Consider the following 71,217-nt stretch of genomic DNA (forward strand, 5'->3'; position numbering starts at 1 on the left):
TCATTGTCCACGTTCTGGCGCTTTTCATGTGCTATCGGGGCCATTCCGATGTACCCGTTGACATCCGTTTCCTGCAGTTCTGCCTTGCGTTCAGCGCCTCTTCGTAGCCTGACCTCAATATATTTTGGGGCGATAGTTATCGTTTAGAACTCTGCAGGTTTGGGAAGTGCAGGGCCCCTGAGCTCCATTTCCCAAGTCGCTTTTTTGTGAGTGGGACGCAACACGGCTGGATGGCTTCACGCCCTATTGTCGATCCGCGGTGGCAGGCTGAACCGCTGGTGAATTCTTCTTCGTGATGGGAAATGAGAGTGACATGTGCCCGACCAAACACCTCCAGCGAGTCTCTCATTGGTTCCCCCTCTTGCAGTTCATCCTGCGGACAAATTGCAGACGGTACGAAAGAGGCATGGAAAGGCGCCGAGTCTCCAAGTGGGGAGATTGTTAGTAAGGGGGCCTGAATGGAGAACACGAGCACCAGGAGAGGAAAACTGAGGTGAGTTTCAGAAAGCTTTCCCGATCCCACGGTGTAGCATCCGCTGGGTTTCCAATGAGTGCTTTCGCTGTCGGAAGATTGCGTTGAACCTGGAGAGTTGGGACCCATGGAATGGGGAGCACGCAGGATTCCTTTCAAGGGTCTGCATTGGCTTTCCCAACCTCACCAATCGTCTCAGCCCCAAGAGTGTCCAGCCTTATGTCTTCTGCCGCTGGGGCTGTAGATGTGGTCAATCCTGGTTGCATGCCAGTCCCTGAACGCATTTTGGAAGAATTTCTCTCTGTTTTGCCCTGCTTGTTTCTTCTTTGTGTTGGAAATGTATCCTCAGAATGGGTCTGAGCTGATTTTCCCTGCTGGTTTTAGGCCGCTTTACACACCCTTGATGCACTTACACAGAGATATCAAGACTTAGCTTTTAAGATGCTTACTAGTCGGATAGATACTTGTGCGATGAACAGGGTCTGGTGAGTCCAGTTGATTGAGCAAGGAGTAGGTCGTGTCCATTCCATATTCGGTTTTCGGAAGGGTATCTGTGCTCATTTCAAACTCGAGTTTTATGCGTCACCGCACCTCACCTTTCCCCTGAAGCAGGCATAAGTGTGTTTTCTAAAAGCGTGACTCTGTTCTGTTTGGGGATTCCGTTCATGGGGAGCGATTTTTACATTCCCTCGATAAGTGATATCATAAGTTTCTTTTTTTGTGGGACTTATTTCACGGAGGATGATCGTACCTAAATCCACTCAGGATGCTGCTACCAGCCTCATGACGTGGATTTCATGGCTGAGTGACACTCCATTGGACCTACGTAGCACCACTTGTCCACTTGTCCACTTGTCTTTGTCCACTTGTCCACTCGTCTTTGTCCACTTGGCTCTTTCCTGGGATATGAAACGTGTACCGGAGTGGAGGTTCTTGTCAAGACAGCAGCCCTCAACTTTGGGGTCCCTGTGTCTGGTTGATTTTTTCATTTTCCCAAGGTCAACGCCCATGTGTGGAAGTGCCCTATGCTCTGTGGTTCTGTGTTTTACATGGTTTGGGAAAGAGGATACACTTGTGAAGATTGGCTGTTGGCCATTGACATCCCGCCCATCAGCTTAACAAGGCTCCCTTGACTCCGTGGGCTGTCCTGCCTTTCTGGTTTTTAGACTTTTTTCGCCTGGCCCTTTTGCCCCCGGGGGGGGGGGGGCGAGAGATTTCTTTGTAGTGCTGATTTGCTCTCCCAGGTTGCTTGGTTGGCCAAAAAGGGCGTATGCGTTTTTTCCTGAATATATTCAGGAAAAAACGCATACGCCCTTTTTGGCCAACCGCATCATTGTCCACGTTCTGGCGCTTTTCATGTGCTATCGGGGCCATTCCGATGTACCCGTTGACATCCGTTTCCTGCAGTTCTGCCTTGCGTTCAGCGCCTCTTCGTAGCCTGACCTCAATATATTTTGGGGCGATAGTTATCGTTTAGAACTCTGCAGGTTTGGGAAGTGCAGGGCCCCTGAGCTCCATTTCCCAAGTCGCTTTTTTGTGAGTGGGACGCAACACGGCTGGATGGCTTCACGCCCTATTGTCGATCCGCGGTGGCAGGCTGAACCGCTGGTGAATTCTTCTTCGTGATGGGAAATGAGAGTGACATGTGCCCGACCAAACACCTCCAGCGAGTCTCTCATTGGTTCCCCCTCTTGCAGTTCATCCTGCGGACAAATTGCAGACGGTACGAAAGAGGCATGGAAAGGCGCCGAGTCTCCAAGTGGGGAGATTGTTAGTAAGGGGGCCTGAATGGAGAACACGAGCACCAGGAGAGGAAAACTGAGGTGAGTTTCAGAAAGCTTTCCCGATCCCACGGTGTAGCATCCGCTGGGTTTCCAATGAGTGCTTTCGCTGTCGGAAGATTGCGTTGAACCTGGAGAGTTGGGACCCATGGAATGGGGAGCACGCAGGATTCCTTTCAAGGGTCTGCATTGGCTTTCCCAACCTCACCAATCGTCTCAGCCCCAAGAGTGTCCAGCCTTATGTCTTCTGCCGCTGGGGCTGTAGATGTGGTCAATCCTGGTTGCATGCCAGTCCCTGAACGCATTTTGGAAGAATTTCTCTCTGTTTTGCCCTGCTTGTTTCTTCTTTGTGTTGGAAATGTATCCTCAGAATGGGTCTGAGCTGATTTTCCCTGCTGGTTTTAGGCCGCTTTACACACCCTTGATGCACTTACACAGAGATATCAAGACTTAGCTTTTAAGATGCTTACTAGTCGGATAGATACTTGTGCGATGAACAGGGTCTGGTGAGTCCAGTTGATTGAGCAAGGAGTAGGTCGTGTCCATTCCATATTCGGTTTTCGGAAGGGTATCTGTGCTCATTTCAAACTCGAGTTTTATGCGTCACCGCACCTCACCTTTCCCCTGAAGCAGGCATAAGTGTGTTTTCTAAAAGCGTGACTCTGTTCTGTTTGGGGATTCCGTTCATGGGGAGCGATTTTTACATTCCCTCGATAAGTGATATCATAAGTTTCTTTTTTTGTGGGACTTATTTCACGGAGGATGATCGTACCTAAATCCACTCAGGATGCTGCTACCAGCCTCATGACGTGGATTTCATGGCTGAGTGACACTCCATTGGACCTACGTAGCACCACTTGTCCACTTGTCCACTTGTCTTTGTCCACTTGTCCACTCGTCTTTGTCCACTTGGCTCTTTCCTGGGATATGAAACGTGTACCGGAGTGGAGGTTCTTGTCAAGACAGCAGCCCTCAACTTTGGGGTCCCTGTGTCTGGTTGATTTTTTCATTTTCCCAAGGTCAACGCCCATGTGTGGAAGTGCCCTATGCTCTGTGGTTCTGTGTTTTACATGGTTTGGGAAAGAGGATACACTTGTGAAGATTGGCTGTTGGCCATTGACATCCCGCCCATCAGCTTAACAAGGCTCCCTTGACTCCGTGGGCTGTCCTGCCTTTCTGGTTTTTAGACTTTTTTCGCCTGGCCCTTTTGCCCCGGGGGGGGGCGAGAGATTTCTTTGTAGTGCTGATTTGCTCTCCCAGGTTGCTTGGTTGGCCAAAAAGGGCGTATGCGTTTTTTCCTGAATATATTCAGGAAAAAACGCATACGCCCTTTTTGGCCAACCGCATCATTGTCCACGTTCTGGCGCTTTTCATGTGCTATCGGGGCCATTCCGATGTACCCGTTGACATCCGTTTCCTGCAGTTCTGCCTTGCGTTCAGCGCCTCTTCGTAGCCTGACCTCAATATATTTTGGGGCGATAGTTATCGTTTAGAACTCTGCAGGTTTGGGAAGTGCAGGGCCCCTGAGCTCCATTTCCCAAGTCGCTTTTTTGTGAGTGGGACGCAACACGGCTGGATGGCTTCACGCCCTATTGTCGATCCGCGGTGGCAGGCTGAACCGCTGGTGAATTCTTCTTCGTGATGGGAAATGAGAGTGACATGTGCCCGACCAAACACCTCCAGCGAGTCTCTCATTGGTTCCCCCTCTTGCAGTTCATCCTGCGGACAAATTGCAGACGGTACGAAAGAGGCATGGAAAGGCGCCGAGTCTCCAAGTGGGGAGATTGTTAGTAAGGGGGCCTGAATGGAGAACACGAGCACCAGGAGAGGAAAACTGAGGTGAGTTTCAGAAAGCTTTCCCGATCCCACGGTGTAGCATCCGCTGGGTTTCCAATGAGTGCTTTCGCTGTCGGAAGATTGCGTTGAACCTGGAGAGTTGGGACCCATGGAATGGGGAGCACGACGGATTCCTTTCAAGGGTCTGCATTTGCTTTCCCAACCTCACCAATCGTCTCAGCCCCAAGAGTGTCCAGCCTTCTGTCTTCTGCCGCTGGGGCTGTAGATGTGGTCAATCCTGGTTGCATGTCAGTCCCTGAACGCATTTTGGAAGAATTTCTCTCTGTTTTGCCCTGCTTGTTTCTTCTTTGTGTTGGAAATGTATCCTCAGAATGGGTCTGAGCTGATTTTCCCTGCTGGTTTTAGGCCGCTTTACACACACTTGATGCACTTACACAGAGATATCAAGACTTAGCTTTTAAGATGCTTACTAGTCGGATAGATACTTGTGCGATGAACAGGGTCTGGTGAGTCCAGTTGATTGAGCAAGGAGTAGGTCGTGTCCATTCCATATTCGGTTTTCGGAAGGGTATCTGTGCTCATTTCAAACTCGAGTTTTATGCGTCACCGCACCTCACCTTTCCCCTGAAGCAGGCATAAGTGTGTTTTCTAAAAGCGTGACTCTGTTCTGTTTGGGGATTCCGTTCATGGGGAGCGATTTTTACATTCCCTCGATAAGTGATATCATAAGTTTCTTTTTTTGTGGGACTTATTTCACTGAGGATGATCGTACCTAAATCCACTCAGGATGCTGCTACCAGCCTCATGACGTGGATTTCATGGCTGAGTGACACTCCATTGGACCTACGTAGCACCACTTGTCCACTTGTCCACTTGTCTTTGTCCACTTGTCCACTCGTCTTTGTCCACTTGGCTCTTTCCTGGGATATGAAATGTGTACCGGAGTGGAGGTTCTTGTCAAGACAGCAGCCCTCAACTTTGGGGTCCCTGTGTCTGGTTGATTTTTTCATTTTCCCAAGGTCAACGCCCATGTGTGGAAGTGCCCTATGCTCTGTGGTTCTGTGTTTTACATGGTTTGGGAAAGAGGATACACTTGTGAAGATTGGCTGTTGGCCATTGACATCCCGCCCATCAGCTTAACAAGGCTCCCTTGACTCCGTGGGCTGTCCTGCCTTTCTGGTTTTTAGACTTTTTTCGCCTGGCCCTTTTGCCCCCGGGGGGGGGGGGCGAGAGATTTCTTTGTAGTGCTGATTTGCTCTCCCAGGTTGCTTGGTTGGCCAAAAAGGGCGTATGCGTTTTTTCCTGAATATATTCAGGAAAAAACGCATACGCCCTTTTTGGCCAACCGCATCATTGTCCACGTTCTGGCGCTTTTCATGTGCTATCGGGGCCATTCCGATGTACCCGTTGACATCCGTTTCCTGCAGTTCTGCCTTGCGTTCAGCGCCTCTTCGTAGCCTGCGCTCAATATATTTTGGGGCGATAGTTATCGTTTAGAACTCTGCAGGTTTGGGAAGTGCAGGGCCCCTGAGCTCCATTTCCCAAGTCGCTTTTTTGTGAGTGGGACGCAACACGGCTGGATGGCTTCACGCCCTATTGTCGATCCGCGGTGGCAGGCTGAACCGCTGGTGAATTCTTCTTCGTGATGGGAAATGAGAGTGACATGTGCCCGACCAAACACCTCCAGCGAGTCTCTCATTGGTTCCCCCTCTTGCAGTTCATCCTGCGGACAAATTGCAGACGGTACGAAAGAGGCATGGAAAGGCGCCGAGTCTCCAAGTGGGGAGATTGTTAGTAAGGGGGCCTGAATGGAGAACACGAGCACCAGGAGAGGAAAACTGAGGTGAGTTTCAGAAAGCTTTCCCGATCCCACGGTGTAGCATCCGCTGGGTTTCCAATGAGTGCTTTCGCTGTCGGAAGATTGCGTTGAACCTGGAGAGTTGGGACCCATGGAATGGGGAGCACGCAGGATTCCTTTCAAGGGTCTGCATTTGCTTTCCCAACCTCACCAATCGTCTCAGCCCCAAGAGTGTCCAGCCTTATGTCTTCTGCCGCTGGGGCTGTAGATGTGGTCAATCCTGGTTGCATGCCAGTCCCTGAACGCATTTTGGAAGAATTTCTCTCTGTTTTGCCCTGCTTGTTTCTTCTTTGTGTTGGAAATGTATCCTCAGAATGGGTCTGAGCTGATTTTCCCTGCTGGTTTTAGGCCGCTTTACACACCCTTGATGCACTTACACAGAGATATCAAGACTTAGCTTTTAAGATGCTTACTAGTCGGATAGATACTTGTGCGATGAACAGGGTCTGGTGAGTCCAGTTGATTGAGCAAGGAGTAGGTCGTGTCCATTCCATATTCGGTTTTCGGAAGGGTATCTGTGCTCATTTCAAACTCGAGTTTTATGCGTCACCGCACCTCACCTTTCCCCTGAAGCAGGCATAAGTGTGTTTTCTAAAAGCGTGACTCTGTTCTGTTTGGGGATTCCGTTCATGGGGAGCGATTTTTACATTCCCTCGATAAGTGATATCATAAGTTTCTTTTTTTGTGGGACTTATTTCACTGAGGATGATCGTACCTAAATCCACTCAGGATGCTGCTACCAGCCTCATGACGTGGATTTCATGGCTGAGTGACACTCCATTGGACCTACGTAGCACCACTTGTCCACTTGTCCACTTGTCTTTGTCCACTTGTCCACTCGTCTTTGTCCACTTGGCTCTTTCCTGGGATATGAAACGTGTACCGGAGTGGAGGTTCTTGTCAAGACAGCAGCCCTCAACTTTGGGGTCCCTGTGTCTGGTTGATTTTTTCATTTTCCCAAGGTCAACGCCCATGTGTGGAAGTGCCCTATGCTCTGTGGTTCTGTGTTTTACATGGTTTGGGAAAGAGGATACACTTGTGAAGATTGGCTGTTGGCCATTGACATCCCGCCCATCAGCTTAACAAGGCTCCCTTGACTCCGTGGGCTGTCCTGCCTTTCTGGTTTTTAGACTTTTTTCGCCTGGCCCTTTTGCCCCGGGGGGGGGCGAGAGATTTCTTTGTAGTGCTGATTTGCTCTCCCAGGTTGCTTGGTTGGCCAAAAAGGGCGTATGCGTTTTTTCCTGAATATATTCAGGAAAAAACGCATACGCCCTTTTTGGCCAACCGCATCATTGTCCACGTTCTGGCGCTTTTCATGTGCTATCGGGGCCATTCCGATGTACCCGTTGACATCCGTTTCCTGCAGTTCTGCCTTGCGTTCAGCGCCTCTTCGTAGCCTGACCTCAATATATTTTGGGGCGATAGTTATCGTTTAGAACTCTGCAGGTTTGGGAAGTGCAGGGCCCCTGAGCTCCATTTCCCAAGTCGCTTTTTTGTGAGTGGGACGCAACACGGCTGGATGGCTTCACGCCCTATTGTCGATCCGCGGTGGCAGGCTGAACCGCTGGTGAATTCTTCTTCGTGATGGGAAATGAGAGTGACATGTGCCCGACCAAACACCTCCAGCGAGTCTCTCATTGGTTCCCCCTCTTGCAGTTCATCCTGCGGACAAATTGCAGACGGTACGAAAGAGGCATGGAAAGGCGCCGAGTCTCCAAGTGGGGAGATTGTTAGTAAGGGGGCCTGAATGGAGAACACGAGCACCAGGAGAGGAAAACTGAGGTGAGTTTCAGAAAGCTTTCCCGATCCCACGGTGTAGCATCCGCTGGGTTTCCAATGAGTGCTTTCGCTGTCGGAAGATTGCGTTGAACCTGGAGAGTTGGGACCCATGGAATGGGGAGCACGACGGATTCCTTTCAAGGGTCTGCATTTGCTTTCCCAACCTCACCAATCGTCTCAGCCCCAAGAGTGTCCAGCCTTCTGTCTTCTGCCGCTGGGGCTGTAGATGTGGTCAATCCTGGTTGCATGTCAGTCCCTGAACGCATTTTGGAAGAATTTCTCTCTGTTTTGCCCTGCTTGTTTCTTCTTTGTGTTGGAAATGTATCCTCAGAATGGGTCTGAGCTGATTTTCCCTGCTGGTTTTAGGCCGCTTTACACACACTTGATGCACTTACACAGAGATATCAAGACTTAGCTTTTAAGATGCTTACTAGTCGGATAGATACTTGTGCGATGAACAGGGTCTGGTGAGTCCAGTTGATTGAGCAAGGAGTAGGTCGTGTCCATTCCATATTCGGTTTTCGGAAGGGTATCTGTGCTCATTTCAAACTCGAGTTTTATGCGTCACCGCACCTCACCTTTCCCCTGAAGCAGGCATAAGTGTGTTTTCTAAAAGCGTGACTCTGTTCTGTTTGGGGATTCCGTTCATGGGGAGCGATTTTTACATTCCCTCGATAAGTGATATCATAAGTTTCTTTTTTTGTGGGACTTATTTCACTGAGGATGATCGTACCTAAATCCACTCAGGATGCTGCTACCAGCCTCATGACGTGGATTTCATGGCTGAGTGACACTCCATTGGACCTACGTAGCACCACTTGTCCACTTGTCCACTTGTCTTTGTCCACTTGTCCACTCGTCTTTGTCCACTTGGCTCTTTCCTGGGATATGAAATGTGTACCGGAGTGGAGGTTCTTGTCAAGACAGCAGCCCTCAACTTTGGGGTCCCTGTGTCTGGTTGATTTTTTCATTTTCCCAAGGTCAACGCCCATGTGTGGAAGTGCCCTATGCTCTGTGGTTCTGTGTTTTACATGGTTTGGGAAAGAGGATACACTTGTGAAGATTGGCTGTTGGCCATTGACATCCCGCCCATCAGCTTAACAAGGCTCCCTTGACTCCGTGGGCTGTCCTGCCTTTCTGGTTTTTAGACTTTTTTCGCCTGGCCCTTTTGCCCCCGGGGGGGGGGGGGCGAGAGATTTCTTTGTAGTGCTGATTTGCTCTCCCAGGTTGCTTGGTTGGCCAAAAAGGGCGTATGCGTTTTTTCCTGAATATATTCAGGAAAAAACGCATACGCCCTTTTTGGCCAACCGCATCATTGTCCACGTTCTGGCGCTTTTCATGTGCTATCGGGGCCATTCCGATGTACCCGTTGACATCCGTTTCCTGCAGTTCTGCCTTGCGTTCAGCGCCTCTTCGTAGCCTGCGCTCAATATATTTTGGGGCGATAGTTATCGTTTAGAACTCTGCAGGTTTGGGAAGTGCAGGGCCCCTGAGCTCCATTTCCCAAGTCGCTTTTTTGTGAGTGGGACGCAACACGGCTGGATGGCTTCACGCCCTATTGTCGATCCGCGGTGGCAGGCTGAACCGCTGGTGAATTCTTCTTCGTGATGGGAAATGAGAGTGACATGTGCCCGACCAAACACCTCCAGCGAGTCTCTCATTGGTTCCCCCTCTTGCAGTTCATCCTGCGGACAAATTGCAGACGGTACGAAAGAGGCATGGAAAGGCGCCGAGTCTCCAAGTGGGGAGATTGTTAGTAAGGGGGCCTGAATGGAGAACACGAGCACCAGGAGAGGAAAACTGAGGTGAGTTTCAGAAAGCTTTCCCGATCCCACGGTGTAGCATCCGCTGGGTTTCCAATGAGTGCTTTCGCTGTCGGAAGATTGCGTTGAACCTGGAGAGTTGGGAGCCATGGAATGGGGAGCACGCAGGATTCCTTTCAAGGGTCTGCATTTGCTTTCCCAACCTCACCAATCGTCTCAGCCCCAAGAGTGTCCAGCCTTATGTCTTCTGCCGCTGGGGCTGTAGATGTGGTCAATCCTGGTTGCATGCCAGTCCCTGAACGCATTTTGGAAGAATTTCTCTCTGTTTTGCCCTGCTTGTTTCTTCTTTGTGTTGGAAATGTATCCTCAGAATGGGTCTGAGCTGATTTTCCCTGCTGGTTTTAGGCCGCTTTACACACCCTTGATGCACTTACACAGAGATATCAAGACTTAGCTTTTAAGATGCTTACTAGTCGGATAGATACTTGTGCGATGAACAGGGTCTGGTGAGTCCAGTTGATTGAGCAAGGAGTAGGTCGTGTCCATTCCATATTCGGTTTTCGGAAGGGTATCTGTGCTCATTTCAAACTCGAGTTTTATGCGTCACCGCACCTCACCTTTCCCCTGAAGCAGGCATAAGTGTGTTTTCTAAAAGCGTGACTCTGTTCTGTTTGGGGATTCCGTTCATGGGGAGCGATTTTTACATTCCCTCGATAAGTGATATCATAAGTTTCTTTTTTTGTGGGACTTATTTCACTGAGGATGATCGTACCTAAATCCACTCAGGATGCTGCTACCAGCCTCATGACGTGGATTTCATGGCTGAGTGACACTCCATTGGACCTACGTAGCACCACTTGTCCACTTGTCCACTTGTCTTTGTCCACTTGTCCACTCGTCTTTGTCCACTTGGCTCTTTCCTGGGATATGAAACGTGTACCGGAGTGGAGGTTCTTGTCAAGACAGCAGCCCTCAACTTTGGGGTCCCTGTGTCTGGTTGATTTTTTCATTTTCCCAAGGTCAACGCCCATGTGTGGAAGTGCCCTATGCTCTGTGGTTCTGTGTTTTACATGGTTTGGGAAAGAGGATACACTTGTGAAGATTGGCTGTTGGCCATTGACATCCCGCCCATCAGCTTAACAAGGCTCCCTTGACTCCGTGGGCTGTCCTGCCTTTCTGGTTTTTAGACTTTTTTCGCCTGGCCCTTTTGCCCTGGGGGGGGGGGGGCGAGAGATTTCTTTGTAGTGCTGATTTGCTCTCCCAGGTTGCTTGGTTGGCCAAAAAGGGCGTATGCGTTTTTTCCTGAATATATTCAGGAAAAAACGCATACGCCCTTTTTGGCCAACCGCATCATTGTCCACGTTCTGGCGCTTTTCATGTGCTATCGGGGCCATTCCGATGTACCCGTTGACATCCGTTTCCTGCAGTTCTGCCTTGCGTTCAGCGCCTCTTCGTAGCCTGCGCTCAATATATTTTGGGGCGATAGTTATCGTTTAGAACTCTGCAGGTTTGGGAAGTGCAGGGCCCCTGAGCTCCATTTCCCAAGTCGCTTTTTTGTGAGTGGGACGCAACACGGCTGGATGGCTTCACGCCCTATTGTCGATCCGCGGTTGCAGGCTGAACCGCTGGTGAATTCTTCTTCGTGATGGGAAATGAGAGTGACATGTGCCCGACCAAACACCTCCAGCGAGTCTCTCATTGGTTCCCCCTCTTGCAGTTCATCCTGCGGACAAATTGCAGACGGTACGAAAGAGGCATGGAAAGGCGCCGAGTCTCCAAGTGGGGAGATTGTTAGTAAGGGGGCCTGAATGGAGAACACGAGCACCAGGAGAGGAAAACTGAGGTGAGTTTCAGAAAGCTTTCCCGATCCCACGGTGTAGCATCCGCTGGGTTTCCAATGAGTGCTTTCGCTGTCGGAAGATTGCGTTGAACCTGGAGAGTTGGGACCCATGGAATGGGGAGCACGCAGGATTCCTTTCAAGGGTCTGCATTTGCTTTCCCAACCTCACCAATCGTCTCAGCCCCAAGAGTGTCCAGCCTTCTGTCTTCTGCCGCTGGGGCTGTAGATGTGGTCAATCCTGGTTGCATGCCAGTCCCTGAACGCATTTTGGAAGAATTTCTCTCTGTTTTGCCCTGCTTGTTTCTTCTTTGTGTTGGAAATGTATCCTCAGAATGGGTCTGAGCTGATTTTCCCTGCTGGTTTTAGGCCGCTTTACACACACTTGATGCACTTACACAGAGATATCAAGACTTAGCTTTTAAGATGCTTACTAGTCGGATAGATACTTGTGCGATGAACAGGGTCTGGTGAGTCCAGTTGATTGAGCAAGGAGTAGGTCGTGTCCATTCCATATTCGGTTTTCGGAAGGGTATCTGTGCTCATTTCAAACTCGAGTTTTATGCGTCACCGCACCTCACCTTTCCCCTGAAGCAGGCATAAGTGTGTTTTCTAAAAGCGTGACTCTGTTCTGTTTGGGGATTCCGTTCATGGGGAGCGATTTTTACATTCTCTCGATAAGTGATATCATAAGTTTCTTTTTTTGTGGGACTTATTTCACTGAGGATGATCGTACCTAAATCCACTCAGGATGCTGCTACCAGCCTCATGACGTGGATTTCATGGCTGAGTGACACTCCATTGGACCTACGTAGCACCACTTGTCCACTTGTCCACTTGTCTTTGTCCACTTGTCCACTCGTCTTTGTCCACTTGGCTCTTTCCTGGGATATGAAATGTGTACCGGAGTGGAGGTTCTTGTCAAGACAGCAGCCCTCAACTTTGGGGTCCCTGTGTCTGGTTGATTTTTTCATTTTCCCAAGGTCAACGCCCATGTGTGGAAGTGCCCTATGCTCTGTGGTTCTGTGTTTTACATGGTTTGGGAAAGAGGATACACTTGTGAAGATTGGCTGTTGGCCATTGACATCCCGCCCATCAGCTTAACAAGGCTCCCTTGACTCCGTGGGCTGTCCTGCCTTTCTGGTTTTTAGACTTTTTTCGCCTGGCCCTTTTGCCCCCGGGGGGGGGGGGGCGAGAGATTTCTTTGTAGTGCTGATTTGCTCTCCCAGGTTGCTTGGTTGGCCAAAAAGGGCGTATGCGTTTTTTCCTGAATATATTCAGGAAAAAACGCATACGCCCTTTTTGGCCAACCGCATCATTGTCCACGTTCTGGCGCTTTTCATGTGCTATCGGGGCCATTCCGATGTACCCGTTGACATCCGTTTCCTGCAGTTCTGCCTTGCGTTCAGCGCCTCTTCGTAGCCTGACCTCAATATATTTTGGGGCGATAGTTATCGTTTAGAACTCTGCAGGTTTGGGAAGTGCAGGGCCCCTGAGCTCCATTTCCCAAGTCGCTTTTTTGTGAGTGGGACGCAACACGGCTGGATGGCTTCACGCCCTATTGTCGATCCGCGGTGGCAGGCTGAACCGCTGGTGAATTCTTCTTCGTGATGGGAAATGAGAGTGACATGTGCCCGACCAAACACCTCCAGCGAGTCTCTCATTGGTTCCCCCTCTTGCAGTTCATCCTGCGGACAAATTGCAGACGGTACGAAAGAGGCATGGAAAGGCGCCGAGTCTCCAAGTGGGGAGATTGTTAGTAAGGGGGCCTGAATGGAGAACACGAGCACCAGGAGAGGAAAACTGAGGTGAGTTTCAGAAAGCTTTCCCGATCCCACGGTGTAGCATCCGCTGGGTTTCCAATGAGTGCTTTCGCTGTCGGAAGATTGCGTTGAACCTGGAGAGTTGGGACCCATGGAATGGGGAGCACGCAGGATTCCTTTCAAGGGTCTGCATTTGCTTTCCCAACCTCACCAATCGTCTCAGCCCCAAGAGTGTCCAGCCTTATGTCTTCTGCCGCTGGGGCTGTAGATGTGGTCAATCCTGGTTGCATGCCAGTCCCTGAACGCATTTTGGAAGAATTTCTCTCTGTTTTGCCCTGCTTGTTTCTTCTTTGTGTTGGAAATGTATCCTCAGAATGGGTCTGAGCTGATTTTCCCTGCTGGTTTTAGGCCGCTTTACACACCCTTGATGCACTTACACAGAGATATCAAGACTTAGCTTTTAAGATGCTTACTAGTCGGATAGATACTTGTGCGATGAACAGGGTCTGGTGAGTCCAGTTGATTGAGCAAGGAGTAGGTCGTGTCCATTCCATATTCGGTTTTCGGAAGGGTATCTGTGCTCATTTCAAACTCGAGTTTTATGCGTCACCGCACCTCACCTTTCCCCTGAAGCAGGCATAAGTGTGTTTTCTAAAAGCGTGACTCTGTTCTGTTTGGGGATTCCGTTCATGGGGAGCGATTTTTACATTCCCTCGATAAGTGATATCATAAGTTTCTTTTTTTGTGGGACTTATTTCACTGAGGATGATCGTACCTAAATCCACTCAGGATGCTGCTACCAGCCTCATGACGTGGATTTCATGGCTGAGTGACACTCCATTGGACCTACGTAGCACCACTTGTCCACTTGTCCACTTGTCTTTGTCCACTTGTCCACTCGTCTTTGTCCACTTGGCTCTTTCCTGGGATATGAAACGTGTACCGGAGTGGAGGTTCTTGTCAAGACAGCAGCCCTCAACTTTGGGGTCCCTGTGTCTGGTTGATTTTTTCATTTTCCCAAGGTCAACGCCCATGTGTGGAAGTGCCCTATGCTCTGTGGTTCTGTGTTTTCCATGGTTTGGGAAAGAGGATACACTTGTGAAGATTGGCTGTTGGCCATTGACATCCCGCCCATCAGCTTAACAAGGCTCCCTTGACTCCGTGGGCTGTCCTGCCTTTCTGGTTTTTAGACTTTTTTCGCCTGGCCCTTTTGCCCCGGGGGGGGGGGGCGAGAGATTTCTTTGTAGTGCTGATTTGCTCTCCCAGGTTGCTTGGTTGGCCAAAAAGGGCGTATGCGTTTTTTCCTGAATATATTCAGGAAAAAACGCATACGCCCTTTTTGGCCAACCGCATCATTGTCCACGTTCTGGCGCTTTTCATGTGCTATCGGGGCCATTCCGATGTACCCGTTGACATCCGTTTCCTGCAGTTCTGCCTTGCGTTCAGCGCCTCTTCGTAGCCTGACCTCAATATATTTTGGGGCGATAGTTATCGTTTAGAACTCTGCAGGTTTGGGAAGTGCAGGGCCCCTGAGCTCCATTTCCCAAGTCGCTTTTTTGTGAGTGGGACGCAACACGGCTGGATGGCTTCACGCCCTATTGTCGATCCGTGGTGGCAGGCTGAACCGCTGGTGAATTCTTCTTCGTGATGGGAAATGAGAGTGACATGTGCCCGACCAAACACCTCCAGCGAGTCTCTCATTGGTTCCCCCTCTTGCAGTTCATCCTGCGGACAAATTGCAGACGGTACGAAAGAGGCATGGAAAGGCGCCGAGTCTCCAAGTGGGGAGATTGTTAGTAAGGGGGCCTGAATGGAGAACACGAGCACCAGGAGAGGAAAACTGAGGTGAGTTTCAGAAAGCTTTCCCGATCCCACGGTGTAGCATCCGCTGGGTTTCCAATGAGTGCTTTCGCTGTCGGAAGATTGCGTTGAACCTGGAGAGTTGGGACCCATGGAATGGGGAGCACGACGGATTCCTTTCAAGGGTCTGCATTTGCTTTCCCAACCTCACCAATCGTCTCAGCCCCAAGAGTGTCCAGCCTTATGTCTTCTGCCGCTGGGGCTGTAGATGTGGTCAATCCTGGTTGCATGCCAGTCCCTGAACGCATTTTGGAAGAATTTCTCTCTGTTTTGCCCTGCTTGTTTCTTCTTTGTGTTGGAAATGTATCCTCAGAATGGGTCTGAGCTGATTTTCCCTGCTGGTTTTAGGCCGCTTTACACACCCTTGATGCACTTACACAGAGATATCAAGACTTAGCTTTTAAGATGCTTACTAGTCGGATAGATACTTGTGCGATGAACAGGGTCTGGTGAGTCCAGTTGATTGAGCAAGGAGTAGGTCGTGTCCATTCCATATTCGGTTTTCGGAAGGGTATCTGTGCTCATTTCAAACTCGAGTTTTATGCGTCACCGCACCTCACCTTTCCCCTGAAGCAGGCATAAGTGTGTTTTCTAAAAGCGTGACTCTGTTCTGTTTGGGGATTCCGTTCATGGGGAGCGATTTTTACATTCCCTCGATAAGTGATATCATAAGTTTCTTTTTTTGTGGGACTTATTTCACTGAGGATGATCGTACCTAAATCCACTCAGGATGCTGCTACCAGCCTCATGACGTGGATTTCATGGCTGAGTGACACTCCATTGGACCTACGTAGCACCACTTGTCCACTTGTCCACTTGTCTTTGTCCACTTGTCCACTCGTCTTTGTCCACTTGGCTCTTTCCTGGGATATGAAACGTGTACCGGAGTGGAGGTTCTTGTCAAGACAGCAGCCCTCAACTTTGGGGTCCCTGTGTCTGGTTGATTTTTTCATTTTCCCAAGGTCAACGCCCATGTGTGGAAGTGCCCTATGCTCTGTGGTTCTGTGTTTTACATGGTTTGGGAAAGAGGATACACTTGTGAAGATTGGCTGTTGGCCATTGACATCCCGCCCATCAGCTTAACAAGGCTCCCTTGACTCCGTGGGCTGTCCTGCCTTTCTGGTTTTTAGCCTTTTTTCGCCTGGCCCTTTTGCCCCGGGTGGGGGGGGGGCGAGAGATTTCTTTGTAGTGCTGATTTGCTCTCCCAGGTTGCTTGGTTGGCCAAAAAGGGCGTATGCGTTTTTTCCTGAATATATTCAGGAAAAAACGCATACGCCCTTTTTGGCCAACCGCATCATTGTCCACGTTCTGGCGCTTTTCATGTGCTATCGGGGCCATTCCGATGTACCCGTTGACATCCGTTTCCTGCAGTTCTGCCTTGCGTTCAGCGCCTCTTCGTAGCCTGCGCTCAATATATTTTCGGGCGATAGTTATCGTTTAGAACTCTGCAGGTTTGGGAAGTGCAGGGCCCCTGAGCTCCATTTCCCAAGTCGCTTTTTTGTGAGTGGGACGCAACACGGCTGGATGGCTTCACGCCCTATTGTCGATCCGCGGTTGCAGGCTGAACCGCTGGTGAATTCTTCTTCGTGATGGGAAATGAGAGTGACATGTGCCCGACCAAACACCTCCAGCGAGTCTCTCATTGGTTCCCCCTCTTGCAGTTCATCCTGCGGACAAATTGCAGACGGTACGAAAGAGGCATGGAAAGGCGCCGAGTCTCCAAGTGGGGAGATTGTTAGTAAGGGGGCCTGAATGGAGAACACGAGCACCAGGAGAGGAAAACTGAGGTGAGTTTCAGAAAGCTTTCCCGATCCCACGGTGTAGCATCCGCTGGGTTTCCAATGAGTGCTTTCGCTGTCGGAAGATTGCGTTGAACCTGGAGAGTTGGGACCCATGGAATGGGGAGCACGACGGATTCCTTTCAAGGGTCTGCATTTGCTTTCCCAACCTCACCAATATGAATATATTCAGGAAAAAACGCATACGCCCTTTTTGGCCAACCGCATCATTGTCCACGTTCTGGCGCTTTTCATGTGCTATCGGGGCCATTCCGATGTACCCGTTGACATCCGTTTCCTGCAGTTCTGCCTTGCGTTCAGCGCCTCTTCGTAGCCTGCGCTCAATATATTTTGGGGCGATAGTTATCGTTTAGAACTCTGCAGGTTTGGGAAGTGCAGGGCCCCTGAGCTCCATTTCCCAAGTCGCTTTTTTGTGAGTGGGACGCAACACGGCTGGATGGCTTCACGCCCTATTGTCGATCCGCGGTGGCAGGCTGAACCGCTGGTGAATTCTTCTTCGTGATGGGAAATGAGAGTGACATGTGCCCGACCAAACACCTCCAGCGAGTCTCTCATTGGTTCCCCCTCTTGCAGTTCATCCTGCGGACAAATTGCAGACGGTACGAAAGAGGCATGGAAAGGCGCCGAGTCTCCAAGTGGGGAGATTGTTAGTAAGGGGGCCTGAATGGAGAACACGAGCACCAGGAGAGGAAAACTGAGGTGAGTTTCAGAAAGCTTTCCCGATCCCACGGTGTAGCATCCGCTGGGTTTCCAATGAGTGCTTTCGCTGTCGGAAGATTGCGTTGAACCTGGAGAGTTGGGAGCCATGGAATGGGGAGCACGCAGGATTCCTTTCAAGGGTCTGCATTTGCTTTCCCAACCTCACCAATCGTCTCAGCCCCAAGAGTGTCCAGCCTTATGTCTTCTGCCGCTGGGGCTGTAGATGTGGTCAATCCTGGTTGCATGCCAGTCCCTGAACGCATTTTGGAAGAATTTCTCTCTGTTTTGCCCTGCTTGTTTCTTCTTTGTGTTGGAAATGTATCCTCAGAATGGGTCTGAGCTGATTTTCCCTGCTGGTTTTAGGCCGCTTTACACACCCTTGATGCACTTACACAGAGATATCAAGACTTAGCTTTTAAGATGCTTACTAGTCGGATAGATACTTGTGCGATGAACAGGGTCTGGTGAGTCCAGTTGATTGAGCAAGGAGTAGGTCGTGTCCATTCCATATTCGGTTTTCGGAAGGGTATCTGTGCTCATTTCAAACTCGAGTTTTATGCGTCACCGCACCTCACCTTTCCCCTGAAGCAGGCATAAGTGTGTTTTCTAAAAGCGTGACTCTGTTCTGTTTGGGGATTCCGTTCATGGGGAGCGATTTTTACATTCCCTCGATAAGTGATATCATAAGTTTCTTTTTTTGTGGGACTTATTTCACTGAGGATGATCGTACCTAAATCCACTCAGGATGCTGCTACCAGCCTCATGACGTGGATTTCATGGCTGAGTGACACTCCATTGGACCTACGTAGCACCACTTGTCCACTTGTCCACTTGTCTTTGTCCACTTGTCCACTCGTCTTTGTCCACTTGGCTCTTTCCTGGGATATGAAACGTGTACCGGAGTGGAGGTTCTTGTCAAGACAGCAGCCCTCAACTTTGGGGTCCCTGTGTCTGGTTGATTTTTTCATTTTCCCAAGGTCAACGCCCATGTGTGGAAGTGCCCTATGCTCTGTGGTTCTGTGTTTTACATGGTTTGGGAAAGAGGATACACTTGTGAAGATTGGCTGTTGGCCATTGACATCCCGCCCATCAGCTTAACAAGGCTCCCTTGACTCCGTGGGCTGTCCTGCCTTTCTGGTTTTTAGACTTTTTTCGCCTGGCCCTTTTGCCCCGGGGTGGGGGGGGGGCGAGAGATTTCTTTGTAGTGCTGATTTGCTCTCCCAGGTTGCTTGGTTGGCCAAAAAGGGCGTATGCGTTTTTTCCTGAATATATTCAGGAAAAAACGCATACGCCCTTTTTGGCCAACCGCATCATTGTCCACGTTCTGGCGCTTTTCATGTGCTATCGGGGCCATTCCGATGTACCCGTTGACATCCGTTTCCTGCAGTTCTGCCTTGCGTTCAGCGCCTCTTCGTAGCCTGCGCTCAATATATTTTGGGGCGATAGTTATCGTTTAGAACTCTGCAGGTTTGGGAAGTGCAGGGCCCCTGAGCTCCATTTCCCAAGTCGCTTTTTTGTGAGTGGGACGCAACACGGCTGGATGGCTTCACGCCCTATTGTCGATCCGCGGTTGCAGGCTGAACCGCTGGTGAATTCTTCTTCGTGATGGGAAATGAGAGTGACATGTGCCCGACCAAACACCTCCAGCGAGTCTCTCATTGGTTCCCCCTCTTGCAGTTCATCCTGCGGACAAATTGCAGACGGTACGAAAGAGGCATGGAAAGGCGCCGAGTCTCCAAGTGGGGAGATTGTTAGTAAGGGGGCCTGAATGGAGAACACGAGCACCAGGAGAGGAAAACTGAGGTGAGTTTCAGAAAGCTTTCCCGATCCCACGGTGTAGCATCCGCTGGGTTTCCAATGAGTGCTTTCGCTGTCGGAAGATTGCGTTGAACCTGGAGAGTTGGGACCCATGGAATGGGGAGCACGACGGATTCCTTTCAAGGGTCTGCATTTGCTTTCCCAACCTCACCAATCGTCTCAGCCCCAAGAGTGTCCAGCCTTCTGTCTTCTGCCGCTGGGGCTGTAGATGTGGTCAATCCTGGTTGCATGCCAGTCCCTGAACGCATTTTGGAAGAATTTCTCTCTGTTTTGCCCTGCTTGTTTCTTCTTTGTGTTGGAAATGTATCCTCAGAATGGGTCTGAGCTGATTTTCCCTGCTGGTTTTAGGCCGCTTTACACACACTTGATGCACTTACACAGAGATATCAAGACTTAGCTTTTAAGATGCTTACTAGTCGGATAGATACTTGTGCGATGAACAGGGTCTGGTGAGTCCAGTTGATTGAGCAAGGAGTAGGTCGTGTCCATTCCATATTCGGTTTTCGGAAGGGTATCTGTGCTCATTTCAAACTCGAGTTTTATGCGTCACCGCACCTCACCTTTCCCCTGAAGCAGGCATAAGTGTGTTTTCTAAAAGCGTGACTCTGTTCTGTTTGGGGATTCCGTTCATGGGGAGCGATTTTTACATTCTCTCGATAAGTGATATCATAAGTTTCTTTTTTTGTGGGACTTATTTCACTGAGGATGATCGTACCTAAATCCACTCAGGATGCTGCTACCAGCCTCATGACGTGGATTTCATGGCTGAGTGACACTCCATTGGACCTACGTAGCACCACTTGTCCACTTGTCCACTTGTCTTTGTCCACTTGTCCACTCGTCTTTGTCCACTTGGCTCTTTCCTGGGATATGAAATGTGTACCGGAGTGGAGGTTCTTGTCAAGACAGCAGCCCTCAACTTTGGGGTCCCTGTGTCTGGTTGATTTTTTCATTTTCCCAAGGTCAACGCCCATGTGTGGAAGTGCCCTATGCTCTGTGGTTCTGTGTTTTACATGGTTTGGGAAAGAGGATACACTTGTGAAGATTGGCTGTTGGCCATTGACATCCCGCCCATCAGCTTAACAAGGCTCCCTTGACTCCGTGGGCTGTCCTGCCTTTCTGGTTTTTAGACTTTTTTCGCCTGGCCCTTTTGCCCCCGGGGGGGGGGGGGCGAGAGATTTCTTTGTAGTGCTGATTTGCTCTCCCAGGTTGCTTGGTTGGCCAAAAAGGGCGTATGCGTTTTTTCCTGAATATATTCAGGAAAAAACGCATACGCCCTTTTTGGCCAACCGCATCATTGTCCACGTTCTGGCGCTTTTCATGTGCTATCGGGGCCATTCCGATGTACCCGTTGACATCCGTTTCCTGCAGTTCTGCCTTGCGTTCAGCGCCTCTTCGTAGCCTGCGCTCAATATATTTTGGGGCGATAGTTATCGTTTAGAACTCTGCAGGTTTGGGAAGTGCAGGGCCCCTGAGCTCCATTTCCCAAGTCGCTTTTTTGTGAGTGGGACGCAACACGGCTGGATGGCTTCACGCCCTATTGTCGATCCGCGGTGGCAGGCTGAACCGCTGGTGAATTCTTCTTCGTGATGGGAAATGAGAGTGACATGTGCCCGACCAAACACCTCCAGCGAGTCTCTCATTGGTTCCCCCTCTTGCAGTTCATCCTGCGGACAAATTGCAGACGGTACGAAAGAGGCATGGAAAGGCGCCGAGTCTCCAAGTGGGGAGATTGTTAGTAAGGGGGCCTGAATGGAGAACACGAGCACCAGGAGAGGAAAACTGAGGTGAGTTTCAGAAAGCTTTCCCGATCCCACGGTGTAGCATCCGCTGGGTTTCCAATGAGTGCTTTCGCTGTCGGAAGATTGCGTTGAACCTGGAGAGTTGGGAGCCATGGAATGGGGAGCACGCAGGATTCCTTTCAAGGGTCTGCATTTGCTTTCCCAACCTCACCAATCGTCTCAGCCCCAAGAGTGTCCAGCCTTATGTCTTCTGCCGCTGGGGCTGTAGATGTGGTCAATCCTGGTTGCATGCCAGTCCCTGAACGCATTTTGGAAGAATTTCTCTCTGTTTTGCCCTGCTTGTTTCTTCTTTGTGTTGGAAATGTATCCTCAGAATGGGTCTGAGCTGATTTTCCCTGCTGGTTTTAGGCCGCTTTACACACCCTTGATGCACTTACACAGAGATATCAAGACTTAGCTTTTAAGATGCTTACTAGTCGGATAGATACTTGTGCGATGAACAGGGTCTGGTGAGTCCAGTTGATTGAGCAAGGAGTAGGTCGTGTCCATTCCATATTCGGTTTTCGGAAGGGTATCTGTGCTCATTTCAAACTCGAGTTTTATGCGTCACCGCACCTCACCTTTCCCCTGAAGCAGGCATAAGTGTGTTTTCTAAAAGCGTGACTCTGTTCTGTTTGGGGATTCCGTTCATGGGGAGCGATTTTTACATTCCCTCGATAAGTGATATCATAAGTTTCTTTTTTTGTGGGACTTATTTCACTGAGGATGATCGTACCTAAATCCACTCAGGATGCTGCTACCAGCCTCATGACGTGGATTTCATGGCTGAGTGACACTCCATTGGACCTACGTAGCACCACTTGTCCACTTGTCCACTTGTCTTTGTCCACTTGTCCACTCGTCTTTGTCCACTTGGCTCTTTCCTGGGATATGAAACGTGTACCGGAGTGGAGGTTCTTGTCAAGACAGCAGCCCTCAACTTTGGGGTCCCTGTGTCTGGTTGATTTTTTCATTTTCCCAAGGTCAACGCCCATGTGTGGAAGTGCCCTATGCTCTGTGGTTCTGTGTTTTACATGGTTTGGGAAAGAGGATACACTTGTGAAGATTGGCTGTTGGCCATTGACATCCCGCCCATCAGCTTAACAAGGCTCCCTTGACTCCGTGGGCTGTCCTGCCTTTCTGGTTTTTAGACTTTTTTCGCCTGGCCCTTTTGCCCCGGGGGGGGGGGGGCGAGAGATTTCTTTGTAGTGCTGATTTGCTCTCCCAGGTTGCTTGGTTGGCCAAAAAGGGCGTATGCGTTTTTTCCTGAATATATTCAGGAAAAAACGCATACGCCCTTTTTGGCCAACCGCATCATTGTCCACGTTCTGGCGCTTTTCATGTGCTATCGGGGCCATTCCGATGTACCCGTTGACATCCGTTTCCTGCAGTTCTGCCTTGCGTTCAGCGCCTCTTCGTAGCCTGACCTCAATATATTTTGGGGCGATAGTTATCGTTTAGAACTCTGCAGGTTTGGGAAGTGCAGGGCCCCTGAGCTCCATTTCCCAAGTCGCTTTTTTGTGAGTGGGACGCAACACGGCTGGATGGCTTCACGCCCTATTGTCGATCCGCGGTTGCAGGCTGAACCGCTGGTGAATTCTTCTTCGTGATGGGAAATGAGAGTGACATGTGCCCGACCAAACACCTCCAGCGAGTCTCTCATTGGTTCCCCCTCTTGCAGTTCATCCTGCGGACAAATTGCAGACGGTACGAAAGAGGCATGGAAAGGCGCCGAGTCTCCAAGTGGGGAGATTGTTAGTAAGGGGGCCTGAATGGAGAACACGAGCACCAGGAGAGGAAAACTGAGGTGAGTTTCAGAAAGCTTTCCCGATCCCACGGTGTAGCATCCGCTGGGTTTCCAATGAGTGCTTTCGCTGTCGGAAGATTGCGTTGAACCTGGAGAGTTGGGAGCCATGGAATGGGGAGCACGCAGGATTCCTTTCAAGGGTCTGCATTTGCTTTCCCAACCTCACCAATCGTCTCAGCCCCAAGAGTGTCCAGCCTTATGTCTTCTGCCGCTGGGGCTGTAGATGTGGTCAATCCTGGTTGCATGCCAGTCCCTGAACGCATTTTGGAAGAATTTCTCTCTGTTTTGCCCTGCTTGTTTCTTCTTTGTGTTGGAAATGTATCCTCAGAATGGGTCTGAGCTGATTTTCCCTGCTGGTTTTAGGCCGCTTTACACACCCTTGATGCACTTACACAGAGATATCAAGACTTAGCTTTTAAGATGCTTACTAGTCGGATAGATACTTGTGCGATGAACAGGGTCTGGTGAGTCCAGTTGATTGAGCAAAGAGTAGGTCGTGTCCATTCCATATTCGGTTTTCGGAAGGGTATCTGTGCTCATTTCAAACTCGAGTTTTATGCGTCACCGCACCTCACCTTTCCCCTGAAGCAGGCATAAGTGTGTTTTCTAAAAGCGTGACTCTGTTCTGTTTGGGGATTCCGTTCATGGGGAGCGATTTTTACATTCCCTCGATAAGTGATATCATAAGTTTCTTTTTTTGTGGGACTTATTTCACTGAGGATGATCGTACCTAAATCCACTCAGGATGCTGCTACCAGCCTCATGACGTGGATTTCATGGCTGAGTGACACTCCATTGGACCTACGTAGCACCACTTGTTCACTTGTCCACTTGTCTTTGTCCACTTGTCCACTCGTCTTTGTCCACTTGGCTCTTTCCTGGGATATGAAACGTGTACCGGAGTGGAGGTTCTTGTCAAGACAGCAGCCCTCAACTTTGGGGTCCCTGTGTCTGGTTGATTTTTTCATTTTCCCAAGGTCAACGCCCATGTGTGGAAGTGCCCTATGCTCTGTGGTTCTGTGTTTTACATGGTTTGGGAAAGAGGATACACTTGTGAAGATTGGCTGTTGGCCATTGACATCCCGCCCATCAGCTTAACAAGGCTCCCTTGACTCCGTGGGCTGTCCTGCCTTTCTGGTTTTTAGACTTTTTTCGCCTGGCCCTTTTGCCCCGGGGGGGGGCGAGAGATTTCTTTGTAGTGCTGATTTGCTCTCCCAGGTTGCTTGGTTGGCCAAAAAGGGCGTATGCGTTTTTTCCTGAATATATTCAGGAAAAAACGCATACGCCCTTTTTGGCCAACCGCATCATTGTCCACGTTCTGGCGCTTTTCATGTGCTATCGGGGCCATTCCGATGTACCCGTTGACATCCGTTTCCTGCAGTTCTGCCTTGCGTTCAGCGCCTCTTCGTAGCCTGACCTCAATATATTTTGGGGCGATAGTTATCGTTTAGAACTCTGCAGGTTTGGGAAGTGCAGGGCCCCTGAGCTCCATTTCCCAAGTCGCTTTTTTGTGAGTGGGACGCAACACGGCTGGATGGCTTCACGCCCTATTGTCGATCCGCGGTGGCAGGCTGAACCGCTGGTGAATTCTTCTTCGTGATGGGAAATGAGAGTGACATGTGCCCGACCAAACACCTCCAGCGAGTCTCTCATTGGTTCCCCCTCTTGCAGTTCATCCTGCGGACAAATTGCAGACGGTACGAAAGAGGCATGGAAAGGCGCCGAGTCTCCAAGTGGGGAGATTGTTAGTAAGGGGGCCTGAATGGAGAACACGAGCACCAGGAGAGGAAAACTGAGGTGAGTTTCAGAAAGCTTTCCCGATCCCACGGTGTAGCATCCGCTGGGTTTCCAATGAGTGCTTTCGCTGTCGGAAGATTGCGTTGAACCTGGAGAGTTGGGAGCCATGGAATGGGGAGCACGCAGGATTCCTTTCAAGGGTCTGCATTTGCTTTCCCAACCTCACCAATCGTCTCAGCCCCAAGAGTGTCCAGCCTTATGTCTTCTGCCGCTGGGGCTGTAGATGTGGTCAATCCTGGTTGCATGCCAGTCCCTGAACGCATTTTGGAAGAATTTCTCTCTGTTTTGCCCTGCTTGTTTCTTCTTTGTGTTGGAAATGTATCCTCAGAATGGGTCTGAGCTGATTTTCCCTGCTGGTTTTAGGCCGCTTTACACACCCTTGATGCACTTACACAGAGATATCAAGACTTAGCTTTTAAGATGCTTACTAGTCGGATAGATACTTGTGCGATGAACAGGGTCTGGTGAGTCCAGTTGATTGAGCAAGGAGTAGGTCGTGTCCATTCCATATTCGGTTTTCGGAAGGGTATCTGTGCTCATTTCAAACTCGAGTTTTATGCGTCACCGCACCTCACCTTTCCCCTGAAGCAGGCATAAGTGTGTTTTCTAAAAGCGTGACTCTGTTCTGTTTGGGGATTCCGTTCATGGGGAGCGATTTTTACATTCCCTCGATAAGTGATATCATAAGTTTCTTTTTTTGTGGGACTTATTTCACTGAGGATGATCGTACCTAAATCCACTCAGGATGCTGCTACCAGCCTCATGACGTGGATTTCATGGCTGAGTGACACTCCATTGGACCTACGTAGCACCACTTGTCCACTTGTCCACTTGTCTTTGTCCACTTGTCCACTCGTCTTTGTCCACTTGGCTCTTTCCTGGGATATGAAACGTGTACCGGAGTGGAGGTTCTTGTCAAGACAGCAGCCCTCAACTTTGGGGTCCCTGTGTCTGGTTGATTTTTTCATTTTCCCAAGGTCAACGCCCATGTGTGGAAGTGCCCTATGCTCTGTGGTTCTGTGTTTTACATGGTTTGGGAAAGAGGATACACTTGTGAAGATTGGCTGTTGGCCATTGACATCCCGCCCATCAGCTTAACAAGGCTCCCTTGACTCCGTGGGCTGTCCTGCCTTTCTGGTTTTTAGACTTTTTTCGCCTGGCCCTTTTGCCCCCGGGGGGGGGGCGAGAGATTTCTTTGTAGTGCTGATTTGCTCTCCCAGGTTGCTTGGTTGGCCAAAAAGGACGTATGCGTTTTTTCCTGAATATATTCAGGAAAAAACGCATACGCCCTTTTTGGCCAACCGCATCATTGTCCACGTTCTGGCGCTTTTCATGTGCTATCGGGGCCATTCCGATGTACCCGTTGACATCCGTTTCCTGCAGTTCTGCCTTGCGTTCAGCGCCTCTTCGTAGCCTGACCTCAATATATTTTGGGGCGATAGTTATCGTTTAGAACTCTGCAGGTTTGGGAAGTGCAGGGCCCCTGAGCTCCATTTCCCAAGTCGCTTTTTTGTGAGTGGGACGCAACACGGCTGGATGGCTTCACGCCCTATTGTCGATCCGCGGTGGCAGGCTGAACCGCTGGTGAATTCTTCTTCGTGATGGGAAATGAGAGTGACATGTGCCCGACCAAACACCTCCAGCGAGTCTCTCATTGGTTCCCCCTCTTGCAGTTCATCCTGCGGACAAATTGCAGACGGTACGAAAGAGGCATGGAAAGGCGCCGAGTCTCCAAGTGGGGAGATTGTTAGTAAGGGGGCCTGAATGGAGAACACGAGCACCAGGAGAGGAAAACTGAGGTGAGTTTCAGAAAGCTTTCCCGATCCCACGGTGTAGCATCCGCTGGGTTTCCAATGAGTGCTTTCGCTGTCGGAAGATTGCGTTGAACCTGGAGAGTTGGGAGCCATGGAATGGGGAGCACGCAGGATTCCTTTCAAGGGTCTGCATTTGCTTTCCCAACCTCACCAATCGTCTCAGCCCCAAGAGTGTCCAGCCTTATGTCTTCTGCCGCTGGGGCTGTAGATGTGGTCAATCCTGGTTGCATGCCAGTCCCTGAACGCATTTTGGAAGAATTTCTCTCTGTTTTGCCCTGCTTGTTTCTTCTTTGTGTTGGAAATGTATCCTCAGAATGGGTTTGAGCTGATTTTCCCTGCTGGTTTTAGGCCGCTTTACACACCCTTGATGCACTTACACAGAGATATCAAGACTTAGCTTTTAAGATGCTTACTAGTCGGATAGATACTTGTGCGATGAACAGGGTCTGGTGAGTCCAGTTGATTGAGCAAGGAGTAGGTCGTGTCCATTCCATATTCGGTTTTCGGAAGGGTATCTGTGCTCATTTCAAACTCGAGTTTTATGCGTCACCGCACCTCACCTTTCCCCTGAAGCAGGCATAAGTGTGTTTTCTAAAAGCGTGACTCTGTTCTGTTTGGGGATTCCGTTCATGGGGAGCGATTTTTACATTCCCTCGATAAGTGATATCATAAGTTTCTTTTTTTGTGGGACTTATTTCACTGAGGATGATCGTACCTAAATCCACTCAGGATGCTGCTACCAGCCTCATGACGTGGATTTCATGGCTGAGTGACACTCCATTGGACCTACGTAGCACCACTTGTCCACTTGTCCACTTGTCTTTGTCCACTTGTCCACTCGTCTTTGTCCACTTGGCTCTTTCCTGGGATATGAAACGTGTACCGGAGTGGAGGTTCTTGTCAAGACAGCAGCCCTCAACTTTGGGGTCCCTGTGTCTGGTTGATTTTTTCATTTTCCCAAGGTCAACGCCCATGTGTGGAAGTGCCCTATGCTCTGTGGTTCTGTGTTTTACATGGTTTGGGAAAGAGGATACACTTGTGAAGATTGGCTGTTGGCCATTGACATCCCGCCCATCAGCTTAACAAGGCTCCCTTGACTCCGTGGGCTGTCCTGCCTTTCTGGTTTTTAGACTTTTTTCGCCTGGCCCTTTTGCCCCGGGGGGGGGCGAGAGATTTCTTTGTAGTGCTGATTTGCTCTCCCAGGTTGCTTGGTTGGCCAAAAAGGGCGTATGCGTTTTTTCCTGAATATATTCAGGAAAAAACGCATACGCCCTTTTTGGCCAACCGCATCATTGTCCACGTTCTGGCGCTTTTCATGTGCTATCGGGGCCATTCCGATGTACCCGTTGACATCCGTTTCCTGCAGTTCTGCCTTGCGTTCAGCGCCTCTTCGTAGCCTGACCTCAATATATTTTGGGGCGATAGTTATCGTTTAGAACTCTGCAGGTTTGGGAAGTGCAGGGCCCCTGAGCTCCATTTCCCAAGTCGCTTTTTTGTGAGTGGGACGCAACACGGCTGGATGGCTTCACGCCCTATTGTCGATCCGCGGTGGCAGGCTGAACCGCTGGTGAATTCTTCTTCGTGATGGGAAATGAGAGTGACATGTGCCCGACCAAACACCTCCAGCGAGTCTCTCATTGGTTCCCCCTCTTGCAGTTCATCCTGCGGACAAATTGCAGACGGTACGAAAGAGGCATGGAAAGGCGCCGAGTCTCCAAGTGGGGAGATTGTTAGTAAGGGGGCCTGAATGGAGAACACGAGCACCAGGAGAGGAAAACTGAGGTGAGTTTCAGAAAGCTTTCCCGATCCCACGGTGTAGCATCCGCTGGGTTTCCAATGAGTGCTTTCGCTGTCGGAAGATTGCGTTGAACCTGGAGAGTTGGGAGCCATGGAATGGGGAGCACGCAGGATTCCTTTCAAGGGTCTGCATTTGCTTTCCCAACCTCACCAATCGTCTCAGCCCCAAGAGTGTCCAGCCTTATGTCTTCTGCCGCTGGGGCTGTAGATGTGGTCAATCCTGGTTGCATGCCAGTCCCTGAACGCATTTTGGAAGAATTTCTCTCTGTTTTGCCCTGCTTGTTTCTTCTTTGTGTTGGAAATGTATCCTCAGAATGGGTCTGAGCTGATTTTCCCTGCTGGTTTTAGGCCGCTTTACACACCCTTGATGCACTTACACAGAGATATCAAGACTTAGCTTTTAAGATGCTTACTAGTCGGATAGATACTTGTGCGATGAACAGGGTCTGGTGAGTCCAGTTGATTGAGCAAGGAGTAGGTCGTGTCCATTCCATATTCGGTTTTCGGAAGGGTATCTGTGCTCATTTCAAACTCGAGTTTTATGCGTCACCGCACCTCACCTTTCCCCTGAAGCAGGCATAAGTGTGTTTTCTAAAAGCGTGACTCTGTTCTGTTTGGGGATTCCGTTCATGGGGAGCGATTTTTACATTCCCTCGATAAGTGATATCATAAGTTTCTTTTTTTGTGGGACTTATTTCACTGAGGATGATCGTACCTAAATCCACTCAGGATGCTGCTACCAGCCTCATGACGTGGATTTCATGGCTGAGTGACACTCCATTGGACCTACGTAGCACCACTTGTCCACTTGTCCACTTGTCTTTGTCCACTTGTCCACTCGTCTTTGTCCACTTGGCTCTTTCCTGGGATATGAAACGTGTACCGGAGTGGAGGTTCTTGTCAAGACAGCAGCCCTCAACTTTGGGGTCCCTGTGTCTGGTTGATTTTTTCATTTTCCCAAGGTCAACGCCCATGTGTGGAAGTGCCCTATGCTCTGTGGTTCTGTGTTTTACATGGTTTGGGAAAGAGGATACACTTGTGAAGATTGGCTGTTGGCCATTGACATCCCGCCCATCAGCTTAACAAGGCTCCCTTGACTCCGTGGGCTGTCCTGCCTTTCTGGTTTTTAGACTTTTTTCGCCTGGCCCTTTTGCTCCGGGGGGGGGGGGCCGAGAGATTTCTTTGTAGTGCTGATTTGCTCTCCCAGGTTGCTTGGTTGGCCAAAAAGGGCGTATGCGTTTTTTCCTGAATATATTCAGGAAAAAACGCATACGCCCTTTTTGGCCAACCGCATCATTGTCCACGTTCTGGCGCTTTTCATGTGCTATCGGGGCCATTCCGATGTACCCGTTGACATCCGTTTCCTGCAGTTCTGCCTTGCGTTCAGCGCCTCTTCGTAGCCTGACCTCAATATATTTTGGGGCGATAGTTATCGTTTAGAACTCTGCAGGTTTGGGAAGTGCAGGGCCCCTGAGCTCCATTTCCCAAGTCGCTTTTTTGTGAGTGGGACGCAACACGGCTGGATGGCTTCACGCCCTATTGTCGATCCGCGGTGGCAGGCTGAACCGCTGGTGAATTCTTCTTCGTGATGGGAAATGAGAGTGACATGTGCCCGACCAAACATCTCCAGCGAGTCTCTCATTGGTTCCCCCTCTTGCAGTTCATCCTGCGGACAAATTGCAGACGGTACGAAAGAGGCATGGAAAGGCGCCGAGTCTCCAAGTGGGGAGATTGTTAGTAAGGGGGCCTGAATGGAGAACACGAGCACCAGGAGAGGAAAACTGAGGTGAGTTTCAGAAAGCTTTCCCGATCCCACGGTGTAGCATCCGCTGGGTTTCCAATGAGTGCTTTCGCTGTCGGAAGATTGCGTTGAACCTGGAGAGTTGGGAGCCATGGAATGGGGAGCACGCAGGATTCCTTTCAAGGGTCTGCATTTGCTTTCCCAACCTCACCAATCGTCTCAGCCCCAAGAGTGTCCAGCCTTATGTCTTCTGCCGCTGGGGCTGTAGATGTGGTCAATCCTGGTTGCATGCCAGTCCCTGAACGCATTTTGGAAGAATTTCTCTCTGTTTTGCCCTGCTTGTTTCTTCTTTGTGTTGGAAATGTATCCTCAGAATGGGTCTGAGCTGATTTTCCCTGCTGGTTTTAGGCCGCTTTACACACCCTTGATGCACTTACAAAGAGATATCAAGACTTAGCTTTTAAGATGCTTACTAGTCGGATAGATACTTGTGCGATGAACAGGGTCTGGTGAGTCCAGTTGATTGAGCAAGGAGTAGGTCGTGTCCATTCCATATTCGGTTTTCGGAAGGGTATCTGTGCTCATTTCAAACTCGAGTTTTATGCGTCACCGCACCTCACCTTTCCCCTGAAGCAGGCATAAGTGTGTTTTCTAAAAGCGTGACTCTGTTCTGTTTGGGGATTCCGTTCATGGGGAGCGATTTTTACATTCCCTCGATAAGTGATATCATAAGTTTCTTTTTTTGTGGGACTTATTTCACTGAGGATGATCGTACCTAAATCCACTCAGGATGCTGCTACCAGCCTCATGACGTGGATTTCATGGCTGAGTGACACTCCATTGGACCTACGTAGCACCACTTGTCCACTTGTCCACTTGTCTTTGTCCACTTGTCCACTCGTCTTTGTCCACTTGGCTCTTTCCTGGGATATGAAACGTGTACCGGAGTGGAGGTTCTTGTCAAGACAGCAGCCCTCAACTTTGGGGTCCCTGTGTCTGGTTGATTTTTTCATTTTCCCAAGGTCAACGCCCATGTGTGGAAGTGCCCTATGCTCTGTGGTTCTGTGTTTTACATGGTTTGGGAAAGAGGATACACTTGTGAAGATTGGCTGTTGGCCATTGACATCCCGCCCATCAGCTTAACAAGGCTCCCTTGACTCCGTGGGCTGTCCTGCCTTTCTGGTTTTTAGACTTTTTTCGCCTGGCCCTTTTGCTCCGGGGGGGGGGGGGGGCCGAGAGATTTCTTTGTAGTGCTGATTTGCTCTCCCAGGTTGCTTGGTTGGCCAAAAAGGGCGTATGCGTTTTTTCCTGAATATATTCAGGAAAAAACGCATACGCCCTTTTTGGCCAACCGCATCATTGTCCACGTTCTGGCGCTTTTCATGTGCTATCGGGGCCATTCCGATGTACCCGTTGACATCCGTTTCCTGCAGTTCTGCCTTGCGTTCAGCGCCTCTTCGTAGCCTGACCTCAATATATTTTGGGGCGATAGTTATCGTTTAGAACTCTGCAGGTTTGGGAAGTGCAGGGCCCCTGAGCTCCATTTCCCAAGTCGCTTTTTTGTGAGTGGGACGCAACACGGCTGGATGGCTTCACGCCCTATTGTCGATCCGCGGTGGCAGGCTGAACCGCTGGTGAATTCTTCTTCGTGATGGGAAATGAGAGTGACATGTGCCCGACCAAACATCTCCAGCGAGTCTCTCATTGGTTCCCCCTCTTGCAGTTCATCCTGCGGACAAATTGCAGACGGTACGAAAGAGGCATGGAAAGGCGCCGAGTCTCCAAGTGGGGAGATTGTTAGTAAGGGGGCCTGAATGGAGAACACGAGCACCAGGAGAGGAAAACTGAGGTGAGTTTCAGAAAGCTTTCCCGATCCCACGGTGTAGCATCCGCTGGGTTTCCAATGAGTGCTTTCGCTGTCGGAAGATTGCGTTGAACCTGGAGAGTTGGGAGCCATGGAATGGGGAGCACGCAGGATTCCTTTCAAGGGTCTGCATTTGCTTTCCCAACCTCACCAATCGTCTCAGCCCCAAGAGTGTCCAGCCTTATGTCTTCTGCCGCTGGGGCTGTAGATGTGGTCAATCCTGGTTGCATGCCAGTCCCTGAACGCATTTTGGAAGAATTTCTCTCTGTTTTGCCCTGCTTGTTTCTTCTTTGTGTTGGAAATGTATCCTCAGAATGGGTCTGAGCTGATTTTCCCTGCTGGTTTTAGGCCGCTTTACACACCCTTGATGCACTTACACAGAGATATCAAGACTTAGCTTTTAAGATGCTTACTAGTCGGATAGATACTTGTGCGATGAACAGGGTCTGGTGAGTCCAGTTGATTGAGCAAGGAGTAGGTCGTGTCCATTCCATATTCGGTTTTCGGAAGGGTATCTGTGCTCATTTCAAACTCGAGTTTTATGCGTCACCGCACCTCACCTTTCCCCTGAAGCAGGCATAAGTGTGTTTTCTAAAAGCGTGACTCTGTTCTGTTTGGGGATTCCGTTCATGGGGAGCGATTTTTACATTCCCTCGATAAGTGATATCATAAGTTTCTTTTTTTGTGGGACTTATTTCACTGAGGATGATCGTACCTAAATCCACTCAGGATGCTGCTACCAGCCTCATGACGTGGATTTCATGGCTGAGTGACACTCCATTGGACCTACGTAGCACCACTTGTCCACTTGTCCACTTGTCTTTGTCCACTTGTCCACTCGTCTTTGTCCACTTGGCTCTTTCCTGGGATATGAAACGTGTACCGGAGTGGAGGTTCTTGTCAAGACAGCAGCCCTCAACTTTGGGGTCCCTGTGTCTGGTTGATTTTTTCATTTTCCCAAGGTCAACGCCCATGTGTGGAAGTGCCCTATGCTCTGTGGTTCTGTGTTTTACATGGTTTGGGAAAGAGGATACACTTGTGAAGATTGGCTGTTGGCCATTGACATCCCGCCCATCAGCTTAACAAGGCTCCCTTGACTCCGTGGGCTGTCCTGCCTTTCTGGTTTTTAGACTTTTTTCGCCTGGCCCTTTTGCCCCGGGGGGGGGCGAGAGATTTCTTTGTAGTGCTGATTTGCTCTCCCAGGTTGCTTGGTTGGCCAAAAAGGGCGTATGCGTTTTTTCCTGAATATATTCAGGAAAAAACGCATACGCCCTTTTTGGCCAACCGCATCATTGTCCACGTTCTGGCGCTTTTCATGTGCTATCGGGGCCATTCCGATGTACCCGTTGACATCCGTTTCCTGCAGTTCTGCCTTGCGTTCAGCGCCTCTTCGTAGCCTGACCTCAATATATTTTGGGGCGATAGTTATCGTTTAGAACTCTGCAGGTTTGGGAAGTGCAGGGCCCCTGAGCTCCATTTCCCAAGTCGCTTTTTTGTGAGTGGGACGCAACACGGCTGGATGGCTTCACGCCCTATTGTCGATCCGCGGTGGCAGGCTGAACCGCTGGTGAATTCTTCTTCGTGATGGGAAATGAGAGTGACATGTGCCCGACCAAACACCTCCAGCGAGTCTCTCATTGGTTCCCCCTCTTGCAGTTCATCCTGCGGACAAATTGCAGACGGTACGAAAGAGGCATGGAAAGGCGCCGAGTCTCCAAGTGGGGAGATTGTTAGTAAGGGGGCCTGAATGGAGAACACGAGCACCAGGAGAGGAAAACTGAGGTGAGTTTCAGAAAGCTTTCCCGATCCCACGGTGTAGCATCCGCTGGGTTTCCAATGAGTGCTTTCGCTGTCGGAAGATTGCGTTGAACCTGGAGAGTTGGGAGCCATGGAATGGGGAGCACGCAGGATTCCTTTCAAGGGTCTGCATTTGCTTTCCCAACCTCACCAATCGTCTCAGCCCCAAGAGTGTCCAGCCTTATGTCTTCTGCCGCTGGGGCTGTAGATGTGGTCAATCCTGGTTGCATGCCAGTCCCTGAACGCATTTTGGAAGAATTTCTCTCTGTTTTGCCCTGCTTGTTTCTTCTTTGTGTTGGAAATGTATCCTCAGAATGGGTCTGAGCTGATTTTCCCTGCTGGTTTTAGGCCGCTTTACACACCCTTGATGCACTTACACAGAGATATCAAGACTTAGCTTTTAAGATGCTTACTAGTCGGATAGATACTTGTGCGATGAACAGGGTCTGGTGAGTCCAGTTGATTGAGCAAGGAGTAGGTCGTGTCCATTCCATATTCGGTTTTCGGAAGGGTATCTGTGCTCATTTCAAACTCGAGTTTTATGCGTCACCGCACCTCACCTTTCCCCTGAAGCAGGCATAAGTGTGTTTTCTAAAAGCGTGACTCTGTTCTGTTTGGGGATTCCGTTCATGGGGAGCGATTTTTACATTCCCTCGATAAGTGATATCATAAGTTTCTTTTTTTGTGGGACTTATTTCACTGAGGATGATCGTACCTAAATCCACTCAGGATGCTGCTACCAGCCTCATGACGTGGATTTCATGGCTGAGTGACACTCCATTGGACCTACGTAGCACCACTTGTCCACTTGTCCACTTGTCTTTGTCCACTTGTCCACTCGTCTTTGTCCACTTGGCTCTTTCCTGGGATATGAAACGTGTACCGGAGTGGAGGTTCTTGTCAAGACAGCAGCCCTCAACTTTGGGGTCCCTGTGTCTGGTTGATTTTTTCATTTTCCCAAGGTCAACGCCCATGTGTGGAAGTGCCCTATGCTCTGTGGTTCTGTGTTTTACATGGTTTGGGAAAGAGGATACACTTGTGAAGATTGGCTGTTGGCCATTGACATCCCGCCCATCAGCTTAACAAGGCTCCCTTGACTCCGTGGGCTGTCCTGCCTTTCTGGTTTTTAGACTTTTTTCGCCTGGCCCTTTTGCCCCGGGGGGGGGGGCGAGAGATTTCTTTGTAGTGCTGATTTGCTCTCCCAGGTTGCTTGGTTGGCCAAAAAGGGCGTATGCGTTTTTTCCTGAATATATTCAGGAAAAAACGCATACGCCCTTTTTGGCCAACCGCATCATTGTCCACGTTCTGGCGCTTTTCATGTGCTATCGGGGCCATTCCGATGTACCCGTTGACATCCGTTTCCTGCAGTTCTGCCTTGCGTTCAGCGCCTCTTCGTAGCCTGACCTCAATATATTTTGGGGCGATAGTTATCGTTTAGAACTCTGCAGGTTTGGGAAGTGCAGGGCCCCTGAGCTCCATTTCCCAAGTCGCTTTTTTGTGAGTGGGACGCAACACGGCTGGATGGCTTCACGCCCTATTGTCGATCCGCGGTGGCAGGCTGAACCGCTGGTGAATTCTTCTTCGTGATGGGAAATGAGAGTGACATGTGCCCGACCAAACACCTCCAGCGAGTCTCTCATTGGTTCCCCCTCTTGCAGTTCATCCTGCGGACAAATTGCAGACGGTACGAAAGAGGCATGGAAAGGCGCCGAGTCTCCAAGTGGGGAGATTGTTAGTAAGGGGGCCTGAATGGAGAACACGAGCACCAGGAGAGGAAAACTGAGGTGAGTTTCAGAAAGCTTTCCCGATCCCACGGTGTAGCATCCGCTGGGTTTCCAATGAGTGCTTTCGCTGTCGGAAGATTGCGTTGAACCTGGAGAGTTGGGAGCCATGGAATGGGGAGCACGCAGGATTCCTTTCAAGGGTCTGCATTTGCTTTCCCAACCTCACCAATCGTCTCAGCCCCAAGAGTGTCCAGCCTTATGTCTTCTGCCGCTGGGGCTGTAGATGTGGTCAATCCTGGTTGCATGCCAGTCCCTGAACGCATTTTGGAAGAATTTCTCTCTGTTTTGCCCTGCTTGTTTCTTCTTTGTGTTGGAAATGTATCCTCAGAATGGGTCTGAGCTGATTTTCCCTGCTGGTTTTAGGCCGCTTTACACACCCTTGATGCACTTACACAGAGATATCAAGACTTAGCTTTTAAGATGCTTACTAGTCGGATAGATACTTGTGCGATGAACAGGGTCTGGTGAGTCCAGTTGATTGAGCAAGGAGTAGGTCGTGTCCATTCCATATTCGGTTTTCGGAAGGGTATCTGTGCTCATTTCAAACTCGAGTTTTATGCGTCACCGCACCTCACCTTTCCCCTGAAGCAGGCATAAGTGTGTTTTCTAAAAGCGTGACTCTGTTCTGTTTGGGGATTCCGTTCATGGGGAGCGATTTTTACATTCCCTCGATAAGTGATATCATAAGTTTCTTTTTTTGTGGGACTTATTTCACTGAGGATGATCGTACCTAAATCCACTCAGGATGCTGCTACCAGCCTCATGACGTGGATTTCATGGCTGAGTGACACTCCATTGGACCTACGTAGCACCACTTGTCCACTTGTCCACTTGTCTTTGTCCACTTGTCCACTCGTCTTTGTCCACTTGGCTCTTTCCTGGGATATGAAACGTGTACCGGAGTGGAGGTTCTTGTCAAGACAGCAGCCCTCAACTTTGGGGTCCCTGTGTCTGGTTGATTTTTTCATTTTCCCAAGGTCAACGCCCATGTGTGGAAGTGCCCTATGCTCTGTGGTTCTGTGTTTTACATGGTTTGGGAAAGAGGATACACTTGTGAAGATTGGCTGTTGGCCATTGACATCCCGCCCATCAGCTTAACAAGGCTCCCTTGACTCCGTGGGCTGTCCTGCCTTTCTGGTTTTTAGACTTTTTTCGCCTGGCCCTTTTGCCCCGGGGGGGGGCGAGAGATTTCTTTGTAGTGCTGATTTGCTCTCCCAGGTTGCTTGGTTGGCCAAAAAGGGCGTATGCGTTTTTTCCTGAATATATTCAGGAAAAAACGCATACGCCCTTTTTGGCCAACCGCATCATTGTCCACGTTCTGGCGCTTTTCATGTGCTATCGGGGCCATTCCGATGTACCCGTTGACATCCGTTTCCTGCAGTTCTGCCTTGCGTTCAGCGCCTCTTCGTAGCCTGACCTCAATATATTTTGGGGCGATAGTTATCGTTTAGAACTCTGCAGGTTTGGGAAGTGCAGGGCCCCTGAGCTCCATTTCCCAAGTCGCTTTTTTGTGAGTGGGACGCAACACGGCTGGATGGCTTCACGCCCTATTGTCGATCCGCGGTGGCAGGCTGAACCGCTGGTGAATTCTTCTTCGTGATGGGAAATGAGAGTGACATGTGCCCGACCAAACACCTCCAGCGAGTCTCTCATTGGTTCCCCCTCTTGCAGTTCATCCTGCGGACAAATTGCAGACGGTACGAAAGAGGCATGGAAAGGCACCGAGTCTCCAAGTGGGGAGATTGTTAGTAAGGGGGCCTGAATGGAGAACACGAGCACCAGGAGAGGAAAACTGAGGTGAGTTTCAGAAAGCTTTCCCGATCCCACGGTGTAGCATCCGCTGGGTTTCCAATGAGTGCTTTCGCTGTCGGAAGATTGCGTTGAACCTGGAGAGTTGGGAGCCATGGAATGGGGAGCACGCAGGATTCCTTTCAAGGGTCTGCATTTGCTTTCCCAACCTCACCAATCGTCTCAGCCCCAAGAGTGTCCAGCCTTATGTCTTCTGCCGCTGGGGCTGTAGATGTGGTCAATCCTGGTTGCATGCCAGTCCCTGAACGCATTTTGGAAGAATTTCTCTCTGTTTTGCCCTGCTTGTTTCTTCTTTGTGTTGGAAATGTATCCTCAGAATGGGTCTGAGCTGATTTTCCCTGCTGGTTTTAGGCCGCTTTACACACCCTTGATGCACTTACACAGAGATATCAAGACTTAGCTTTTAAGATGCTTACTAGTCGGATAGATACTTGTGCGATGAACAGGGTCTGGTGAGTCCAGTTGATTGAGCAAGGAGTAGGTCGTGTCCATTCCATATTCGGTTTTCGGAAGGGTATCTGTGCTCATTTCAAACTCGAGTTTTATGCGTCACCGCACCTCACCTTTCCCCTGAAGCAGGCATAAGTGTGTTTTCTAAAAGCGTGACTCTGTTCTGTTTGGGGATTCCGTTCATGGGGAGCGATTTTTACATTCCCTCGATAAGTGATATCATAAGTTTCTTTTTTTGTGGGACTTATTTCACTGAGGATGATCGTACCTAAATCCACTCAGGATGCTGCTACCAGCCTCATGACGTGGATTTCATGGCTGAGTGACACTCCATTGGACCTACGTAGCACCACTTGTCCACTTGTCCACTAGTCTTTGTCCACTTGTCCACTCGTCTTTGTCCACTTGGCTCTTTCCTGGGATATGAAACGTGTACCGGAGTGGAGGTTCTTGTCAAGACAGCAGCCCTCAACTTTGGGGTCCCTGTGTCTGGTTGATTTTTTCATTTTCCCAAGGTCAACGCCCATGTGTGGAAGTGCCCTATGCTCTGTGGTTCTGTGTTTTACATGGTTTGGGAAAGAGGATACACTTGTGAAGATTGGCTGTTGGCCATTGACATCCCGCCCATCAGCTTAACAAGGCTCCCTTGACTCCGTGGGCTGTCCTGCCTTTCTGGTTTTTAGACTTTTTTCGCCTGGCCCTTTTGCCCCGGGGGGGGGGGGGCGAGAGATTTCTTTGTAGTGCTGATTTGCTCTCCCAGGTTGCTTGGTTGGCCAAAAAGGGCGTATGCGTTTTTTCCTGAATATATTCAGGAAAAAACGCATACGCCCTTTTTGGCCAACCGCATCATTGTCCACGTTCTGGCGCTTTTCATGTGCTATCGGGGCCATTCCGATGTACCCGTTGACATCCGTTTCCTGCAGTTCTGCCTTGCGTTCAGCGCCTCTTCGTAGCCTGACCTCAATATATTTTGGGGCGATAGTTATCGTTTAGAACTCTGCAGGTTTGGGAAGTGCAGGGCCCCTGAGCTCCATTTCCCAAGTCGCTTTTTTGTGAGTGGGACGCAACACGGCTGGATGGCTTCACGCCCTATTGTCGATCCGCGGTGGCAGGCTGAACCGCTGGTGAATTCTTCTTCGTGATGGGAAATGAGAGTGACATGTGCCCGACCAAACACCTCCAGCGAGTCTCTCATTGGTTCCCCCTCTTGCAGTTCATCCTGCGGACAAATTGCAGACGGTACGAAAGAGGCATGGAAAGGCGCCGAGTCTCCAAGTGGGGAGATTGTTAGTAAGGGGGCCTGAATGGAGAACACGAGCACCAGGAGAGGAAAACTGAGGTGAGTTTCAGAAAGCTTTCCCGATCCCACGGTGTAGCATCCGCTGGGTTTCCAATGAGTGCTTTCGCTGTCGGAAGATTGCGTTGAACCTGGAGAGTTGGGAGCCATGGAATGGGGAGCACGCAGGATTCCTTTCAAGGGTCTGCATTTGCTTTCCCAACCTCACCAATTGTCTCAGCCCCAAGAGTGTCCAGCCTTATGTCTTCTGCCGCTGGGGCTGTAGATGTGGTCAATCCTGGTTGCATGCCAGTCCCTGAACGCATTTTGGAAGAATTTCTCTCTGTTTTGCCCTGCTTGTTTCTTCTTTGTGTTGGAAATGTATCCTCAGAATGGGTCTGAGCTGATTTTCCCTGCTGGTTTTAGGCCGCTTTACACACCCTTGATGCACTTACACAGAGATATCAAGACTTAGCTTTTAAGATGCTTACTAGTCGGATAGATACTTGTGCGATGAACAGGGTCTGGTGAGTCCAGTTGATTGAGCAAAGAGTAGGTCGTGTCCATTCCATATTCGGTTTTCGGAAGGGTATCTGTGCTCATTTCAAACTCGAGTTTTATGCGTCACCGCACCTCACCTTTCCCCTGAAGCAGGCATAAGTGTGTTTTCTAAAAGCGTGACTCTGTTCTGTTTGGGGATTCCGTTCATGGGGAGCGATTTTTACATTCCCTCGATAAGTGATATCATAAGTTTCTTTTTTTGTGGGACTTATTTCACTGAGGATGATCGTACCTAAATCCACTCAGGATGCTGCTACCAGCCTCATGACGTGGATTTCATGGCTGAGTGACACTCCATTGGACCTACGTAGCACCACTTGTCCACTTGTCCACTTGTCTTTGTCCACTTGTCCACTCGTCTTTGTCCACTTGGCTCTTTCCTGGGATATGAAACGTGTACCGGAGTGGAGGTTCTTGTCAAGACAGCAGCCCTCAACTTTGGGGTCCCTGTGTCTGGTTGATTTTTTCATTTTCCCAAGGTCAACGCCCATGTGTGGAAGTGCCCTATGCTCTGTGGTTCTGTGTTTTACATGGTTTGGGAAAGAGGATACACTTGTGAAGACTGGCTGTTGGCCATTGACATCCCGCCCATCAGCTTAACAAGGCTCCCTTGACTCCGTGGGCTGTCCTGCCTTTCTGGTTTTTAGACTTTTTTCGCCTGGCCCTTTTGCCCCGGGGGGGGGGGCGAGAGATTTCTTTGTAGTGCTGATTTGCTCTCCCAGGTTGCTTGGTTGGCCAAAAAGGGCGTATGCGTTTTTTCCTGAATATATTCAGGAAAAAACGCATACGCCCTTTTTGGCCAACCGCATCATTGTCCACGTTCTGGCGCTTTTCATGTGCTATCGGGGCCATTCCGATGTACCCGTTGACATCCGTTTCCTGCAGTTCTGCCTTGCGTTCAGCGCCTCTTCGTAGCCTGACCTCAATATATTTTGGGGCGATAGTTATCGTTTAGAACTCTGCAGGTTTGGGAAGTGCAGGGCCCCTGAGCTCCATTTCCCAAGTCGCTTTTTTGTGAGTGGGACGCAACACGGCTGGATGGCTTCACGCCCTATTGTCGATCCGCGGTGGCAGGCTGAACCGCTGGTGAATTCTTCTTCGTGATGGGAAATGAGAGTGACATGTGCCCGACCAAACACCTCCAGCGAGTCTCTCATTGGTTCCCCCTCTTGCAGTTCATCCTGCGGACAAATTGCAGACGGTACGAAAGAGGCATGGAAAGGCGCCGAGTCTCCAAGTGGGGAGATTGTTAGTAAGGGGGCCTGAATGGAGAACACGAGCACCAGGAGAGGAAAACTGAGGTGAGTTTCAGAAAGCTTTCCCGATCCCACGGTGTAGCATCCGCTGGGTTTCCAATGAGTGCTTTCGCTGTCGGAAGATTGCGTTGAACCTGGAGAGTTGGGAGCCATGGAATGGGGAGCACGCAGGATTCCTTTCAAGGGTCTGCATTTGCTTTCCCAACCTCACCAATCGTCTCAGCCCCAAGAGTGTCCAGCCTTATGTCTTCTGCCGCTGGGGCTGTAGATGTGGTCAATCCTGGTTGCATGCCAGTCCCTGAACGCATTTTGGAAGAATTTCTCTCTGTTTTGCCCTGCTTGTTTCTTCTTTGTGTTGGAAATGTATCCTCAGAATGGGTCTGAGCTGATTTTCCCTGCTGGTTTTAGGCCGCTTTACACACCCTTGATGCACTTACACAGAGATATCAAGACTTAGCTTTTAAGATGCTTACTAGTCGGATAGATACTTGTGCGATGAACAGGGTCTGGTGAGTCCAGTTGATTGAGCAAGGAGTAGGTCGTGTCCATTCCATATTCGGTTTTCGGAAGGGTATCTGTGCTCATTTCAAACTCGAGTTTTATGCGTCACCGCACCTCACCTTTCCCCTGAAGCAGGCATAAGTGTGTTTTCTAAAAGCGTGACTCTGTTCTGTTTGGGGATTCCGTTCATGGGGAGCGATTTTTACATTCCCTCGATAAGTGATATCATAAGTTTCTTTTTTTGTGGGACTTATTTCACTGAGGATGATCGTACCTAAATCCACTCAGGATGCTGCTACCAGCCTCATGACGTGGATTTCATGGCTGAGTGACACTCCATTGGACCTACGTAGCACCACTTGTCCACTTGTCCACTTGTCTTTGTCCACTTGTCCACTCGTCTTTGTCCACTTGGCTCTTTCCTGGGATATGAAACGTGTACCGGAGTGGAGGTTCTTGTCAAGACAGCAGCCCTCAACTTTGGGGTCCCTGTGTCTGGTTGATTTTTTCATTTTCCCAAGGTCAACGCCCATGTGTGGAAGTGCCCTATGCTCTGTGGTTCTGTGTTTTACATGGTTTGGGAAAGAGGATACACTTGTGAAGATTGGCTGTTGGCCATTGACATCCCGCCCATCAGCTTAACAAGGCTCCCTTGACTCCGTGGGCTGTCCTGCCTTTCTGGTTTTTAGACTTTTTTCGCCTGGCCCTTTTGCCCCGGGGGGGGGGGCGAGAGATTTCTTTGTAGTGCTGATTTGCTCTCCCAGGTTGCTTGGTTGGCCAAAAAGGGCGTATGCGTTTTTTCCTGAATATATTCAGGAAAAAACGCATACGCCCTTTTTGGCCAACCGCATCATTGTCCACGTTCTGGCGCTTTTCATGTGCTATCGGGGCCATTCCGATGTACCCGTTGACATCCGTTTCCTGCAGTTCTGCCTTGCGTTCAGCGCCTCTTCGTAGCCTGACCTCAATATATTTTGGGGCGATAGTTATCGTTTAGAACTCTGCAGGTTTGGGAAGTGCAGGGCCCCTGAGCTCCATTTCCCAAGTCGCTTTTTTGTGAGTGGGACGCAACACGGCTGGATGGCTTCACGCCCTATTGTCGATCCGCGGTGGCAGGCTGAACCGCTGGTGAATTCTTCTTCGTGATGGGAAATGAGAGTGACATGTGCCCGACCAAACACCTCCAGCGAGTCTCTCATTGGTTCCCCCTCTTGCAGTTCATCCTGCGGACAAATTGCAGACGGTACGAAAGAGGCATGGAAAGGCACCGAGTCTCCAAGTGGGGAGATTGTTAGTAAGGGGGCCTGAATGGAGAACACGAGCACCAGGAGAGGAAAACTGAGGTGAGTTTCAGAAAGCTTTCCCGATCCCACGGTGTAGCATCCGCTGGGTTTCCAATGAGTGCTTTCGCTGTCGGAAGATTGCGTTGAACCTGGAGAGTTGGGAGCCATGGAATGGGGAGCACGCAGGATTCCTTTCAAGGGTCTGCATTTGCTTTCCCAACCTCACCAATCGTCTCAGCCCCAAGAGTGTCCAGCCTTATGTCTTCTGCCGCTGGGGCTGTAGATGTGGTCAATCCTGGTTGCATGCCAGTCCCTGAACGCATTTTGGAAGAATTTCTCTCTGTTTTGCCCTGCTTGTTTCTTCTTTGTGTTGGAAATGTATCCTCAGAATGGGTCTGAGCTGATTTTCCCTGCTGGTTTTAGGCCGCTTTACACACCCTTGATGCACTTACACAGAGATATCAAGACTTAGCTTTTAAGATGCTTACTAGTCGGATAGATACTTGTGCGATGAACAGGGTCTGGTGAGTCCAGTTGATTGAGCAAGGAGTAGGTCGTGTCCATTCCATATTCGGTTTTCGGAAGGGTATCTGTGCTCATTTCAAACTCGAGTTTTATGCGTCACCGCACCTCACCTTTCCCCTGAAGCAGGCATAAGTGTGTTTTCTAAAAGCGTGACTCTGTTCTGTTTGGGGATTCCGTTCATGGGGAGCGATTTTTACATTCCCTCGATAAGTGATATCATAAGTTTCTTTTTTTGTGGGACTTATTTCACTGAGGATGATCGTACCTAAATCCACTCAGGATGCTGCTACCAGCCTCATGACGTGGATTTCATGGCTGAGTGACACTCCATTGGACCTACGTAGCACCACTTGTCCACTTGTCCACTTGTCTTTGTCCACTTGTCCACTCGTCTTTGTCCACTTGGCTCTTTCCTGGGATATGAAACGTGTACCGGAGTGGAGGTTCTTGTCAAGACAGCAGCCCTCAACTTTGGGGTCCCTGTGTCTGGTTGATTTTTTCATTTTCCCAAGGTCAACGCCCATGTGTGGAAGTGCCCTATGCTCTGTGGTTCTGTGTTTTACATGGTTTGGGAAAGAGGATACACTTGTGAAGACTGGCTGTTGGCCATTGACATCCCGCCCATCAGCTTAACAAGGCTCCCTTGACTCCGTGGGCTGTCCTGCCTTTCTGGTTTTTAGACTTTTTTCGCCTGGCCCTTTTGCCCCGGGGGGGGGGGGGGCGAGAGATTTCTTTGTAGTGCTGATTTGCTCTCCCAGGTTGCTTGGTTGGCCAAAAAGGGCGTATGCGTTTTTTCCTGAATATATTCAGGAAAAAACGCATACGCCCTTTTTGGCCAACCGCATCATTGTCCACGTTCTGGCGCTTTTCATGTGCTATCGGGGCCATTCCGATGTACCCGTTGACATCCGTTTCCTGCAGTTCTGCCTTGCGTTCAGCGCCTCTTCGTAGCCTGACCTCAATATATTTTGGGGCGATAGTTATCGTTTAGAACTTTGCAGGTTTGGGAAGTGCAGGGCCCCTGAGCTCCATTTCCCAAGTCGCTTTTTTGTGAGTGGGACGCAACACGGCTGGATGGCTTCACGCCCTATTGTCGATCCGCGGTGGCAGGCTGAACCGCTGGTGAATTCTTCTTCGTGATGGGAAATGAGAGTGACATGTGCCCGACCAAACACCTCCAGCGAGTCTCTCATTGGTTCCCCCTCTTGCAGTTCATCCTGCGGACAAATTGCAGACGGTACGAAAGAGGCATGGAAAGGCACCGAGTCTCCAAGTGGGGAGATTGTTAGTAAGGGGGCCTGAATGGAGAACACGAGCACCAGGAGAGGAAAACTGAGGTGAGTTTCAGAAAGCTTTCCCGATCCCACGGTGTAGCATACGCTGGGTTTCCAATGAGTGCTTTCGCTGTCGGAAGATTGCGTTGAACCTGGAGAGTTGGGACCCATGGAATGGGGAGCACGCAGGATTCCTTTCAAGGGTCTGCATTTGCTTTCCCAACCTCACCAATCGTCTCAGCCCCAAGAGTGTCCAGCCTTATGTCTTCTGCCGCTGGGGCTGTAGATGTGGTCAATCCTGGTTGCATGCCAGTCCCTGAACGCATTTTGGAAGAATTTCTCTCTGTTTTGCCCTGCTTGTTTCTTCTTTGTGTTGGAAATGTATCCTCAGAATGGGTCTGAGCTGATTTTCCCTGCTGGTTTTAGGCCGCTTTACACACCCTTGATGCACTTACACAGAGATATCAAGACTTAGCTTTTAAGATGCTTACTAGTCGGATAGATACTTGTGCGATGAACAGGGTCTGGTGAGTCCAGTTGATTGAGCAAGGAGTAGGTCGTGTCCATTCCATATTCGGTTTTCGGAAGGGTATCTGTGCTCATTTCAAACTCGAGTTTTATGCGTCACCGCACCTCACCTTTCCCCTGAAGCAGGCATAAGTGTGTTTTCTAAAAGCGTGACTCTGTTCTGTTTGGGGATTCCGTTCATGGGGAGCGATTTTTACATTCCCTCGATAAGTGATATCATAAGTTTCTTTTTTTGTGGGACTTATTTCACTGAGGATGATCGTACCTAAATCCACTCAGGATGCTGCTACCAGCCTCATGACGTGGATTTCATGGCTGAGTGACACTCCATTGGACCTACGTAGCACCACTTGTCCACTTGTCTTTGTCCACTTGTCCACTCGTCTTTGTCCACTTGGCTCCTTCCTGGGATATGAAACGTGTACCGGAGTGGAGGTTCTTGTCAAGACAGCAGCCCTCAACTTTGGGGTCCCTGTGTCTGGTTGATTTTTTCATTTTCCCAAGGTCAACGCCCATGTGTGGAAGTGCCCTATGCTCTGTGGTTCTGTGTTTTACATGGTTTGGGAAAGAGGATACACTTGTGAAGATTGGCTGTTGGCCATTGACATCCCGCCCATCAGCTTAACAAGGCTCCCTTGACTCCGTGGGCTGTCCTGCCTTTCTGGTTTTTAGACTTTTTTCGCCTGGCCCTTTTGCCCCCGGGGGGGGGGGCGAGAGATTTCTTTGTAGTGCTGATTTGCTCTCCCAGGTTGCTTGGTTGGCCAAAAAGGGCGTATGCGTTTTTTCCTGAATATATTCAGGAAAAAACGCATACGCCCTTTTTGGCCAACCGCATCATTGTCCACGTTCTGGCGCTTTTCATGTGCTATCGGGGCCATTCCGATGTACCCGTTGACATCCGTTTCCTGCAGTTCTGCCTTGCGTTCAGCGCCTCTTCGTAGCCTGACCTCAATATATTTTGGGGCGATAGTTATCGTTTAGAACTCTGCAGGTTTGGGAAGTGCAGGGCCCCTGAGCTCCATTTCCCAAGTCGCTTTTTTGTGAGTGGGACGCAACACGGCTGGATGGCTTCACGCCCTATTGTCGATCCGCGGTGGCAGGCTGAACCGCTGGTGAATTCTTCTTCGTGATGGGAAATGAGAGTGACATGTGCCCGACCAAACACCTCCAGCGAGTCTCTCATTGGTTCCCCCTCTTGCAGTTCATCCTGCGGACAAATTGCAGACGGTACGAAAGAGGCATGGAAAGGCGCCGAGTCTCCAAGTGGGGAGATTGTTAGTAAGGGGGCCTGAATGGAGAACACGAGCACCAGGAGAGGAAAACTGAGGTGAGTTTCAGAAAGCTTTCCCGATCCCACGGTGTAGCATCCGCTGGGTTTCCAATGAGTGCTTTCGCTGTCGGAAGATTGCGTTGAACCTGGAGAGTTGGGAGCCATGGAATGGGGAGCACGCAGGATTCCTTTCAAGGGTCTGCATTTGCTTTCCCAACCTCACCAATCGTCTCAGCCCCAAGAGTGTCCAGCCTTATGTCTTCTGCCGCTGGGGCTGTAGATGTGGTCAATCCTGGTTGCATGCCAGTCCCTGAACGCATTTTGGAAGAATTTCTCTCTGTTTTGCCCTGCTTGTTTCTTCTTTGTGTTGGAAATGTATCCTCAGAATGGGTCTGAGCTGATTTTCCCTGCTGGTTTTAGGCCGCTTTACACACCCTTGATGCACTTACACAGAGATATCAAGACTTAGCTTTTAAGATGCTTACTAGTCGGATAGATACTTGTGCGATGAACAGGGTCTGGTGAGTCCAGTTGATTGAGCAAGGAGTAGGTCGTGTCCATTCCATATTCGGTTTTCGGAAGGGTATCTGTGCTCATTTCAAACTCGAGTTTTATGCGTCACCGCACCTCACCTTTCCCCTGAAGCAGGCATAAGTGTGTTTTCTAAAAGCGTGACTCTGTTCTGTTTGGGGATTCCGTTCATGGGGAGCGATTTTTACATTCCCTCGATAAGTGATATCATAAGTTTCTTTTTTTGTGGGACTTATTTCACTGAGGATGATCGTACCTAAATCCACTCAGGATGCTGCTACCAGCCTCATGACGTGGATTTCATGGCTGAGTGACACTCCATTGGACCTACGTAGCACCACTTGTCCACTTGTCCACTTGTCTTTGTCCACTTGTCCACTCGTCTTTGTCCACTTGGCTCTTTCCTGGGATATGAAACGTGTACCGGAGTGGAGGTTCTTGTCAAGACAGCAGCCCTCAACTTTGGGGTCCCTGTGTCTGGTTGATTTTTTCATTTTCCCAAGGTCAACGCCCATGTGTGGAAGTGCCCTATGCTCTGTGGTTCTGTGTTTTACATGGTTTGGGAAAGAGGATACACTTGTGAAGATTGGCTGTTGGCCATTGACATCCCGCCCATCAGCTTAACAAGGCTTCCTTGACTCCGTGGGCTGTCCTGCCTTTCTGGTTTTTAGACTTTTTTCGCCTGGCCCTTTTGCCCCGGGGGGGGGGGCGAGAGATTTCTTTGTAGTGCTGATTTGCTCTCCCAGGTTGCTTGGTTGGCCAAAAAGGGCGTATGCGTTTTTTCCTGAATATATTCAGGAAAAAACGCATACGCCCTTTTTGGCCAACCGCATCATTGTCCACGTTCTGGCGCTTTTCATGTGCTATCGGGGCCATTCCGATGTACCCGTTGACATCCGTTTCCTGCAGTTCTGCCTTGCGTTCAGCGCCTCTTCGTAGCCTGACCTCAATATATTTTGGGGCGATAGTTATCGTTTAGAACTCTGCAGGTTTGGGAAGTGCAGGGCCCCTGAGCTCCATTTCCCAAGTCGCTTTTTTGTGAGTGGGACGCAACACGGCTGGATGGCTTCACGCCCTATTGTCGATCCGCGGTGGCAGGCTGAACCGCTGGTGAATTCTTCTTCGTGATGGGAAATGAGAGTGACATGTGCCCGACCAAACACCTCCAGCGAGTCTCTCATTGGTTCCCCCTCTTGCAGTTCATCCTGCGGACAAATTGCAGACGGTACGAAAGAGGCATGGAAAGGCGCCGAGTCTCCAAGTGGGGAGATTGTTAGTAAGGGGGCCTGAATGGAGAACACGAGCACCAGGAGAGGAAAACTGAGGTGAGTTTCAGAAAGCTTTCCCGATCCCACGGTGTAGCATCCGCTGGGTTTCCAATGAGTGCTTTCGCTGTCGGAAGATTGCGTTGAACCTGGAGAGTTGGGAGCCATGGAATGGGGAGCACGCAGGATTCCTTTCAAGGGTCTGCATTTGCTTTCCCAACCTCACCAATCGTCTCAGCCCCAAGAGTGTCCAGCCTTATGTCTTCTGCCGCTGGGGCTGTAGATGTGGTCAATCCTGGTTGCATGCCAGTCCCTGAACGCATTTTGGAAGAATTTCTCTCTGTTTTGCCCTGCTTGTTTCTTCTTTGTGTTGGAAATGTATCCTCAGAATGGGTCTGAGCTGATTTTCCCTGCTGGTTTTAGGCCGCTTTACACACCCTTGATGCACTTACACAGAGATATCAAGACTTAGCTTTTAAGATGCTTACTAGTCGGATAGATACTTGTGCGATGAACAGGGTCTGGTGAGTCCAGTTGATTGAGCAAGGAGTAGGTCGTGTCCATTCCATATTCGGTTTTCGGAAGGGTATCTGTGCTCATTTCAAACTCGAGTTTTATGCGTCACCGCACCTCACCTTTCCCCTGAAGCAGGCATAAGTGTGTTTTCTAAAAGCGTGACTCTGTTCTGTTTGGGGATTCCGTTCATGGGGAGCGATTTTTACATTCCCTCGATAAGTGATATCATAAGTTTCTTTTTTTGTGGGACTTATTTCACTGAGGATGATCGTACCTAAATCCACTCAGGATGCTGCTACCAGCCTCATGACGTGGATTTCATGGCTGAGTGACACTCCATTGGACCTACGTAGCACCACTTGTCCACTTGTCCACTTGTCTTTGTCCACTTGTCCACTCGTCTTTGTCCACTTGGCTCTTTCCTGGGATATGAAACGTGTACCGGAGTGGAGGTTCTTGTCAAGACAGCAGCCCTCAACTTTGGGGTCCCTGTGTCTGGTTGATTTTTTCATTTTCCCAAGGTCAACGCCCATGTGGGGAAGTGCCCTATGCTCTGTGGTTCTGTGTTTTACATGGTTTGGGAAAGAGGATACACTTGTGAAGATTGGCTGTTGGCCATTGACATCCCGCCCATCAGCTTAACAAGGCTCCCTTGACTCCGTGGGCTGTCCTGCCTTTCTGGTTTTTAGACTTTTTTCGCCTGGCCCTTTTGCCCCGGGGGGGGGGGGGCGAGAGATTTCTTTGTAGTGCTGATTTGCTCTCCCAGGTTGCTTGGTTGGCCAAAAAGGGCGTATGCGTTTTTTCCTGAATATATTCAGGAAAAAACGCATACGCCCTTTTTGGCCAACCGCATCATTGTCCACGTTCTGGCGCTTTTCATGTGCTATCGGGGCCATTCCGATGTACCCGTTGACATCCGTTTCCTGCAGTTCTGCCTTGCGTTCAGCGCCTCTTCGTAGCCTGACCTCAATATATTTTGGGGCGGTAGTTATCGTTTAGAACTCTGCAGGTTTGGGAAGTGCAGGGCCCCTGAGCTCCATTTCCCAAGTCGCTTTTTTGTGAGTGGGACGCAACACGGCTGGATGGCTTCACGCCCTATTGTCGATCCGCGGTGGCAGGCTGAACCGCTGGTGAATTCTTCTTCGTGATGGGAAATGAGAGTGACATGTGCCCGACCAAACACCTCCAGCGAGTCTCTCATTGGTTCCCCCTCTTGCAGTTCATCCTGCGGACAAATTGCAGACGGTACGAAAGAGGCATGGAAAGGCGCCGAGTCTCCAAGTGGGGAGATTGTTAGTAAGGGGGCCTGAATGGAGAACACGAGCACCAGGAGAGGAAAACTGAGGTGAGTTTCAGAAAGCTTTCCCGATCCCACGGTGTAGCATCCGCTGGGTTTCCAATGAGTGCTTTCGCTGTCGGAAGATTGCGTTGAACCTGGAGAGTTGGGAGCCATGGAATGGGGAGCACGCAGGATTCCTTTCAAGGGTCTGCATTTGCTTTCCCAACCTCACCAATCGTCTCAGCCCCAAGAGTGTCCAGCCTTATGTCTTCTGCCGCTGGGGCTGTAGATGTGGTCAATCCTGGTTGCATGCCAGTCCCTGAACGCATTTTGGAAGAATTTCTCTCTGTTTTGCCCTGCTTGTTTCTTCTTTGTGTTGGAAATGTATCCTCAGAATGGGTCTGAGCTGATTTTCCCTGCTGGTTTTAGGCCGCTTTACACACCCTTGATGCACTTACACAGAGATATCAAGACTTAGCTTTTAGGATGCTTACTAGTCGGATAGATACTTGTGCGATGAACTGGGTCTGGTGAGTCCAGTTGATTGAGCAAGGAGTAGGTCGTGTCCATTCCATATTCGGTTTTCGGAAGGGTATCTGTGCTCATTTCAAACTCGAGTTTTATGCGTCACCGCACCTCACCTTTCCCCTGAAGCAGGCATAAGTGTGTTTTCTAAAAGCGTGACTCTGTTCTGTTTGGGGATTCCGTTCATGGGGAGCGATTTTTACATTCCCTCGATAAGTGATATCATAAGTTTCTTTTTTTGTGGGACTTATTTCACTGAGGATGATCGTACCTAAATCCACTCAGGATGCTGCTACCAGCCTCATGACGTGGATTTCATGGCTGAGTGACACTCCATTGGACCTACGTAGCACCACTTGTCCACTTGTCCACTTGTCTTTGTCCACTTGTCCACTCGTCTTTGTCCACTTGGCTCTTTCCTGGGATATGAAACGTGTACCGGAGTGGAGGTTCTTGTCAAGACAGCAGCCCTCAACTTTGGGGTCCCTGTGTCTGGTTGATTTTTTCATTTTCCCAAGGTCAACGCCCATGTGGGGAAGTGCCCTATGCTCTGTGGTTCTGTGTTTTACATGGTTTGGGAAAGAGGATACACTTGTGAAGATTGGCTGTTGGCCATTGACATCCCGCCCATCAGCTTAACAAGGCTCCCTTGACTCCGTGGGCTGTCCTGCCTTTCTGGTTTTTAGACTTTTTTCGCCTGGCCCTTTTGCCCCGGGGGGGGGGCGAGAGATTTCTTTGTAGTGCTGATTTGCTCTCCCAGGTTGCTTGGTTGGCCAAAAAGGGCGTATGCGTTTTTTCCTGAATATATTCAGGAAAAAACGCATACGCCCTTTTTGGCCAACCGCATCATTGTCCACGTTCTGGCGCTTTTCATGTGCTATCGGGGCCATTCCGATGTACCCGTTGACATCCGTTTCCTGCAGTTCTGCCTTGCGTTCAGCGCCTCTTCGTAGCCTGACCTCAATATATTTTGGGGCGATAGTTATCGTTTAGAACTCTGCAGGTTTGGGAAGTGCAGGGCCCCTGAGCTCCATTTCCCAAGTCGCTTTTTTGTGAGTGGGACGCAACACGGCTGGATGGCTTCACGCCCTATTGTCGATCCGCGGTGGCAGGCTGAACCGCTGGTGAATTCTTCTTCGTGATGGGAAATGAGAGTGACATGTGCCCGACCAAACACCTCCAGCGAGTCTCTCATTGGTTCCCCCTCTTGCAGTTCATCCTGCGGACAAATTGCAGACGGTACGAAAGAGGCATGGAAAGGCGCCGAGTCTCCAAGTGGGGAGATTGTTAGTAAGGGGGCCTGAATGGAGAACACGAGCACCAGGAGAGGAAAACTGAGGTGAGTTTCAGAAAGCTTTCCCGATCCCACGGTGTAGCATCCGCTGGGTTTCCAATGAGTGCTTTCGCTGTCGGAAGATTGCGTTGAACCTGGAGAGTTGGGAGCCATGGAATGGGGAGCACGCAGGATTCCTTTCAAGGGTCTGCATTTGCTTTCCCAACCTCACCAATCGTCTCAGCCCCAAGAGTGTCCAGCCTTATGTCTTCTGCCGCTGGGGCTGTAGATGTGGTCAATCCTGGTTGCATGCCAGTCCCTGAACGCATTTTGGAAGAATTTCTCTCTGTTTTGCCCTGCTTGTTTCTTCTTTGTGTTGGAAATGTATCCTCAGAATGGGTCTGAGCTGATTTTCCCTGCTGGTTTTAGGCCGCTTTACACACCCTTGATGCACTTACACAGAGATATCAAGACTTAGCTTTTAGGATGCTTACTAGTCGGATAGATACTTGTGCGATGAACAGGGTCTGGTGAGTCCAGTTGATTGAGCAAGGAGTAGGTCGTGTCCATTCCATATTCGGTTTTCGGAAGGGTATCTGTGCTCATTTCAAACTCGAGTTTTATGCGTCACCGCACCTCACCTTTCCCCTGAAGCAGGCATAAGTGTGTTTTGTAAAAGCGTGACTCTGTTCTGTTTGGGGATTCCGTGCATGGGGAGCGATTTTTACATTCCCTCGATAAGTGATATCATAAGTTTCTTTTTTTGTGGGACTTATTTCACTGAGGATGATCGTACCTAAATCCACTCAGGATGCTGCTACCAGCCTCATGACGTGGATTTCATGGCTGAGTGACACTCCATTGGACCTACGTAGCACCACTTGTCCACTTGTCCACTTGTCTTTGTCCACTTGTCCACTCGTCTTTGTCCACTTGGCTCTTTCCTGGGATATGAAACGTGTACCGGAGTGGAGGTTCTTGTCAAGACAGCAGCCCTCAACTTTGGGGTCCCTGTGTCTGGTTGATTTTTTCATTTTCCCAAGGTCAACGCCCATGTGGGGAAGTGCCCTATGCTCTGTGGTTCTGTGTTTTACATGGTTTGGGAAAGAGGATACACTTGTGAAGATTGGCTGTTGGCCATTGACATCCCGCCCATCAGCTTAACAAGGCTCCCTTGACTCCGTGGGCTGTCCTGCCTTTCTGGTTTTTAGACTTTTTTCGCCTGGCCCTTTTGCCCCGGGGGGGGGCGAGAGATTTCTTTGTAGTGCTGATTTGCTCTCCCAGGTTGCTTGGTTGGCCAAAAAGGGCGTATGCGTTTTTTCCTGAATATATTCAGGAAAAAACGCATACGCCCTTTTTGGCCAACCGCATCATTGTCCACGTTCTGGCGCTTTTCATGTGCTATCGGGGCCATTCCGATGTACCCGTTGACATCCGTTTCCTGCAGTTCTGCCTTGCGTTCAGCGCCTCTTCGTAGCCTGACCTCAATATATTTTGGGGCGATAGTTATCGTTTAGAACTCTGCAGGTTTGGGAAGTGCAGGGCCCCTGAGCTCCATTTCCCAAGTCGCTTTTTTGTGAGTGGGACGCAACACGGCTGGATGGCTTCACGCCCTATTGTCGATCCGCGGTGGCAGGCTGAACCGCTGGTGAATTCTTCTTCGTGATGGGAAATGAGAGTGACATGTGCCCGACCAAACACCTCCAGCGAGTCTCTCATTGGTTCCCCCTCTTGCAGTTCATCCTGCGGACAAATTGCAGACGGTACGAAAGAGGCATGGAAAGGCGCCGAGTCTCCAAGTGGGGAGATTGTTAGTAAGGGGGCCTGAATGGAGAACACGAGCACCAGGAGAGGAAAACTGAGGTGAGTTTCAGAAAGCTTTCCCGATCCCACGGTGTAGCATCCGCTGGGTTTCCAATGAGTGCTTTCGCTGTCGGAAGATTGCGTTGAACCTGGAGAGTTGGGAGCCATGGAATGGGGAGCACGCAGGATTCCTTTCAAGGGTCTGCATTTGCTTTCCCAACCTCACCAATCGTCTCAGCCCCAAGAGTGTCCAGCCTTATGTCTTCTGCCGCTGGGGCTGTAGATGTGGTCAATCCTGGTTGCATGCCAGTCCCTGAACGCATTTTGGAAGAATTTCTCTCTGTTTTGCCCTGCTTGTTTCTTCTTTGTGTTGGAAATGTATCCTCAGAATGGGTCTGAGCTGATTTTCCCTGCTGGTTTTAGGCCGCTTTACACACCCTTGATGCACTTACACAGAGATATCAAGACTTAGCTTTTAAGATGCTTACTAGTCGGATAGATACTTGTGCGATGAACAGGGTCTGGTGAGTCCAGTTGATTGAGCAAGGAGTAGGTCGTGTCCATTCCATATTCGGTTTTCGGAAGGGTATCTGTGCTCATTTCAAACTCGAGTTTTATGCGTCACCGCACCTCACCTTTCCCCTGAAGCAGGCATAAGTGTGTTTTCTAAAAGCGTGACTCTGTTCTGTTTGGGGATTCCGTTCATGGGGAGCGATTTTTACATTCCCTCGATAAGTGATATCATAAGTTTCTTTTTTTGTGGGACTTATTTCACTGAGGATGATCGTACCTAAATCCACTCAGGATGCTGCTACCAGCCTCATGACGTGGATTTCATGGCTGAGTGACACTCCATTGGACCTACGTAGCACCACTTGTCCACTTGTCTTTGTCCACTTGTCCACTCGTCTTTGTCCACTTGGCTCTTTCCTGGGATATGAAACGTGTACCGGAGTGGAGGTTCTTGTCAAGACAGCAGCCCTCAACTTTGGGGTCCCTGTGTCTGGTTGATTTTTTCATTTTCCCAAGGTCAACGCCCATGTGTGGAAGTGCCCTATGCTCTGTGGTTCTGTGTTTTACATGGTTTGGGAAAGAGGATACACTTGTGAAGATTGGCTATTGGCCATTGACATCCCGCCCATCAGCTTAACAAGGCTCCCTTGACTCCGTGGGCTGTCCTGCCTTTCTGGTTTTTAGACTTTTTTCGCCTGGCCCTTTTGCCCCCGGGGGGGGGGCGAGAGATTTCTTTGTAGTGCTGATTTGCTCTCCCAGGTTGCTTGGTTGGCCAAAAAGGGCGTATGCGTTTTTTCCTGAATATATTCAGGAAAAAACGCATACGCCCTTTTTGGCCAACCGCATCATTGTCCACGTTCTGGCGCTTTTCATGTGCTATCGGGGCCATTCCGATGTACCCGTTGACATCCGTTTCCTGCAGTTCTGCCTTGCGTTCAGCGCCTCTTCGTAGCCTGACCTCAATATATTTTGGGGCGATAGTTATCGTTTAGAGCTCTGCAGGTTTGGGAAGTGCAGGGCCCCTGAGCTCCATTTCCCAAGTCGCTTTTTTGTGAGTGGGACGCAACACGGCTGGATGGCTTCACGCCCTATTGTCGATCCGCGGTGGCAGGCTGAACCGCTGGTGAATTCTTCTTCGTGATGGGAAATGAGAGTGACATGTGCCCGACCAAACACCTCCAGCGAGTCTCTCATTGGTTCCCCCTCTTGCAGTTCATCCTGCGGACAAATTGCAGACGGTACGAAAGAGGCATGGAAAGGCGCCGAGTCTCCAAGTGGGGAGATTGTTAGTAAGGGGGCCTGAATGGAGAACACGAGCACCAGGAGAGGAAAACTGAGGTGAGTTTCAGAAAGCTTTCCCGATCCCACGGTGTAGCATCCGCTGGGTTTCCAATGAGTGCTTTCGCTGTCGGAAGATTGCGTTGAACCTGGAGAGTTGGGAGCCATGGAATGGGGAGCACGCAGGATTCCTTTCAAGGGTCTGCATTTGCTTTCCCAACCTCACCAATCGTCTCAGCCCCAAGAGTGTCCAGCCTTATGTCTTCTGCCGCTGGGGCTGTAGATGTGGTCAATCCTGGTTGCATGCCAGTCCCTGAACGCATTTTGGAAGAATTTCTCTCTGTTTTGCCCTGCTTGTTTCTTCTTTGTGTTGGAAATGTATCCTCAGAATGGGTCTGAGCTGATTTTCCCTGCTGGTTTTAGGCCGCTTTACACACCCTTGATGCACTTACACAGAGATATCAAGACTTAGCTTTTAAGATGCTTACTAGTCGGATAGATACTTGTGCGATGAACAGGGTCTGGTGAGTCCAGTTGATTGAGCAAGGAGTAGGTCGTGTCCATTCCATATTCGGTTTTCGGAAGGGTATCTGTGCTCATTTCAAACTCGAGTTTTATGCGTCACCGCACCTCACCTTTCCCCTGAAGCAGGCATAAGTGTGTTTTGTAAAAGCGTGACTCTGTTCTGTTTGGGGATTCCGTGCATGGGGAGCGATTTTTACATTCCCTCGATAAGTGATATCATAAGTTTCTTTTTTTGTGGGACTTATTTCACTGAGGATGATCGTACCTAAATCCACTCAGGATGCTGCTACCAGCCTCATGACGTGGATTTCATGGCTGAGTGACACTCCATTGGACCTGCGTAGCACCACTTGTCCACTTGTCCACTTGTCTTTGTCCACTTGTCCACTCGTCTTTGTCCACTTGGCTCTTTCCTGGGATATGAAACGTGTACCGGAGTGGAGGTTCTTGTCAAGACAGCAGCCCTCAACTTTGGGGTCCCTGTGTCTGGTTGATTTTTTCATTTTCCCAAGGTCAACGCCCATGTGTGGAAGTGCCCTATGCTCTGTGGTTCTGTGTTTTACATGGTTTGGGAAAGAGGATACACTTGTGAAGATTGGCTGTTGGCCATTGACATCCCGCCCATCAGCTTAACAAGGCTCCCTTGACTCCGTGGGCTGTCCTGCCTTTCTGGTTTTTAGACTTTTTTCGCCTGGCCCTTTTGCCCCCGGGGGGGGGCGAGAGATTTCTTTGTAGTGCTGATTTGCTCTCCCAGGTTGCTTGGTTGGCCAAAAAGGGCGTATGCGTTTTTTCCTGAATATATTCAGGAAAAAACGCATACGCCCTTTTTGGCCAACCGCATCATTGTCCACGTTCTGGCGCTTTTCATGTGCTATCGGGGCCATTCCGATGTACCCGTTGACATCCGTTTCCTGCAGTTCTGCCTTGCGTTCAGCGCCTCTTCGTAGCCTGCGCTCAATATATTTTGGGGCGATAGTTATCGTTTAGAACTCTGCAGGTTTGGGAAGTGCAGGGCCCCTGAGCTCCATTTCCCAAGTCGCTTTTTTGTGAGTGGGACGCAACACGGCTGGATGGCTTCACGCCCTATTGTCGATCCGCGGTGGCAGGCTGAACCGCTGGTGAATTCTTCTTCGTGATGGGAAATGAGAGTGACATGTGCCCGACCAAACACCTCCAGCGAGTCTCTCATTGGTTCCCCCTCTTGCAGTTCATCCTGCGGACAAATTGCAGACGGTACGAAAGAGGCATGGAAAGGCGCCGAGTCTCCAAGTGGGGAGATTGTTAGTAAGGGGGCCTGAATGGAGAACACGAGCACCAGGAGAGGAAAACTGAGGTGAGTTTCAGAAAGCTTTCCCGATCCCACGGTGTAGCATCCGCTGGGTTTCCAATGAGTGCTTTCGCTGTCGGAAGATTGCGTTGAACCTGGAGAGTTGGGAGCCATGGAATGGGGAGCACGCAGGATTCCTTTCAAGGGTCTGCATTTGCTTTCCCAACCTCACCAATCGTCTCAGCCCCAAGAGTGTCCAGCCTTATGTCTTCTGCCGCTGGGGCTGTAGATGTGGTCAATCCTGGTTGCATGCCAGTCCCTGAACGCATTTTGGAAGAATTTCTCTCTGTTTTGCCCTGCTTGTTTCTTCTTTGTGTTGGAAATGTATCCTCAGAATGGGTCTGAGCTGATTTTCCCTGCTGGTTTTAGGCCGCTTTACACACCCTTGATGCACTTACACAGAGATATCAAGACTTAGCTTTTAAGATGCTTACTAGTCGGATAGATACTTGTGCGATGAACAGGGTCTGGTGAGTCCAGTTGATTGAGCAAGGAGTAGGTCGTGTCCATTCCATATTCGGTTTTCGGAAGGGTATCTGTGCTCATTTCAAACTCGAGTTTTATGCGTCACCGCACCTCACCTTTCCCCTGAAGCAGGCATAAGTGTGTTTTCTAAAAGCGTGACTCTGTTCTGTTTGGGGATTCCGTTCATGGGGAGCGATTTTTACATTCCCTCGATAAGTGATATCATAAGTTTCTTTTTTTGTGGGACTTATTTCACTGAGGATGATCGTACCTAAATCCACTCAGGATGCTGCTACCAGCCTCATGACGTGGATTTCATGGCTGAGTGACACTCCATTGGACCTACGTAGCACCACTTGTCCACTTGTCCACTTGTCTTTGTCCACTTGTCCACTCGTCTTTGTCCACTTGGCTCTTTCCTGGGATATGAAACGTGTACCGGAGTGGAGGTTCTTGTCAAGACAGCAGCCCTCAACTTTGGGGTCCCTGTGTCTGGTTGATTTTTTCATTTTCCCAAGGTCAACGCCCATGTGTGGAAGTGCCCTATGCTCTGTGGTTCTGTGTTTTACATGGTTTGGGAAAGAGGATACACTTGTGAAGATTGGCTGTTGGCCATTGACATCCCGCCCATCAGCTTAACAAGGCTCCCTTGACTCCGTGGGCTGTCCTGCCTTTCTGGTTTTTAGACTTTTTTCGCCTGGCCCTTTTGCCCCGGGGGGGGGGGCGAGAGATTTCTTTGTAGTGCTGATTTGCTCTCCCAGGTTGCTTGGTTGGCCAAAAAGGGCGTATGCGTTTTTTCCTGAATATATTCAGGAAAAAACGCATACGCCCTTTTTGGCCAACCGCATCATTGTCCACGTTCTGGCGCTTTTCATGTGCTATCGGGGCCATTCCGATGTACCCGTTGACATCCGTTTCCTGCAGTTCTGCCTTGCGTTCAGCGCCTCTTCGTAGCCTGACCTCAATATATTTTGGGGCGGTAGTTATCGTTTAGAACTCTGCAGGTTTGGGAAGTGCAGGGCCCCTGAGCTCCATTTCCCAAGTCGCTTTTTTGTGAGTGGGACGCAACACGGCTGGATGGCTTCACGCCCTATTGTCGATCCGCGGTGGCAGGCTGAACCGCTGGTGAATTCTTCTTCGTGATGGGAAATGAGAGTGACATGTGCCCGACCAAACACCTCCAGCGAGTCTCTCATTGGTTCCCCCTCTTGCAGTTCATCCTGCGGACAAATTGCAGACGGTACGAAAGAGGCATGGAAAGGCGCCGAGTCTCCAAGTGGGGAGATTGTTAGTAAGGGGGCCTGAATGGAGAACACGAGCACCAGGAGAGGAAAACTGAGGTGAGTTTCAGAAAGCTTTCCCGATCCCACGGTGTAGCATCCGCTGGGTTTCCAATGAGTGCTTTCGCTGTCGGAAGATTGCGTTGAACCTGGAGAGTTGGGAGCCATGGAATGGGGAGCACGCAGGATTCCTTTCAAGGGTCTGCATTTGCTTTCCCAACCTCACCAATCGTCTCAGCCCCAAGAGTGTCCAGCCTTATGTCTTCTGCCGCTGGGGCTGTAGATGTGGTCAATCCTGGTTGCATGCCAGTCCCTGAACGCATTTTGGAAGAATTTCTCTCTGTTTTGCCCTGCTTGTTTCTTCTTTGTGTTGGAAATGTATCCTCAGAATGGGTCTGAGCTGATTTTCCCTGCTGGTTTTAGGCCGCTTTACACACCCTTGATGCACTTACACAGAGATATCAAGACTTAGCTTTTAAGATGCTTACTAGTCGGATAGATACTTGTGCGATGAACAGGGTCTGGTGAGTCCAGTTGATTGAGCAAGGAGTAGGTCGTGTCCATTCCATATTCGGTTTTCGGAAGGGTATCTGTGCTCATTTCAAACTCGAGTTTTATGCGTCACCGCACCTCACCTTTCCCCTGAAGCAGGCATAAGTGTGTTTTCTAAAAGCGTGACTCTGTTCTGTTTGGGGATTCCGTTCATGGGGAGCGATTTTTACATTCCCTCGATAAGTGATATCATAAGTTTCTTTTTTTGTGGGACTTATTTCACTGAGGATGATCGTACCTAAATCCACTCAGGATGCTGCTACCAGCCTCATGACGTGGATTTCATGGCTGAGTGACACTCCATTGGACCTACGTAGCACCACTTGTCCACTTGTCCACTTGTCTTTGTCCACTTGTCCACTCGTCTTTGTCCACTTGGCTCTTTCCTGGGATATGAAACGTGTACCGGAGTGGAGGTTCTTGTCAAGACAGCAGCCCTCAACTTTGGGGTCCCTGTGTCTGGTTGATTTTTTCATTTTCCCAAGGTCAACGCCCATGTGTGGAAGTGCCCTATGCTCTGTGGTTCTGTGTTTTACATGGTTTGGGAAAGAGGATACACTTGTGAAGATTGGCTGTTGGCCATTGACATCCCGCCCATCAGCTTAACAAGGCTCCCTTGACTCCGTGGGCTGTCCTGCCTTTCTGGTTTTTAGACTTTTTTCGCCTGGCCCTTTTGCCCCGGGGAGGGGGGCGAGAGATTTCTTTGTAGTGCTGATTTGCTCTCCCAGGTTGCTTGGTTGGCCAAAAAGGGCGTATGCGTTTTTTCCTGAATATATTCAGGAAAAAACGCATACGCCCTTTTTGGCCAACCGCATCATTGTGCACGTTCTGGCGCTTTTCATGTGCTATCGGGGCCATTCCGATGTACCCGTTGACATCCGTTTCCTGCAGTTCTGCCTTGCGTTCAGCGCCTCTTCGTAGCCTGACCTCAATATATTTTGGGGCGATAGTTATCGTTTAGAACTCTGCAGGTTTGGGAAGTGCAGGGCCCCTGAGCTCCATTTCCCAAGTCGCTTTTTTGTGAGTGGGACGCAACACGGCTGGATGGCTTCACGCCCTATTGTCGATCCGCGGTGGCAGGCTGAACCGCTGGTGAATTCTTCTTCGTGATGGGAAATGAGAGTGACATGTGCCCGACCAAACACCTCCAGCGAGTCTCTCATTGGTTCCCCCTCTTGCAGTTCATCCTGCGGACAAATTGCAGACGGTACGAAAGAGGCATGGAAAGGCGCCGAGTCTCCAAGTGGGGAGATTGTTAGTAAGGGGGCCTGAATGGAGAACACGAGCACCAGGAGAGGAAAACTGAGGTGAGTTTCAGAAAGCTTTCCCGATCCCACGGTGTAGCATCCGCTGGGTTTCCAATGAGTGCTTTCGCTGTCGGAAGATTGCGTTGAACCTGGAGAGTTGGGAGCCATGGAATGGGGAGCACGCAGGATTCCTTTCAAGGGTCTGCATTTGCTTTCCCAACCTCACCAATCGTCTCAGCCCCAAGAGTGTCCAGCCTTATGTCTTCTGCCGCTGGGGCTGTAGATGTGGTCAATCCTGGTTGCATGCCAGTCCCTGAACGCATTTTGGAAGAATTTCTCTCTGTTTTGCCCTGCTTGTTTCTTCTTTGTGTTGGAAATGTATCCTCAGAATGGGTCTGAGCTGATTTTCCCTGCTGGTTTTAGGCCGCTTTACACACCCTTGATGCACTTACACAGAGATATCAAGACTTAGCTTTTAGGATGCTTACTAGTCGGATAGATACTTGTGCGATGAACAGGGTCTGGTGAGTCCAGTTGATTGAGCAAGGAGTAGGTCGTGTCCATTCCATATTCGGTTTTCGGAAGGGTATCTGTGCTCATTTCAAACTCGAGTTTTATGCGTCACCGCACCTCACCTTTCCCCTGAAGCAGGCATAAGTGTGTTTTCTAAAAGCGTGACTCTGTTCTGTTTGGGGATTCCGTTCATGGGGAGCGATTTTTACATTCCCTCGATAAGTGATATCATAAGTTTCTTTTTTTGTGGGACTTATTTCACTGAGGATGATCGTACCTAAATCCACTCAGGATGCTGCTACCAGCCTCATGACGTGGATTTCATGGCTGAGTGACACTCCATTGGACCTACGTAGCACCACTTGTCCACTTGTCCACTTGTCTTTGTCCACTTGTCCACTCGTCTTTGTCCACTTGGCTCTTTCCTGGGATATGAAACGTGTACCGGAGTGGAGGTTCTTGTCAAGACAGCAGCCCTCAACTTTGGGGTCCCTGTGTCTGGTTGATTTTTTCATTTTCCCAAGGTCAACGCCCATGTGTGGAAGTGCCCTATGCTCTGTGGTTCTGTGTTTTACATGGTTTGGGAAAGAGGATACACTTGTGAAGATTGGCTGTTGGCCATTGACATCCCGCCCATCAGCTTAACAAGGCTCCCTTGACTCCGTGGGCTGTCCTGCCTTTCTGGTTTTTAGACTTTTTTCGCCTGGCCCTTTTGCCCCGGGGGGGGGGGGCGAGAGATTTCTTTGTAGTGCTGATTTGCTCTCCCAGGTTGCTTGGTTGGCCAAAAAGGGCGTATGCGTTTTTTCCTGAATATATTCAGGAAAAAACGCATACGCCCTTTTTGGCCAACCGCATCATTGTCCACGTTCTGGCGCTTTTCATGTGCTATCGGGGCCATTCCGATGTACCCGTTGACATCCGTTTCCTGCAGTTCTGCCTTGCGTTCAGCGCCTCTTCGTAGCCTGACCTCAATATATTTTGGGGCGATAGTTATCGTTTAGAACTCTGCAGGTTTGGGAAGTGCAGGGCCCCTGAGCTCCATTTCCCAAGTCGCTTTTTTGTGAGTGGGACGCAACACGGCTGGATGGCTTCACGCCCTATTGTCGATCCGCGGTGGCAGGCTGAACCGCTGGTGAATTCTTCTTCGTGATGGGAAATGAGAGTGACATGTGCCCGACCAAACACCTCCAGCGAGTCTCTCATTGGTTCCCCCTCTTGCAGTTCATCCTGCGGACAAATTGCAGACGGTACGAAAGAGGCATGGAAAGGCGCCGAGTCTCCAAGTGGGGAGATTGTTAGTAAGGGGGCCTGAATGGAGAACACGAGCACCAGGAGAGGAAAACTGAGGTGAGTTTCAGAAAGCTTTCCCGATCCCACGGTGTAGCATCCGCTGGGTTTCCAATGAGTGCTTTCGCTGTCGGAAGATTGCGTTGAACCTGGAGAGTTGGGAGCCATGGAATGGGGAGCACGCAGGATTCCTTTCAAGGGTCTGCATTTGCTTTCCCAACCTCACCAATCGTCTCAGCCCCAAGAGTGTCCAGCCTTATGTCTTCTGCCGCTGGGGCTGTAGATGTGGTCAATCCTGGTTGCATGCCAGTCCCTGAACGCATTTTGGAAGAATTTCTCTCTGTTTTGCCCTGCTTGTTTCTTCTTTGTGTTGGAAATGTATCCTCAGAATGGGTCTGAGCTGATTTTCCCTGCTGGTTTTAGGCCGCTTTACACACCCTTGATGCACTTACACAGAGATATCAAGACTTAGCTTTTAGGATGCTTACTAGTCGGATAGATACTTGTGCGATGAACAGGGTCTGGTGAGTCCAGTTGATTGAGCAAGGAGTAGGTCGTGTCCATTCCATATTCGGTTTTCGGAAGGGTATCTGTGCTCATTTCAAACTCGAGTTTTATGCGTCACCGCACCTCACCTTTCCCCTGAAGCAGGCATAAGTGTGTTTTCTAAAAGCGTGACTCTGTTCTGTTTGGGGATTCCGTTCATGGGGAGCGATTTTTACATTCCCTCGATAAGTGATATCATAAGTTTCTTTTTTTGTGGGACTTATTTCACTGAGGATGATCGTACCTAAATCCACTCAGGATGCTGCTACCAGCCTCATGACGTGGATTTCATGGCTGAGTGACACTCCATTGGACCTACGTAGCACCACTTGTCCACTTGTCCACTAGTCTTTGTCCACTTGTCCACTCGTCTTTGTCCACTTGGCTCTTTCCTGGGATATGAAACGTGTACCGGAGTGGAGGTTCTTGTCAAGACAGCAGCCCTCAACTTTGGGGTCCCTGTGTCTGGTTGATTTTTTCATTTTCCCAAGGTCAACGCCCATGTGTGGAAGTGCCCTATGCTCTGTGGTTCTGTGTTTTACATGGTTTGGGAAAGAGGATACACTTGTGAAGATTGGCTGTTGGCCATTGACATCCCGCCCATCAGCTTAACAAGGCTCCCTTGACTCCGTGGGCTGTCCTGCCTTTCTGGTTTTTAGACTTTTTTCGCCTGGCCCTTTTGCCCCGGGGGGGGGGCGAGAGATTTCTTTGTAGTGCTGATTTGCTCTCCCAGGTTGCTTGGTTGGCCAAAAAGGGCGTATGCGTTTTTTCCTGAATATATTCAGGAAAAAACGCATACGCCCTTTTTGGCCAACCGCATCATTGTCCACGTTCTGGCGCTTTTCATGTGCTATCGGGGCCATTCCGATGTACCCGTTGACATCCGTTTCCTGCAGTTCTGCCTTGCGTTCAGCGCCTCTTCGTAGCCTGACCTCAATATATTTTGGGGCGATAGTTATCGTTTAGAACTCTGCAGGTTTGGGAAGTGCAGGGCCCCTGAGCTCCATTTCCCAAGTCGCTTTTTTGTGAGTGGGACGCAACACGGCTGGATGGCTTCACGCCCTATTGTCGATCCGCGGTGGCAGGCTGAACCGCTGGTGAATTCTTCTTCGTGATGGGAAATGAGAGTGACATGTGCCCGACCAAACACCTCCAGCGAGTCTCTCATTGGTTCCCCCTCTTGCAGTTCATCCTGCGGACAAATTGCAGACGGTACGAAAGAGGCATGGAAAGGCGCCGAGTCTCCAAGTGGGGAGATTGTTAGTAAGGGGGCCTGAATGGAGAACACGAGCACCAGGAGAGGAAAACTGAGGTGAGTTTCAGAAAGCTTTCCCGATCCCACGGTGTAGCATCCGCTGGGTTTCCAATGAGTGCTTTCGCTGTCGGAAGATTGCGTTGAACCTGGAGAGTTGGGAGCCATGGAATGGGGAGCACGCAGGATTCCTTTCAAGGGTCTGCATTTGCTTTCCCAACCTCACCAATCGTCTCAGCCCCAAGAGTGTCCAGCCTTATGTCTTCTGCCGCTGGGGCTGTAGATGTGGTCAATCCTGGTTGCATGCCAGTCCCTGAACGCATTTTGGAAGAATTTCTCTCTGTTTTGCCCTGCTTGTTTCTTCTTTGTGTTGGAAATGTATCCTCAGAATGGGTCTGAGCTGATTTTCCCTGCTGGTTTTAGGCCGCTTTACACACCCTTGATGCACTTACACAGAGATATCAAGACTTAGCTTTTAAGATGCTTACTAGTCGGATAGATACTTGTGCGATGAACAGGGTCTGGTGAGTCCAGTTGATTGAGCAAGGAGTAGGTCGTGTCCATTCCATATTCGGTTTTCGGAAGGGTATCTGTGCTCATTTCAAACTCGAGTTTTATGCGTCACCGCACCTCACCTTTCCCCTGAAGCAGGCATAAGTGTGTTTTCTAAAAGCGTGACTCTGTTCTGTTTGGGGATTCCGTTCATGGGGAGCGATTTTTACATTCCCTCGATAAGTGATATCATAAGTTTCTTTTTTTGTGGGACTTATTTCACTGAGGATGATCGTACCTAAATCCACTCAGGATGCTGCTACCAGCCTCATGACGTGGATTTCATGGCTGAGTGACACTCCATTGGACCTACGTAGCACCACTTGTCCACTTGTCCACTAGTCTTTGTCCACTTGTCCACTCGTCTTTGTCCACTTGGCTCTTTCCTGGGATATGAAACGTGTACCGGAGTGGAGGTTCTTGTCAAGACAGCAGCCCTCAACTTTGGGGTCCCTGTGTCTGGTTGATTTTTTCATTTTCCCAAGGTCAACGCCCATGTGTGGAAGTGCCCTATGCTCTGTGGTTCTGTGTTTTACATGGTTTGGGAAAGAGGATACACTTGTGAAGATTGGCTGTTGGCCATTGACATCCCGCCCATCAGCTTAACAAGGCTCCCTTGACTCCGTGGGCTGTCCTGCCTTTCTGGTTTTTAGACTTTTTTCGCCTGGCCCTTTTGCCCCGGGGGGGGGGGGGGCGAGAGATTTCTTTGTAGTGCTGATTTGCTCTCCCAGGTTGCTTGGTTGGCCAAAAAGGGCGTATGCGTTTTTTCCTGAATATATTCAGGAAAAAACGCATACGCCCTTTTTGGCCAACCGCATCATTGTCCACGTTCTGGCGCTTTTCATGTGCTATCGGGGCCATTCCGATGTACCCGTTGACATCCGTTTCCTGCAGTTCTGCCTTGCGTTCAGCGCCTCTTCGTAGCCTGACCTCAATATATTTTGGGGCGGTAGTTATCGTTTAGAACTCTGCAGGTTTGGGAAGTGCAGGGCCCCTGAGCTCCATTTCCCAAGTCGCTTTTTTGTGAGTGGGACGCAACACGGCTGGATGGCTTCACGCCCTATTGTCGATCCGCGGTGGCAGGCTGAACCGCTGGTGAATTCTTCTTCGTGATGGGAAATGAGAGTGACATGTGCCCGACCAAACACCTCCAGCGAGTCTCTCATTGGTTCCCCCTCTTGCAGTTCATCCTGCGGACAAATTGCAGACGGTACGAAAGAGGCATGGAAAGGCGCCGAGTCTCCAAGTGGGGAGATTGTTAGTAAGGGGGCCTGAATGGAGAACACGAGCACCAGGAGAGGAAAACTGAGGTGAGTTTCAGAAAGCTTTCCCGATCCCACGGTGTAGCATCCGCTGGGTTTCCAATGAGTGCTTTCGCTGTCGGAAGATTGCGTTGAACCTGGAGAGTTGGGAGCCATGGAATGGGGAGCACGCAGGATTCCTTTCAAGGGTCTGCATTTGCTTTCCCAACCTCACCAATCGTCTCAGCCCCAAGAGTGTCCAGCCTTATGTCTTCTGCCGCTGGGGCTGTAGATGTGGTCAATCCTGGTTGCATGCCAGTCCCTGAACGCATTTTGGAAGAATTTCTCTCTGTTTTGCCCTGCTTGTTTCTTCTTTGTGTTGGAAATGTATCCTCAGAATGGGTCTGAGCTGATTTTCCCTGCTGGTTTTAGGCCGCTTTACACACCCTTGATGCACTTACACAGAGATATCAAGACTTAGCTTTTAAGATGCTTACTAGTCGGATAGATACTTGTGCGATGAACAGGGTCTGGTGAGTCCAGTTGATTGAGCAAGGAGTAGGTCGTGTCCATTCCATATTCGGTTTTCGGAAGGGTATCTGTGCTCATTTCAAACTCGAGTTTTATGCGTCACCGCACCTCACCTTTCCCCTGAAGCAGGCATAAGTGTGTTTTCTAAAAGCGTGACTCTGTTCTGTTTGGGGATTCCGTTCATGGGGAGCGATTTTTACATTCCCTCGATAAGTGATATCATAAGTTTCTTTTTTTGTGGGACTTATTTCACTGAGGATGATCGTACCTAAATCCACTCAGGATGCTGCTACCAGCCTCATGACGTGGATTTCATGGCTGAGTGACACTCCATTGGACCTACGTAGCACCACTTGTCCACTTGTCCACTTGTCTTTGTCCACTTGTCCACTCGTCTTTGTCCACTTGGCTCTTTCCTGGGATATGAAACGTGTACCGGAGTGGAGGTTCTTGTCAAGACAGCAGCCCTCAACTTTGGGGTCCCTGTGTCTGGTTGATTTTTTCATTTTCCCAAGGTCAACGCCCATGTGGGGAAGTGCCCTATGCTCTGTGGTTCTGTGTTTTACATGGTTTGGGAAAGAGGATACACTTGTGAAGATTGGCTGTTGGCCATTGACATCCCGCCCATCAGCTTAACAAGGCTTCCTTGACTCCGTGGGCTGTCCTGCCTTTCTGGTTTTTAGACTTTTTTCGCCTGGCCCTTTTGCCCCGGGGGGGGGGGGGGCGAGAGATTTCTTTGTAGTGCTGATTTGCTCTCCCAGGTTGCTTGGTTGGCCAAAAAGGGCGTATGCGTTTTTTCCTGAATATATTCAGGAAAAAACGCATACGCCCTTTTTGGCCAACCGCATCATTGTCCACGTTCTGGCGCTTTTCATGTGCTATCGGGGCCATTCCGATGTACCCGTTGACATCCGTTTCCTGCAGTTCTGCCTTGCGTTCAGCGCCTCTTCGTAGCCTGACCTCAATATATTTTGGGGCGGTAGTTATCGTTTAGAACTCTGCAGGTTTGGGAAGTGCAGGGCCCCTGAGCTCCATTTCCCAAGTCGCTTTTTTGTGAGTGGGACGCAACACGGCTGGATGGCTTCACGCCCTATTGTCGATCCGCGGTGGCAGGCTGAACCGCTGGTGAATTCTTCTTCGTGATGGGAAATGAGAGTGACATGTGCCCGACCAAACACCTCCAGCGAGTCTCTCATTGGTTCCCCCTCTTGCAGTTCATCCTGCGGACAAATTGCAGACGGTACGAAAGAGGCATGGAAAGGCGCCGAGTCTCCAAGTGGGGAGATTGTTAGTAAGGGGGCCTGAATGGAGAACACGAGCACCAGGAGAGGAAAACTGAGGTGAGTTTCAGAAAGCTTTCCCGATCCCACGGTGTAGCATCCGCTGGGTTTCCAATGAGTGCTTTCGCTGTCGGAAGATTGCGTTGAACCTGGAGAGTTGGGAGCCATGGAATGGGGAGCACGCAGGATTCCTTTCAAGGGTCTGCATTTGCTTTCCCAACCTCACCAATCGTCTCAGCCCCAAGAGTGTCCAGCCTTATGTCTTCTGCCGCTGGGGCTGTAGATGTGGTCAATCCTGGTTGCATGCCAGTCCCTGAACGCATTTTGGAAGAATTTCTCTCTGTTTTGCCCTGCTTGTTTCTTCTTTGTGTTGGAAATGTATCCTCAGAATGGGTCTGAGCTGATTTTCCCTGCTGGTTTTAGGCCGCTTTACACACCCTTGATGCACTTACACAGAGATATCAAGACTTAGCTTTTAGGATGCTTACTAGTCGGATAGATACTTGTGCGATGAACTGGGTCTGGTGAGTCCAGTTGATTGAGCAAGGAGTAGGTCGTGTCCATTCCATATTCGGTTTTCGGAAGGGTATCTGTGCTCATTTCAAACTCGAGTTTTATGCGTCACCGCACCTCACCTTTCCCCTGAAGCAGGCATAAGTGTGTTTTCTAAAAGCGTGACTCTGTTCTGTTTGGGGATTCCGTTCATGGGGAGCGATTTTTACATTCCCTCGATAAGTGATATCATAAGTTTCTTTTTTTGTGGGACTTATTTCACTGAGGATGATCGTACCTAAATCCACTCAGGATGCTGCTACCAGCCTCATGACGTGGATTTCATGGCTGAGTGACACTCCATTGGACCTACGTAGCACCACTTGTCCACTTGTCCACTTGTCTTTGTCCACTTGTCCACTCGTCTTTGTCCACTTGGCTCTTTCCTGGGATATGAAACGTGTACCGGAGTGGAGGTTCTTGTCAAGACAGCAGCCCTCAACTTTGGGGTCCCTGTGTCTGGTTGATTTTTTCATTTTCCCAAGGTCAACGCCCATGTGGGGAAGTGCCCTATGCTCTGTGGTTCTGTGTTTTACATGGTTTGGGAAAGAGGATACACTTGTGAAGATTGGCTGTTGGCCATTGACATCCCGCCCATCAGCTTAACAAGGCTCCCTTGACTCCGTGGGCTGTCCTGCCTTTCTGGTTTTTAGACTTTTTTCGCCTGGCCCTTTTGCCCCGGGGGGGGGCGAGAGATTTCTTTGTAGTGCTGATTTGCTCTCCCAGGTTGCTTGGTTGGCCAAAAAGGGCGTATGCGTTTTTTCCTGAATATATTCAGGAAAAAACGCATACGCCCTTTTTGGCCAACCGCATCATTGTCCACGTTCTGGCGCTTTTCATGTGCTATCGGGGCCATTCCGATGTACCCGTTGACATCCGTTTCCTGCAGTTCTGCCTTGCGTTCAGCGCCTCTTCGTAGCCTGACCTCAATATATTTTGGGGCGATAGTTATCGTTTAGAACTCTGCAGGTTTGGGAAGTGCAGGGCCCCTGAGCTCCATTTCCCAAGTCGCTTTTTTGTGAGTGGGACGCAACACGGCTGGATGGCTTCACGCCCTATTGTCGATCCGCGGTGGCAGGCTGAACCGCTGGTGAATTCTTCTTCGTGATGGGAAATGAGAGTGACATGTGCCCGACCAAACACCTCCAGCGAGTCTCTCATTGGTTCCCCCTCTTGCAGTTCATCCTGCGGACAAATTGCAGACGGTACGAAAGAGGCATGGAAAGGCGCCGAGTCTCCAAGTGGGGAGATTGTTAGTAAGGGGGCCTGAATGGAGAACACGAGCACCAGGAGAGGAAAACTGAGGTGAGTTTCAGAAAGCTTTCCCGATCCCACGGTGTAGCATCCGCTGGGTTTCCAATGAGTGCTTTCGCTGTCGGAAGATTGCGTTGAACCTGGAGAGTTGGGAGCCATGGAATGGGGAGCACGCAGGATTCCTTTCAAGGGTCTGCATTTGCTTTCCCAACCTCACCAATCGTCTCAGCCCCAAGAGTGTCCAGCCTTATGTCTTCTGCCGCTGGGGCTGTAGATGTGGTCAATCCTGGTTGCATGCCAGTCCCTGAACGCATTTTGGAAGAATTTCTCTCTGTTTTGCCCTGCTTGTTTCTTCTTTGTGTTGGAAATGTATCCTCAGAATGGGTCTGAGCTGATTTTCCCTGCTGGTTTTAGGCCGCTTTACACACCCTTGATGCACTTACACAGAGATATCAAGACTTAGCTTTTAAGATGCTTACTAGTCGGATAGATACTTGTGCGATGAACAGGGTCTGGTGAGTCCAGTTGATTGAGCAAGGAGTAGGTCGTGTCCATTCCATATTCGGTTTTCGGAAGGGTATCTGTGCTCATTTCAAACTCGAGTTTTATGCGTCACCGCACCTCACCTTTCCCCTGAAGCAGGCATAAGTGTGTTTTCTAAAAGCGTGACTCTGTTCTGTTTGGGGATTCCGTTCATGGGGAGCGATTTTTACATTCCCTCGATAAGTGATATCATAAGTTTCTTTTTTTGTGGGACTTATTTCACTGAGGATGATCGTACCTAAATCCACTCAGGATGCTGCTACCAGCCTCATGACGTGGATTTCATGGCTGAGTGACACTCCATTGGACCTACGTAGCACCACTTGTCCACTTGTCTTTGTCCACTTGTCCACTCGTCTTTGTCCACTTGGCTCTTTCCTGGGATATGAAACGTGTACCGGAGTGGAGGTTCTTGTCAAGACAGCAGCCCTCAACTTTGGGGTCCCTGTGTCTGGTTGATTTTTTCATTTTCCCAAGGTCAACGCCCATGTGTGGAAGTGCCCTATGCTTTGTGGTTCTGTGTTTTACATGGTTTGGGAAAGAGGATACACTTGTGAAGATTGGCTGTTGGCCATTGACATCCCGCCCATCAGCTTAACAAGGCTCCCTTGACTCCGTGGGCTGTCCTGCCTTTCTGGTTTTTAGACTTTTGTCGCCTGGCCCTTTTGCCCCCGGGGGGGTGCGAGAGATTTCTTTGTAGTGCTGATTTGCTCTCCCAGGTTGCTTGGTTGGCCAAAAAGGGCGTATGCGTTTTTTCCTGAATATATTCAGGAAAAAACGCATACGCCCTTTTTGGCCAACCGCATCATTGTCCACGTTCTGGCGCTTTTCATGTGCTATCGGGGCCATTCCGATGTACCCGTTGACATCCGTTTCCTGCAGTTCTGCCTTGCGTTCAGCGCCTCTTCGTAGCCTGACCTCAATATATTTTGGGGCGATAGTTATCGTTTAGAACTCTGCAGGTTTGGGAAGTGCAGGGCCCCTGAGCTCCATTTCCCAAGTCGCTTTTTTGTGAGTGGGACGCAACACGGCTGGATGGCTTCACGCCCTATTGTCGATCCGCGGTTGCAGGCTGAACCGCTGGTGAATTCTTCTTCGTGATGGGAAATGAGAGTGACATGTGCCCGACCAAACACCTCCAGCGAG

The sequence above is a fragment of the Kogia breviceps genome, unplaced genomic scaffold, assembly GCF_026419965.1.
Source record: "Kogia breviceps isolate mKogBre1 unplaced genomic scaffold, mKogBre1 haplotype 1 scaffold_49, whole genome shotgun sequence".
NCBI classification, from domain to species: Eukaryota; Metazoa; Chordata; class Mammalia; order Artiodactyla; family Physeteridae; genus Kogia; species Kogia breviceps.